Below are 71,476 nucleotides of genomic sequence, written 5' to 3'. Positions count from 1 at the left end.
ATAATAATAATAAAAAACCTTAAAAAACCTGTGAGCCGTGACTCATTCAGCCCACAGCGGCCCGTCCAGTTATTCCATCCTGAGCTTCAGAGGATAATCATCTATTGTTGCATGAGCCTGAGGTTGATGATATTTATTCAGAGGCTCCCGCTCTTCTCCCCTCGCCTTTCTTTCTCTTTTGTCCTCTCTCTCTTATTCTGTGTACAGAAGCTCAGCCCATCTGCAAGCCGCACATGAATTTTTAATGTCTTTGCCCCTGAGCTGCGCAGTGTCAACAGAGCACTGCTGCTGCGTGAAAAACCGCTAACTTTCATTCAGCTTTCTGTTCCTAATGTCTGCTCGAAGTTAAAGTTTAAACTTTAAGTGCTGCTGGTCTTTAGTTACTCCCAGGCACAGAAACACATTAAAAACTTGTGTATTTTTCCTTAAACACACTTGTTTTTTCTCAGTTTCTTGTAAGTCAGCTCTTTGTCAGTGCGAGGGCTGCAGAGCGGGTCGGCTGCTCGCTGCAGGGCGCAGACATCTCGGAGCTCCGTGGGGACTGAGCTCGCTGCCCTGCGGCCAATTTCCTCTAATTAACATTCGAGTTCAGGCGCAGCCCAAGTCGTAATGTTGGACTGTCATTGCATCAAGGAGGCAGAGTTTGAAGCACCTGCCGACACAGCATCAGGGTGTCATCATCATCTTCCTCTGGCTTGCTTAGAACAGAAAGTGATTATTTAATAAATCAGTGAGTGGTTGAATAATAAATCAATACTCAGGCTGTATGACGAGCCCTTTAATGTCGGTATGACAGCACAGTGGAAAACAGGATTAAAACTGTGTGCGCACACATCTGTGTTTGACTGTGTGCGTGTTTCTGTGTGTGTGTGTGTGTGTGTGAGCAGAGGCTGCTCGCACACACAAACACACGCACATTCACGTCTTATGTTCGTTTATGAGTTTCAAACAGAATCTTCTTGAAGGCCCTCCTGAAGTCTCGGTTAAAGATAGTGTATATGATGGGGTTCAGGCAGCTGTTGCAGTACCCGATCCAGAAGAACAGGTTGAAGAGCGTGTCGGGGATCGTGCAGTTCTCTCTGCAGACGGCGTGGAGGCTGTAAGTGAAGAAAAATGGGAACCAGCAGAGGACGAAAACCCCCATCACCACGGCCAGAACGAACGTGAAGCGCTTCTCCCTCATTTGCGCCACTTTGTTTTTGGACAGAGACATCTGCCGGCTGCGGAGGGGCACCGGAGAGGGGAGCAGGAAGTGGTGGGAGCAGTGCTCGGATGAGGCCCACGATATGGAGGCGCAGGAAGGGGGAGGAGGAGGAGGCTTCAGGCTGCTTGCGGTTCCCTCTGCGCCCTTCCCCTCGTCTGTTTTCGCACTCCCGGCGGCTCTCCTGGGGAAGCGGAGAGCCGAGGAAAACGAGGAGGAGGTTTTAATGTCCACTTCGCAGCTCCTCTCCTCTAAGTCGATGTCATCCAGCTCTCCTCTCCTGTGACCGCTGCTGTTGCTGTCCACGTTGGAGGAGCTGTGCTGGTTTGCGGGCCGCGGGCTGTCCAGCTCATGCTGGGATTTCCCGCAGCCGGCTCCCTTTCTTTGGCAAGTCCTGGCGGTGCCCACGAAGCAGGTCTCGGACTGCGACGGCTGCCGCTCCATCACGTTCTTCGCCACAAACACAGTGGAGGCCCGCTGCTTGGCAACGCGGTAGATCTTACAATAAACCAGTATCATGATGACTCCCGGGGCGAAGAAGGACACGAGGCAGGAGGAGAGGATGTACCACGTCTGGTTGATGAGGAGGCACTCCTGCCTCCGTGTGTCGTTCTCCTCCGTCTCCAGATCCTCCTCTTTATGTGTCATGAGGAGCGGCGGCGAGGAGATGACGATGGATATGAGCCACACGATGCTGATCATCGCTTTAATCCGTTTGGGCGTCCGTTTGCGGTTGTAGCTGACGGCTTTAGTGACAGACCAGTAGCGGTCGAGGCTGATGGCGCAGAGGTGGACGATGGAGGAGGTGCAAAAAAGGACGTCCAGAGCCAGGTAGAAGGAGCACCAGGTGGAACCAAAGTACCAGTAGCCCATTACCTGGAAGAGGAGAAGCCAATTAATGTTAATGATTCATTTAAGCCCCAGTAATGACCTGCGGGGGGAAGAAAGGCTCAGGCAGGCAGGCCTCAGACGAGACGCCTAAAGGAGAATTTCACCTTAAAATAGAAAGTCAATATCTCATTACAGACATGTTGGCTGAAAATGTATTTAGTTTGTGGGAAAGCCTCTCGTGAGCTTTCCCCTGTGGTTTCACATCACGCAATCTTTTCACAGCGGATTCCTCCACAGTGTGTGTGCTGCACTCAAAATGAAGTCAACATTTATCCCTTCATCACCTGCGTTTTCCTCACTGTCAGGTGACAAAGAGGTAAATACTGGACTTCCTCAGCTGCAGTGCAGTTGCTTGGCTACAAAGAACGCTTATTATCAATATGCTGCATGAGCTTTTCTGAGGAGCTTCTCAGTTTATTTGAAATGTGGATCTGCTGAAGTTCAGAGAGGAAAGATGGAACTAGACCTTCGCAGGAGTTGGAACAATGAACTGATTAATGAACAAAACATTAATCAACAGCAATCTTGATCTATTAATTTTTATCATTTATAAAACAAACCATTCTCCAGGTCCACCTTGTTGAGTTTCAGACGGCGTCATTGAGAATCAGCCCTGAATGATGCTGGACTTTTCAGTCCATTGTTTCCATGTTTGACAGCAGAAATGTCAACAAAGACATAAGTATAATAAAAAAAATCATGATTTTGATGGTTGTTTAAGACGCACTGAGCTCTGGCAGACAAACTATGTCCTGGAGACACTGTTGAAACCTTTGCATGACTTTTTGACGTTTCCTGTTACCAGCTGAAATATACGCCCACACCGAAGTCTGCAATAAGCTACTATTGACTGATATACTGACATCGACTGCTTAGCTGTTTAGCTCTAATCGTTAATTGAATATCTTGGGGTTTTTCGACTGTTGTTCGGTACAAACAGGCAATCTGAACATGTCACCATAGTAACTTCTGATGGATGCTTTTGTTATTTTTGACATTTTCTAGAGAAAAAGATTCATCAGTAAAAGAACAAGACAGCCATGCTAACGACTCTGTAGGTTGTGGTTACACACAGCAGTGCTTTAAGCTAAATGCTAACATGCTCACAGCAACATGCTGACTTTTAGTGTGTTTACCATGGTCAGCCTCTTAGTTTAGCATGTTGGAATGCTAACATTAGCTATTTAGCACGATACACAAACTAGAGCTGAGGCTGATGGGAGTGAGATTAGTTTTTCCAACCATTGGTTTTCGAGATGATTCACATGTTCACTAAAGGGGAACATTAATGTCGGAACCAAAATTCAATGGCTGTTAACGCAAGAGAGATATTTCAGTGCTGCTACTCCCGTGCAGGGGTGTGTGTGGATGCAGAGGTGGAACCAGGAGAGGTGGGGTTGTTGTGAAGTGAGTGGCTTCAGAAAAACAGATTTCATCCAACATTTAGGATGTCAAGAGCAACTTTTAACTACGACCCTCGCAGCGAGGCGCCCAGTTCAAGCGAGTGATGTGAAAGTCGCACAAATTCCAGAATGAATGCTCAGACTGAGATCCAACTGACCTGGGTCTGATTTAGGACCACATCTGAAAGTGGGCCAAATCAGAATTGAAAAGATCAGATTCCATGTGTTTTGTGCCGGAACACAAAGATCAGAGCAATTCATACAATGACTTGCCTTAATTAAGTGAAATAAAAAAACCAACAGCCAGAAAACAGGGGAAACAGATACTGCAGGACGTGAAGTAAGATTAGATGTAAAGCAGACAAAAGAGCCAGGATGACCCAAAGCACCACACAAGTGTCGTGAACAAAAGCATGTATTTAGAAAAAGTTGTCCTACAGGGAGGAAGAGCAGCCGAGATGAACCCAAAGTATCAGCCGGTCTGCAGCTGACAAGACAATCACAGACATGAGAAGAGACTCCAGGTAGATTTAAAGGATTACTGGCTGATGAAAAGCGGGGACAGATCAGTCAACTGGGTGCACGAGGGAACAGCAGAGAGGAAACAACAGCTCTATATCGAGCAGACACCCACCAACCTGAGAAAGGTAAGAATAATGTAATACAGCCTCGAACTATTCTGCTAACAAGTCGAGATGCTCTCACGTTGACTTTCAGAGGAGATCCTAGAGGTTTTAACCAGGAAATATTCAACTCTATTTCAATCTATGGATCACCTCAGGAAACCCTGGTGAGGATACCAGAACTATGAGGTGCGATTTCTCATCCGTTCCAAGCTGTCTGCAAAGTGGGTTTAGGTGTGAGGACTGTTCTTGTGGGTAACATAACTGTTTGAAAATGTACCAAATCCATCGCCAGCTGCCAAAGTGCAAAGTCGTCAAAGTCCGAAACTTGTGAGCTAAGTTTTGTGATCGGTGGATTTAATTGATCCACAGCCACAGTTTGGACTTGCCGTCATCAGACACGTCACACAGACTCCAGCCAATAGGAGCGGCTTGTGCATCCCGGCAACCCCTTTTTATCCAAGCTTCCCGTCATCTCGGTTCCACCAGCGCTGGGATTGGATCTGAATAAAAGCATTTGACGGGGAACTGACTCAGGAACAGTGTGCCGCTCTGTGAGTTCTACTTATTTTTCCTGTACAGAGGAAGAGCTCGGCGAAGAAGAGGTGGAGTTAGGCGACTTTAGCTGGTTGGATGGATTTTATATCATGCCAGCGGTTGGCTCTAGGGAACGCTCCACCACTCTGATCCAGACTGAATCATCTCAACAACTATTGGATGGATTGCCATTGACTTTAGTAGAGCTATCCATGGTCCCCTGAGGACGCGTCCTCATGATTCTGGTCATGTTTGACCCTTCCTGTAGGGACCGAAACGTCTCACAACTGACAGACGTTTGTGGTCTTTGTGAAATTTGGTGATTTCCCGATTTTTTTATCTTGTGGCAAATATCAATTAATCAATACTTTGGTTAAACTAGAAGTTTGATTTTCTACCCATTGATCGCTACAGCCTCACAGAGCTCTAGACTCTTCATTATCTTCTTCTTCTGCATGTACAGATGTCATTCACATCTGGCTGCGATCTGACCGCAGCATGAATCTGTTCCTGTTTTAACATGTGTTTTATCTCGTTCACATAAGATGTCCTGATTCAGGTTCTCTGTGGAAATGGAGTCTTAGAGAAAACTGTGTCCTCACCTCATTGGCCAAAGAGAAGGGGATGACCAGCGTCGCCACCAGTATGTCTGCAGAGGCCAGAGACACCAGGAAGAGGTTTTGAGGCGCCCTCAGGGCTCGGCTGGTGAACACCGCCACCACGACCAGCACGTTACCCACCACGGTCCCCAGGATGATGACTGTGACCACCAGCACGATGAGCACCGATGCCACCTGCGAGTGAGGAGGTAGAGGAGGAGATCTCGGCGAGGAAGAGGACGTCTGGTTCTCCAGAGACGAGTTCGGTGGTAAAGTGGCCGGCATCGTGGCCGTGACTACGTCCAACAAGTCCATCCTCGTTAAATGACCAACATGATGCCCGTTTTCTTCCCTCCAGCGCGTCGCTGCAGACAGAGTCTGTCTTCATGCCAACCAGTAGGAAAATAACAGAAAGTACAAGAATGAGAAGAAGCCAGAGAACGAGTCTGCCAGAGAATTCAAAGCTGTCTCTTTGCTCGCAGAAGAAAAACAGCAATAACATCCTCACCAGCTTCAAAATATCACATTTTTAAAATTAAATTATCTCTCTTTAAAAGAATGATAATAAATACACATGCGTGTGCACTGCAGTTATGGCCAACACTTCATCATATTGTGCTATAAAACATGCTGCTTCATTCAGCGTTCATGCACCAGTGACAGAAGGATTTGATGCATGATTCAAGTTAGGATTTAAAGAAAAAGTCATACCTGTTAAAATATCCGTTCATAAGCCCATCTGAGCCCAGATGTTGACGCTCATGCCTTAAAGCTGCGACACTGGCCTACTTTTCCCAATGAGATGCAAAAAAAGCAGAAAGAAACCAGAGAAGCAGTCGGCTACATGCTCGAGTTGGAGCGAGGACAGAACCCCTGTTTGGAATGCATGGTGCCCTCATACTGCTGCACTCCCAAAAACACCAGCGTGGCAGAAAAAAGGATTAAAAAGTGGAGAAGAAAAAGAAAAAGAATAGAGGGGAGAAGAGGAAGAGGAGGTGATGCAAAAAAAAACAAAACAAAGAGGCAAGAAAAAGAAAAACAGATGTCCTCACTTTCATGCGAGTCGTTGCCGTGCTGAGTGACACTGCTGCTGCCGCCGCTGCTGTTCAATGATTCTCTACTGCTGGAACAGAGAGGAGGAGGAGGAGGAGGAGGAGGAGGAGGAGGAGAGACTAATAGAGAGGAGAGATGAAAGGAAAGAGTAGGAGATGCGTGGAGAGGAGAGGGGGAGACATTTGATGGAGAAGAAGAGGAGTGTAGAAGATGTCAGGAAATTAGAAAGGAAAGAGAGAGAGGGGGGAGAAAGGAGGAGAGGTGGATGAAGTGAGAGATGGGAGACAGGAGAGGAGGGCACTATGAGAGTTGGAGGAAGAGAAAGGGGAAGAGGGGAGAGACAGGGAAGAGGAGAGTAGAGGAAAACCAAAGAAGAGGACAGACTATTGAGAGGAAAGAGGAGATATGGAGTGAGGAGAGGAGGAAAGGAAAGACAAAAAATTGGTAGGAGAAAAGAGAGTGGGAGGAAGAGAGAAGAGAGGAAAGGAGGGGGGGTGAAAGAGGACAAAAGAAGAAAGGTAGGAAAATAGAGAGGAAAAGAAGACAAGAGGAGGTCAAAAAGAGGAGAGGAAAGGGGAGAAGAGTAGAGAAGACAAGGAGGGGAGAGAAAGAGAGATGAAGATAAGAAAAAGAGGAGTGTACACAAGAATGGTTCGGAGGAGATGAGAGGAAACAGGGATGGAGGAAAAGAGAGGAAAAAAGAAGAGAAGAAAGGAGGTAATCAAGGATAGAGGGGAGGGGAGGAAAAGAAAAAGGAGAATGGTGAGGAGATGACAAGAAAGAAAGGAGGCATGGAATGGAATGGAAAAAGGAAAAGAAAAGAATGAAATGGAGACTGGGGGAGAGGAGAAGAAAATGGGGACAGAAGAAGAGAGGAAACAAGAGTAGAGGAGAGGAAAGAAGAAGAAAAGAAAAACAGAGAGCAGAAAGGATGAAACAGAGAGAGAGAGAGAGGAGGAAACAATGAGGGGAGAGGAGGAAACCGTGAGGGGAGAGGAGGAAACAATGAGGGGAGAGGAGGAAACACAGACAAGAAAGGAGGAAACAGAGAGAGAGAGGAGGAAACAGGGAGAGAGGGGAGGAGGAAACAGAGAGGGAGAGAGAAGGACACAGAGAGAGAAAGACATAGAGAGGAGGAAAAGAGAGAGAGAGTAGGAAACAGGGAAAGGAGAGGAGGAGACAAAGAGAGAGGAAGAGATTGATAGATTGAGTGGAAATGAAAGAAAGCTGTTAAAGGAGACAGAACAGCTCTTCATGTACTTTTCAGTGGTCACTGCTCCTCCTGCGATGAGTGGAGAGAGAGAGAGAGAGAGAGAGAGAGAGAGAGAGAGAGAGAGGGAGGGAGGGAGAGAGAGAGAGAGAGAGAGAGAGAGAGAGAGAGAGCCCTTTGATTGAATCAGCCTCTGATGCTCTTAATTTAGCTGCCTGGCACTGAGCGATGACATGTAGGCAGATCAACCAGAGAGTGGCTGCAGTGTGGTTACATCCCTCCTGAATGTGACTGCAGCCTGTGCTCACTGTGACACTCGTCTGTTATATCAGCTTCACGGGTTCCACAGGTAGACAAAACAACGTCTTTAATCAGACTCTCAGGACAAACCCCCCCCCGGTGACATGAATCCAGGCGGGGAGGTAATCCCATGATGCCTCCGCCTGCGGGCATACTTAACAACAGATCAGGGACAGTGGTGATACAGTACATCTTCCCACCGTAGTGACGCTCGCCAGCGCCGACGAGTTGCATAAACATCAGCAAACGTCCTCGGCGAGCGTTCACGTCGACGTGTTTGCAGCTGTTTATTCAACCTAAAGAGCATTTGGAGCTTTAGGTCGGGGGGGATGATGACGGGCTTTGTGAGGTGATAATGAAGGTCTCACTAACAGGATAAAAGACCAAATTAAATCAATGCTTCTCGAACTCCCTTCAGATGAACAAACAAGGCTGAGGCCTGAGAAGCAGGCCGTCATTCAGAGAACACTTCCCAGAAATACTATATTATTTCTGCTAAACAGAGAATGGAAACATACACAATGCAATGTATTTGTTCCTGATTATAGGATGCTGAGAGCAGGTGAAGCGTTACATCATGGCAACGACCTGCCCACCTGCCTCAAACTTACTTCAGTTCCTGATGTGTTTGTACCATGTCCACCGGCCTAGTTTAGCCTGTAAACATTCTAAGATTTGCTATTATTCATTAGGTTTGCAGGTATTTTATTATAAACTAACCCAATTTTGACCTGATGGTGGCGCCAGTGGGAAAGTAAGGGGGTCTCCACACTGTAGGTGCGTTTGCTTTGTATGTCAGCAGACATGAAAAAACAGCCAAACCCCCCCAAAAAAGTGAGGCTACCATTGATGAACTTAAAGAATACGGAAAAAATATTGAATGAAAAGACCAAAAGTAGCACAAGCGCTCTCATGTCTCTCCAAGTTTGTGTATTTTCTCTGTACTGTATCGTTCCGCCTGGTTAATTTGTTCTCAGGATTGAACATAACTTCACTCAAAAAAGAGTTTTGAGGAGAGGGAGGGGGGCTGAGTTAGGAAGCTGGCAGCTGGACAGCTGGCTAGCTAGCTTGGTTGCTAACCAAAGTTCACAGTTAATTATCTCTGCCAGGCAAAAGCCTGCAGTCCAGCGTGTGCCTGCTCTATTTCATACCCCCATTGACTGCAGGCTACTCACTCCTCTTAACGAGCCACCAGGGGGCGCAAACGACCAACAACTGCTTCAGTTTGCCCCCTGAAACACCTGGTGGAGATCTACACCGGACTATAGGAGATGTATCTGTACCATCGATCGGTCTCTAAACTCTCCCTCCTCTGTGGTGCAGCTGATGAAAAAGTTGATGGTGCAACATAACAACTGAACTACGATCACTTCCTGCATTTTGGCAATGACAAAAACAGTCTGGTGACATCGACAAAGCTCCAGATGATCCACTGCAGTAAACATATTTAGTCCTAAACATGCTAATAATCCACAGAAAGATGTTTTTTCTTTCCAAATCAGCAGGTGGTGTGTTCAGTGTCCGCTTGTCTTCTGTGTTTTAACCTGTTAAAACTTCCAGAAACATATACAGACAGACGCCATCTTGTCTCCAGTTACTCTGTGGAGTCTCATGTTTCAAATGACACCTAACTTGACCAATCATGATCTGCCATATGAAGCCTAGCAACAAGAGAAGCCAATGACAGTCTGAGTTGAACATAAAGGCCTCCTTCTCTTCTTCCTTGTGAAAACTGAGCCAATCACAACCGAGTGTGCAGATGACTGATGCTTCAAATAGCCAATGAAGCCACTTCAGTGGTTATTTACAGCTCCGGACACATCAAATCAAGGATTTCAGCGCTAATTACATATAGTAGTTTGAAGTGATCATTATATTAAATGGCCTCAATGTAAAGCCATACAGCCAGAATATAGGTGTAGATACCTTAAATATGAATATAGATGATGATAGATGATTTATTAAAGTTGGACAAGGGCAAGGCTTCATGCTGTGGTCCCATTGTGTGCTCAGCCTAATAAGTCCCAGATATACACATCTGCAAACATCTATTTGCAAAGAAATATTCAGGCAGTAAAAAACCCTTCTTGTGTGTTCAAACTTGTGTTACTCAATGCCAGTTTTGCTTTTCTTCAAGGTAACCAGTAGACGGGACTGATGGGAGCCCAGTTTCTGGACAACAATGGAGCTCTATGGGCAGTGGTTCCCAATCCTTTTTCCTAGAAGGACCTCTTTTTCTATCATTAACAAAACTGACGTGATTTAATGTTATATATTTTATGGATATTTCAAATAAACAGTACAGAACAATTTCTAAACTGTAAAATTAACCCAAATGATGAACGCAATAACTGCAGGAAGTTGTTGTAAAACAATTGATTTTGATTAATTTTGAAGAGAATATTTCCTGTGAACATTTAATCAGAAATGAGCTTTGCTGATGTGGTCCACCTTTTTCTTCTCTCTGACTGTGTCGATTTCTAACGTAGGATGAGGATGTTGTGAGATCGTTTTTAAGTTTATACATAAACTTCTTAACTTATTTAAGTTTTCTTACACCCCTTAAAATCAAGACAACCTTGTGACCCCTACAAAACTTTGACGATCCCTTGTGGGGGTCGGGACCCTCAGGTTGGGAACCAGGAACCTCTAAGCTATATGAGGCTTTGGTCCACAAACACAAGTACTTGACAGGAGACTCCAGTCCTTGTTGGTTTCCCTTTAATGGGATTTGTTGACAGTAAAAAACAATCATTCAATATCGTCTTATCATTTAATTGTGACTCGTTAACGACGTGTTAAAGGAGCTTTCACAGCTGCTCACAGACTCACTGCTCTAATTCATCTTCCCCTTATTATGGTGGATATGTTGCCTTCTTACGCTGACGGCAGACAGCTTTCATTTACAGGCACGTCTCTGCCTACCTGATCAATTTTAATACAATAATAACAAAATCCATCCGGTTTCCATCTCTATCTGCTGAATGTTCCTCCTCCTTCACCAGCTAGTCGCTAGCTTCATCTGTCATTTGATGCTGAGCAGGTTTCACTACAGTGAGTTTATACTGACAGCAAACGTAAAAGTGTTGAAAACCAAAACAATGAGCTGAAAGAGGCTAAAAAGCTGCATAGAGCTGCAGAGCTGGCTTATAATTCCTTAAACTTTGTTGTTTCATTCATTGTTAATGTAAAATATATAGATTGGTGAAGCTTTACCAGTAAATATCTGTTAGCTTTCAGAGACAATTCATTTATTTTTTGGTACTTTAGGGTTCGCTTTGACCAGGAGATCCACCTCAGCTAACATTAGCTCATGTGTGGGAGGTGCCAGAGGCTGTGGTTGGACTGGGCAGCTCCCTGATGGTGCTGACATACCTGTGCTGCGATGTGTGGCTGAAATCAGTAAGCTGCATGCTCCTCCCATGCTCTGAGTTCATTAAAGTGTGTTTTTCCATCTGTTAACTGGACAATAATTAGGCAAACTGCACATGTGCAGTGGACAGTGGAAGAAGGAGCGGTGCTGAGTGGGGTCAGTGCAGCAAATAAAGGACTTTTCAGTAAATAAAGTAAAATAAAACCAGTATTAATCATTTCCAGTCAAACTGTGTTCCTGAGTCCAGGTATTAATCTCTTTATCCAATCACGTGTTGACAAAGTGTTGACCCTCGCTCCATCCTCGCTGTGAACCACTGAGCCTTTCAATCATGATGCTATCACCTGTTACCAATCAGCCTGTTTACCTGTGGAATGATCCAAACAGGTGTTTTTGGAGCGTTCCACATCTTTCCCAGTCTTTAGTTGCTCCTGTCCCGACGTGTTTGAAACATTTTGCTGCATCAGATTCAGAATCAGCAGATATTTACAAAAATCAATGAAGCTGCTGAGCTCAGACACTAAATATATTGACTTTGTGCTGTTTTCAGTTGAGTTCATGTCAAAAAGGATTATTAAGTAGTTTTATTTAAATTCGTCACAACTTTTTTTTGGAATCATTGTTGTTGCTGTACAAACAACTTCAACAATTTCGACTGAAAGTTTGTCTATAAATTTTTACTCTGTCATGATTTTTACTATTTCTGTATCTTATTCAATCATTTTTTTCTTTCTGTAATCTTAGAAAGTTAACCATTTGAAAGGACAAAGTTTTACTGCAGGCTGCTCTAATAATTGCCTACGTAATAAAATGAATGAAAAATGACCAAATAAATCAATAACCACAAAAACTTCTTGAAAACGTCTTCTACTCTTCTTCGTTCTGGCTTGTTAACTCATGAAATAAAGCCATGGTTACCTGCAGCCCCTCATCACTGTTGAGTTGTGAGCAGCTCAACAAGTAATTGATTTTTCCCGCTCAGACTGTTTCATATGAACAGTTGCAAAGGCCTGAAGAGGTAAAAGCAGGCAGGATTTCACCAGAAAAAAGCCTTTTTGTGTAAAAGAAACATTTTTCTTATTGAACTAAAACCAAACAATGAGCTCATTTGCTTCTTCTTTACATTTTAGAAGAACTTTGAGCTGCAGAGTTGGAACAAAGACAACATGGCTGCTGCCTCTGTCCCTGAAAAGCCTTCCCTGTCTGCAGTGTTTTCCCATCGTGTCTTAAAAAGTCTGAAAGTGAAAAACAGGGTTGAGTTGAATTTGCTGAATAAATAAATATAAAATTTTGAATGAATAATCTGGAGTTTAGAGCACATCAGACTGAAACTTTACTTCTTTTATGACTTCTTTGCTTGTTCTTGTTTTTGTGTCTACCTTCACCTTTCAGTTTAGGACTCAGCACTTTGATGTCTTATTATTTTGTCTCACATTTATTTAATTTACGTTACTTCTGGTTTATTTTGTGCAGATGACTCTAACAGATGTATGTGTGGTTTGGGAATGTGGGCGAGTCCGTGTGCGTGTGTGTTCCTGTTGATGTTATTGTGTTGATTATTTTGTGTCATTGGACTTTTTCATGATAATTAATATTATTTATATGTTAATGTTAATTTTCTTGTTTTTGTGCTTGAAAATGAGACAATGCATCTTCAAGGGTCTTACCCTCAAATTAGATTTTTTTCAATAAAAAATTATGTATTTACACTAAGTTCTTGTTAATGATTCTATGATTTAGAACTAAATTCTTGTTTAATGTTTCACAGTGCAAATTTGGAGCATGTGTTCTGACATACTGAACGCTGCAGCGTTAGAGTCTTGATTAGAGCTTCTCAGACCAAAAGCACAAAACAAACCAAAATGTAACCTGGAAGCAGGTAAACCAGAGTCCCAGCAGTCGACTCGGCAGAGAAGCGAAGGCGCTCTGAGGACGAGGCCGTCGCTCGACAGGCGCTTCAGTCTGTTTGTATTCTCGACTGCAGCGTACAGTTCAGATATGATCCATCCAAAACTCAAAAGTGTTTCCAGGTTCAGTTCCTGTTCTCCGCAAGAGGCTTTCAACCTAAAAGGCAAAATCCAAAATGAGTATGTTTTCTGTAGCTCGGTGTTCAGGGTAGACAGAACTTCTGAGGTAAATATTCCATGATAATACGTGCAGTGTGAAGAACACGAAGGCCAAGTGTTGAATAAAATGAAGGAAATTTAATGAGACTGAAAGAATGAATAGAAATGCTGGATGGAAGTAAAAGATGAGTGACAGTGATGGACGTAACCAATCAGCGTGGAGGCAGTGAGTCGGCGTCATGTCGGCCTGACAACCTCTGCAGGTGGATGTTCAGCTTCAGTCAAAAATGTCTCGAATGAAGAAAGTGTGATGATGCGTCTGAGCGGGAAACCTGCAGCCACTGCAGCGCTAAATCACTCTGAAGTTTCACTGAGCTGCTGCAGCAGCGGTTTAGGCAAACAGCCTGGATCCTGTTTGACAGCTCTGTGGCAACTACTTAAAAATGGAGCTCAGAGCTCGCCGAAAAAAAAACCCCCTCCATTTTCTTTTTTTACTTAATAGCCTGGAGAGCGAGGAGAGGGGTGACGTCTGTGGACCCTCTGGGTGAGTCATATCTCCGGCTCTGATGGATAGAAATAGAGGCAGGGAGAGAGATGCAGATCGTATGGGAAGGAGACAAACAAAAGGACTAAACAGGCAGCCGGAGTTAAAGAGAAAGAGATGGGCGAGCAGAGACCTCGTGAGTGCAGGCCGACACAATTTCTCTGAGGCTATCGACTTATAAAACGTTCCATATCTCACTAAAGAGGTTTTAAATCCCCTTTTTTTTTTTTTTTTTCCAAATTCTAAAAGCCAGACTGGGAAAACTAAGCCTTGCCAAGGGAATGAAGCTAATTAAAACATTTCAGGAACATCAGAAAGGGTACGAATGATCCAGAGGGTTGTTTCACAGAGCAGGCTGCACCTTGTGGGTGAGCAGTGAAGTGCAGACGCCGGGGGCAGCCGGGGGTCCGGCGGGACGCTGAATGTGTAAACAGCATTAGCCTCAGTCCACCAAGGCTGCTTCATCAGTCGGATGGTGCTGGAGGTCCACATGAAGCGGACATAAAACACCGGAAAATAACTCAGCTGGTGACGTATTTACTGCTTTTGCAGCATTCTTGAGTCTGAATTTCTTACTGCACAATCAGAGGTTCACTATGTGGCCAAAAGTATGTGGACATGCAAACATGACAGATTTTTGAACTTAATGGACATAAAAGCTGCTGCTTTTTATTTAATTTATTTTATTGTTTATTGTTTAGTATATTTTATTGCCTTGGTATATTTTCATTCTGGTATATTTTTAATTGCATTTACGAACATCTTTATTGCACGTTGGTTTATTTTATTGTAGTTATCTTAATTTTATTCTTTCTAATCTTTCTTATCTTTCTTATTATCTTGTTTCTAACATGGGGGTTGCAATGAAAATTTCACTGACTCTTGAGAATCTTGAATCTTGAATTGAATCTGTTTATGACAGAAAAAGTGTTTCTATCTGTTCTTAAAGGCTGCAGTCCATGAAAAACATTCAGAGAGAGGGGAGACATCAAAAGTGTACAATTGGGACGAGTGCTTTCATTTTACAGGAGTAATGTGAAAAATGAAAACAGAGAAAGTTTAAACCTCTGCACATCTGGCCGATCGCTGCATGAAGTGGACCTGCTCGTTGGATTATTGCTTTTTAAAGTTGCAGAAATGCTCGGACGCCATCATTTGACCATTTTACAACATGTCTGAAACATACTGTCGCCTTTAATCTACGGCTTGAACGCGTGCATGAGACTGAGTTCAGGGTTCTTCACAGGCCAGTCCAGTTCCTCCACACCACGAGGTAAACAGGCACAGAACCCAGAATCCACTCTGACGGACCAACAAAAGCCCAAAACACATGTGTTTTTCTTACAGATGCTGGTTTCTGTCATCCTGTGGCTCTCTGACGTTTTTAACAACATGACTAAGCCTGAATGTTCTTTCTCTCTCTATACTGAGATCAGAGAACAACACTCTGAGGCTGAGCTGTTCTGTGCTGCCCCCAGCACAGTACTTCATGTCTCCATATTGTGGAAACATTTTACCCACGATGCTTTGCTCTGCTGTGCCTGCACTGGTACAACAAGTTTGCGGGTATTTCTTACATGCTTGTATTGGAGAAAAGAGAGACAACAGGAAATGAGTGATGACATGAAACAAAGCTCGGCGCCCCCTGAAATCTAAATAACCTTTCAATAAGCCAATCACACACAGTCTACATAAATTTGGAGGGACTGGTGGAGGGACGAGGGGCCGCTAGTTAAGATATGTGGTTAAGGCTACGTGGCTTCGTACAGTTAACTTTCCTTCTTTTTTTAGCTAGTTCATAACAATGCACTGTTAGTCTAATGAGCTCCGTGTGGCTCCGTGGGTCACGCTGACGTCACCTTTCTGCAGGTGAGCGTTCTGCTCGTCAACATGTGTGTGATTAACTGCTCGCCTCTCTTATCAGCAGCTTTTATTGCACTCACAGCGAGCGAGCGTTGGCGTCCCCTCCTCATCGCTCTCCCTGGTTTCATCGGTATTTATAGAGGAATCATCCAGAGCCAGGTTTCTGGAAACTGGTGACACCTGATTACCTTCTTAAAGCTGCACCAACTGGTGGATCAGATTCTGTGTTTAATGTGGGAGGGGTCACTTGTAGTCATGAAACCACAGAGAGTCACCCTCAGCCCTGCAGCTTTGGTTTTCCACAAGTTCACAGCATCAAACAGCAGACAAAGTTAGAGACTAACTGAAGCATTTAGCAGCTCTACAGAGCTGGTGGAGACCAAACCAGAGGAAAAGGAGCGCAGATCTTAGACTGACATTCAGCTGGTGGTCAGAAACACGACTCTAGGAAAACTAATCTCTGATGACTCCAATATCAACATCACAAGGCCATAATATATCAAACATGTGATTTTCAGCTTGTTGTAAAGTTCTGCCACCAGATGGACAAAAACACTTTAGCCTGAAGTCAAATTTCTAGAAGAAAAATCTTAAAATTAAAACACTAAACTGGGATTATGAAGCTCTGAGAGATTTTAGTCAAATTTAACTGGTAAGGGTGACATGAGGAGGAGCTGGTGGACACCAAGCCAGAGCTAAAAACAGACTGAATATTGGCCTTGACTTCTAATGAATGCTAGCGTTGCTCTGTATAATATACCATAACCATAACTGACCTCATATATTGATGATACTTCAGTGTTGAGTTTCCAGCTTGTTGAACTTTGCACACCTGTGTATACAGTCAGGTGTGTAGGAAATGGTTGAAAACAAAGAATCAGCTCCTGCACAGTCAACACGTGTGCTGAATTTATTCAGTAGATACAACTGGTTCAAGCAGCCTTCATCAGGTAATTCACTGTTATTTCACTGATATTGGATGAATTCATCAGACAGCAGTGAATACTCGGTTGGTACCATAAAATACCAGTTTGACACCCAGTCTAATGCAGAATTAATCAGTGTTAAAGGTTTACACCTGGGCTCTATATTTTAAATATTTTGGTGTCTAAATGACTAATAGGTACAAAAACTCGCTAGTTCTTGCAACAGCCAGGAAACAGCCCGCAGTGGCTGCAGTGTAATCCTTCATCCTGCATCCGTCACAGTGAGTCCACTAAAAGTGTTTGTTTTTGCCACTGACAGGCTCAGATTGTTATTCTAAGAGTCTGACAACATTATAGAGAGGATCCCTCCAGAGATAGACCTCTTCAGACAGCTCTTAGTTCGGATCTGAGCTAACTGTGTTCTGTGACTTCAAATTACTGTTTTTGTCAAAGGAGTCTGGTGGCTTTGAAGAGAGTGAAAATGCCTTCAGTTCCCCGGCTGTCTGAACAGGTCTGTCTCTGTAAAGACACGCCGACAGATGTGCTGCATTTCCACGTGTGTTTTACTGTTTTATTTCGCTTAGAGAAATCCATCACTGAGGAGGCTCAGGGGCCGGTTTCCACACACACACACACAAGCAGACCTTCAATAACACATGTTGGCGTCTAAGGAGCAGGACTTCCACGTCTCTAGCTGTAGACTGGGAACCATCACAGTAGTTACTGGTCTCGCTGTTTCCTCCAGCAGCTCATTACGTCTAATGAGTTCATGTCTGATCTGTGTTCACCGGCAGTCTGGGGTATGTAAATAAGAATAAACTGAAGGGAAGGTCTGTTCAACGAAATCATGAGGGTAACGAGATGCACTGAACACAATGAACACAGAGTGACGTGATGGGATCCGGTCCCTGAAGGTTCAGTCCTGCGGGAGCCACCAGAGACAGGAAGAACCAGGATTTTAGGCTACACTGTGTTTATCTCAACTGTCTGAGCCACAGAGCAGAGTCCGCCGCCCTCCTCCTGTAAGATCAGCAGCTCTCCTACCGTCTGCTGCCCGGCGACCACAATGCACTGCTCCGCGCCCTCCGATATCACCACCTCCACCAGCTCCTGCCCCGTCCCTGCAGGCAGCGAGCTGTCCGAGGCCAGGAGCAGAGGGGCGGAGCTCGGCGCGGACAGGTCGTCTGCCTGGACGTAGACGACGGCGTGCTGGATGTCACCCGCAGCCTCCCCCTCTCCTCCCCTCCCTGCTCCCGAGGTCTCAGCCTCTTCTTTACTCCCCGCCTGCCTCGCCTCCTTCTCTTTCCCTTTTCCTCGCCTCCTTTTCCGCTTCACTTGAGCCGCCTCCTTCTCTCCTTCCCCTTGAGGAAGCGAGTTCTTCTTGGGTCTGCCTCTGATTGGCTTCGGGTGGCTGCAGCCCGAAGTCGCCGCCTCTTTCGCAACCTCCTTCTCGCCGCTGTTCGTCTCCTCTTCGCGTCCTCCCTCCGACTCCGCCTCCTCCTCAGTGCCTCCCTCAGTCCGGTGCTGAGCTTGGTGCCTCAGCAGACTTTGTCTCACAGTGTAGGAGGCGCCGCAGTGGCAGCTGTACGGCTTCTCCATCATGTGAGACGACTTTATGTGTCTCCTCAGCTTGGTGGCCAAGGTGTAGCCTGAGAGGAAAAACCAACCATTCAGACATTATTCTGCATCTTCTGCCATCAGTTAACAGCTAAATATCTGAGAACATGAACAACTCACCGCCACAGTTACAAACTACAGAAGCAGAACAATAAAAGACTTTAACCTCAAGTTTCCTAAACGTTTTAATTAGTTTTTAATTAGTTTTATGTAAAGGGCGAAGCTGGTGTTGTTTTACACCCATTAAAAGACCAAAATCAACAACGTGTTAGTCCGTCTCTTTATACTGGACGTCCCTACCTGCTCTGTGGGGCTCAGCTCCAACCCCCACTGGTTCCTACTGAATGTATAAATGTAGAAAACACATCACAAATATATCCTTTCATTTTTAATAAGGGTTCAGTCGTTTCCTAAAACAGCTGCTCATGTAATTCTTAACAAACGTAACAAACAGGAGGAAATAGTGCTTTTTTTGGGGGACTATTTTCAGCGGCGGATTAATGCACATTTGGTGCTCTAGGGATTTGTGGCAGCAGTTTTTAATGGACAAAGGGGAGCTCTGTGGCACAGAGGAAGAAGATCTATCAGCTAACTTTAATGGGATTTGTTGACAATAAGAAAAATATAAAATAAAGTAAAGTATGTAAATCACTCTCAGACTGCTTCAGTGAATAAATTGTGCGACATAATTTCGAATGAGTCCACAAATATCAACGCTCGGTCTTGTAAACACATTTAAGAATAAAAAATAAATGACATAAATAAATGAAAAGGAAGACATGCCGTGTGTGCCTGTTAGTCAGTCATGAGGGAGAAAATGGCGCTTGTAACTGTCTAAAAAAAGTTCGAGTTCATCAATGATGCAACAAACTGAACGCACTACACAGGTTTTCTACCGCTTCATGAAAAGTACATGTGGACAACCTGCTGTCCCATCAGGTTGCAGGACAGAACATCTGCAGCCGCCGAGCGAGACAAACAAGGCCGGTGGAGGCGGGCGGGGGCTGCTTCATGCCCCCAACCGGCCTCCGACTCACTTTGCAGCTGCAGTTTGTTTGTTTGTCTGACTCTGAAAATCTCTTCGACACAAGAGCAATATGACAGTATCGCATTTCAGCCATGGGAGCTTTTTATAAGTAACGTAACATGAATAAATTTTAATGACGACGGTCTGAAAGATTTGATACGTGAAAGAGGAACTGCGCTGGTTTTGTGACTGCAGAGAAAGCAGCGTCCCAGCAGCCTGATGCTACATTAGCAGCTACGAGCATAACACACCCAAATCTCTGACCGAACTGTTGGCAGTCAAGTTGGGTGGTAATGTGGGTGGGTAATGTAGGCGCCAGGCTTTGAGGAAGAAGAACATGCGGGATAAAACGAAAATGATATCTCTGGTGCTAAAAGATGACTGATTTTTTTAAAAACATGTCACAGACGTGCAGCGTTAAATCAAACACTTTAAAGAGTCTTTGCCGCCAGCTGGTGAGTCGTGACTGCCCTCTGCTGGTGATTCAGACAAACTCCACAAAACTTACACTGAGAAAATCTCTCCTCTACTGTTAAAACCGTTAAATGTTAATGTTAAAAACCACATTATGCTGTGAAAACACCTAACAACAATCACGAACAGCGTATTGATTATTTATGTGATTGCGTTATTGAAAGTTAGAGCTGCATTAATCGATTAATCGAGCACAGCACAGCGGCTGAGCTCTGAGCTCAACTGAGCTGTTTAGAGTCTTTCAGCTTTGTTTTGCTTCTTCACTCGTTCGTGTTGTTTCCAGCCGCAGCACACAAACAGATCCTCAGGAGTCAGCGGGAACGAAAATGGAAAAACTGAATATTGGAAACAACTCCAAATGACCGTTCTGCGTCTTTTGAACGTGCAGAAAAGCTGCCAACACGTGAAGCACAGCAACTTTATTGGTGATAATGTGTCGCTGTTGTGTTTACTGCTTGTTGTGCTGCTAAGTGGCCAAAAAAATCAATGAACAGAGGTTTAAAGCTTCCAAGTGTGGAATTTAAACTGTCTGACTTTGCTGAATCCTTGTCGTAGTATCATAAAAGAGGCCGTGGGACGCTGCCAGTGATAAGGACTGCAGTGCAGAGGGAACTGGGAATCCCAAATTGAGTGGAAACGAGTGCACAGATGTGCCGATTCTGCACAGAATTATCAGTTATCCGGGAGAGATTAGGGGGCTTATTCAGCCTGTTTCCCTTGATGTTTTCCCACAATTTTATTTGACTTTTAAATTTCAATATCGCGCTCTGACCTTTTCCACAGGCAGGGCAGCGATGGGGCCTCTCTCCAGTGTGCAGTCTCTCGTGGGACTTCAGGCTGTGTGGGTCCCTCAGCGATTTTCCACAGTAGCTACAGAGGAAGCCGCCCCCGGTGTGGGAAAACATGTGCCGACGCAGCTCTGGCTTCTGGGAGAAACTCTGGTCGCACTCGGTGCAAGGGTACGGCTTCTCTCCGTTGTGAATCCTCAGATGACACTCGAGGTTCCCTGAGAGACAGACAGACAGTCAATCAGACAGACAGACAGACAGAGGCAGATCATCTACGTGTCGATGGGGGAGGGGTGGTCGCAGCGAGGCGCAGTGAATATGCATTTGTCCGATAACGTGTGAAGATTAGCTTCTCTCGTGACGTTGATGTTGTCACTTTGACAAATGAAAACACAAACTGCAGGGATTGATCACAGCTGGAGACGTCCTCCCAGCCTTCTAAAAATAACTGCGTCGCGGTGTCTCTCAGATAATCAAGTCACGTTAACTCATAGACGTGACCACAACAACAGCAGCATGTTTTCTGTCCTTCACAATTAATGGAAGACTTTGACGGTTTGGGAGAGTTACGTGCAACGTAGAAGAAGCAGCTGGCCAGGCTCTGTCAGAGGTGCTCGCTTTCATTTTATCACCTCTGAAGCTGCCATATTCAGATGTTGTTTGTGTGCCTCGGGAGTGGCGATGATGGAAGGTGTGTTTTTTCACTTTGGCGGAGGCCAGCTGTTTCTCCTGCTGAGTCCAGCTATCTGTCCTCTTATCATTATCTCAGTCTAATTTAAAACACGTTCTGTCTGTTTTTGTATATCTTGACAAGAGAGAATTCGGACATCAGATATTTCAGTTATTTTGTATGCAAACGACAGGTTTGAACGTGCACATTCACAGCTCAACCATGTTTCTCCATATTCAATGTTTCACCTCATCAGCTTCATTGATTTTTGCAAATTTCTGCTTATTCTGAATCTGATGCAGCAAGATGTTTCAAACACGTCGGGACAGGAGCAACTAAAGACTGGGACAGATGTGGAACGCTCCAAAAACACCTGTTTGGAACATTCCACAGGTAAACAGGTTGATTGGTAACAGGTGATGGTATCATGATTGGGTCTGAATCATCCTGGAAAGGCTCAGTTCACCACTTTGTGAACACGTGATTGGATAAAGGAGATTAACACCTGGACTCAGGAACACAGTTTGTTTGCAGATGACTGATTCTGATCTTATTTCAGTTGCACACAGAGTCCAGCTTAGCAGAAACAAACATTAGAAGCCTTTCAATAAACTGCATCTATGACATTTAAAATTAAAAACCAAAGGTCTTCAGGGTCCCCTGCTGCTTGTTACAGTGGAGCGCTCGGCTTCTGGATTAGTTTACACTTCCAGGAAAAGCAAACGCTGATTCACTCAGCAAAGAAATGTTAAGCCAACCGTTTGGATCATCACCCTGTAGCTCAATTATTCACGAGGCGACATGGCGGATCTCTCTGGTTCAGCTCGACGGGTAAATGATGGATTCATCACATCGTGCGTTTGTTGATCGGAGCGGCAAAGTTTTCGTTTCACAAAGTCGAGTCAAACGGCTCAGCGAGCCTCAGTGAGGACGCAGGTCAGACACCAGACTGAAGTCAGTTTGATTATCACCAGCTGTTCAGTGGCTTTATCAGCTTTGGGTAAAACCAGCTGGTGATTATCTTCATCAGTTTGCACATCTGCTCATTTTTGCTCCATGAACATTTTTATTTAACACGTTTAACATCCCGGAAAAAAAACGTGGTTTCCGGAGCAACAACAATTTAACTCTATTTTGTTTGAAACATATTGAGACCAAATCTGACATTTGTTGAGCATTGTTCTTCTTTCTGTGATCAGTTGAGTTTAGAGCACAGATCACACAGATCCGGAGCTGCAGGATTACTGAGTTTACTCATATCAGGAGGTCAGTGCAGCCTGCCGCCTTCGACGGGCTCTGAACGCAGCAGCACAGTGAGCACACTGGTTCCAGCAGCTCGCTGCAGATCCAGGATCAGACTCGGGCCTCTCACTTTACCTTTCTGACTGAAACTCTTGCCACAGTGCTGACAGGTGTGAGGCTTCTCCCCCGTGTGGAGCTTCATGTGGTTCCTCAGAGAGCCGGAGTTAGCCAGCAGCTTGGGGCAGAGCGAGCACTGCACCTGCAGGACAGAAGCAAAATCAAATGCATCGTGTCCACCCCCTCTTTTTAAATACTTCAAACTGCCGGTCGGGGAATAACAACAAGACCTGCATGAAAATTTAAAGATGTTACGTGAAAGAATTTGGAATCGAGTGGCGCAGAGAAGGAAATGTTTACGGAGGGATCGTGAAACGGCTGCGGGGAAGACGAACCGGCAGCAGCAGCAATTTAAAAATACTCCCCCCGGTTGATTTAAGGAGAAATACTGTACATGAAGGAGAAATGAATCATGAAGCTGCCCTCTGTTAGTGTTGAAACCAGCAGTAATATGAAACCTGCACTTTGTGGAGCCTGGTGGACTTGTGTTTACACTGTGTGTGTTGGATTTGCTTCATTCCTCATGAAAGCAGATTTTTTAAAGTATTTTAAAACCTGCATTATTTATGCCCCCCCTGTTTACTGGCAGTCTTCTTATCTTTTCTGCCTCTGCTGGCACATAACCTGGTCTGCCACCTCCACCTGTCGCTCAGTGTGCTGTTTATCATGTGTGCTCCGTCATGATCCTGGTCTAACCCTGAACGGTGTGGAGCAGGACTCCTCCCTACCTTCGGAGGCTGTGTGTAAATCATTCTGCTGCAGTGAAGGAGGCGGTGGATGCGTAGCGAGGGGCGGCGTGCGAACGCCTTCCCGCAGTGCTCGCACACGTAGGGTTTTTCTCCGGTGTGCAGGACCAGGTGCTCCTTCAGGTCCCGCTTCAGGCCGTAGGTCTTCTCACAGTGAGGACAGGAGAACGGACGCTCCCCTCGGTGACTCATCTGGAAATAACACCATCATTATTGAGATAAAATGTGTTATTTCGACTGCTATTGTTTCTATTCATGGGATGAGTAAATTGCTGCTCGTCATGATGACTAAGCTCGCGGCCAACAAGGGAGCAGCCAGTAAAGGAAAAACTCCCTGTACCCACACACCCACTGTTAAAAAAAGCCCCCGGTGGCGTAGCTTGTTTTTCTGAGGCTATTCAGTTGTCAAGTGTTTTTTATTCCTGCAGATAGCTGAGCAAAGACGAGAACAACTGTGAGAGCAGAAAATGTTCAAAATGGAATGAACGGCGTCGGTCACCAGAATGAGAGAGGAAAGGTTCGTCTATGGAGTTTCTCAGAAAAATCACATAGGAAGACAAAAATATACAGAGAGGAGCAGAGAAGGAGCGAAGAAAAAAATAAAGATGATCTCTTGGTGCAAACGTTGGAGCTTCTGGTCATTTAGAAAAAGCGTCCATGACAGTTCGTCAGTACATAATCTCAGCACTATATTTAAGGGACCCTTATGAATAATATTCATGTGTTAATGTGAAAAAGACATGTTGGCCAATAATTTTTAGTGGTACGAGGCTCAAAAATGCACTGAAACTGCATCATTTTGGCCTGAAGTTAAAGAGGAACAAATGTGTGTTTTAACCTGAGTTCATTTCAGGAGGAAAATTTTCACATGAGATGTAAAAACATGTAAAATGATGTTTGGAGAGCATCTTCTCACACCTGTGACATCACTGATGGGTGTGCTTAACCGCACCCATCAGTGATGTCACACCTTACCATCCATCAGACATGCTGGATGTGGTCAGAAGTAAAACAGACTTGAAACGTTCAGTCTGCTGTTAATTTTCTATTATTTCTGTCTCTCATAGTTCAGAATAGTTTTTTACTGTTTTATATGTGAGTCTTTTTGAACTCACATTAATCTTCAGCCTCAGACTCACAGTTTGACTGTTTCTCAATCATCTTTCCCGTGTTTGGAAGGAAAATGAGTCAGTTTTCAGGTCAGTCTTGGATACGTTGATGTGATTTAAAGGTTACGCATCAGCTCTGAAACCTCTGGCTCCTGCGTGTCACTCTGCATTAAGATGAATCCCTCTGGTGTTTGTGGACACGCCGCTGTGGTTTCTGTGAGAGCGTTGGTTGGTCTCACTGACATCTCTCTACCTCTTACTGGAAAATTACCATTCTACCTTTCAGAACAGCTTCGTGAGTCAGCCGGGTTTTTAATTTTAGTTCACCTGACTCATGGAACAAAACAGCACCTTAAAACCAGCACACATGAAGAGAAATTTCATCTTAAACCTGTCACTGTTTCACATAACTAAGTTTCACATTTCACAGCCTAATCTGAAAGTTTAAATGGATCAATTGTTAAATTGTGGTCTTTTGTTTGTTTTTGATAATGAGCGTCACCCCTCAATGACCTCTCAAGTGTAATCTGTCTTCTTGTTAATTTAAAATGTACTCTTACATCACTGTTAGTTTTTATTTCTTCAGCCTATCAATATGTATCTTGATCACAATTCTTAATCCAGAAGGCTGGCTCTGTACTCGGACTCAGACTTGAGTCTTTTCAGACTGTGGTGAGAGGAGGACGCTGAATAAACTGCTATCCATCATGGACAATGATCAGCACCCTCTCCATCACACAGTGGACAGACAGCGGAGCACCTTCTCCCACAGGCTGCTGCAGCTCCGCTGTCGAAGGGACAGATACAGGAAATCTGTCCTGCCACATGCCATTACACTGTACAATAACAGCTAAAATATATATATATATATATATATATATATATATAATACTTTGTACCACTACTGCTTGCTATTTTGATATTTTATTCTGTATAGTTTGCTCTTTTTAGTCCTATTTCACAAATTTTCACTTCTTCACTGTGTTATGCCTACAGTCACGGTACACTTTATTTTCTACTGTAGATATTCTTTTTTGTGCAATACTTTTTCATTACTACTGTTTACTATTTTGCTATTTTATTATTATTATCATGTATATTATCTTTTTGCTGCTTGCTATTTTGATATTGTATTATGTATAGTTTACTCTTTATAGTCTTATTTCACAACTTTTTAACTTATTTCACTGTGTGTAATGCTGCTGCTGCACTGCAATTTCCCAGCTTGGGATAAAATCAATCAATCAATCAATCAATCAATCAATCAATCAATCAATCTATCTATCTATCTATCTATCTATCTATCTATCTATCTATCTATCTATCTATCTATCTATCTATCTATCTATCTATCTATCTATCTATCTATCAATCAATCTATCAATCTATCTATCTATCTGTCTATCTATCTATCTATCTATCTAACAACCAAATTAGAATTGTTTTTGATCGTGTGATGTATTTATATTAAATTGTGAATATCAGATGAATTCAGTCATATTTCTTAAACTTTAAATATCAGTGGAATATCTGTTTGGATTTTGGACGAAAGAGAAAAAAGAGAGAAAGAAGGTGAGAAGGAAAGACAGAACGTTCATCTAGTCGATGCTTCCTACTTGATGGGCTCTGAAGCTTTCTGCAGAGGTGTAGTTTTTCCCGCACTCGTGGCAGCTGAAGGGTTTCTCCTCTGTGTGACTGAACTGGTGTTTCTTTAGGTGGCCGATCTGGAAGAACTTTTTACCGCAGCTGGAACATCTGTACCGCCTCTCTCTGACCTCTGGACGCCACGAGGGCGCCGGCCCGGCCGCAGGAGGTTGCGGTGTCTCCATAGAAACCAGCCTTTGCGCGTCGGGCGTGGGGGCTTGGAGGGGGCTCGGTCCCTCTGTCTGTTTGGGCGGCCCGGGGCGGGCGGAGGGTCGCTTCGCCCGGCCGGTCAGACAGTGAACGCGGCGCGGTTTGGCGGCCAGGCGGGAGCTGCAGCGGACAGCAGGGGGCGCAGCGTCTGTCTGTCTGTCTGCAGCAGCTGGCTCTCTACCTGCGTTGCACATGTGTGCACCTGCTGATGTCACGTTATCACTGCAGGTGCGACTGTCCACGAGTTTCTCAGCTCTCGCCTCTCCTCGCGCTGGGTGACTCCTCTTCATGCATCTGCGTGGTCTTCTGTGCTGGTCTTCCTCCTCCTCCTCTTCCTCCTCCTGTGTTTTCTCCTGTTTGTCTTCGGTCTCTCCTTCCTTTTCTTGAACGATAGATATGTTGGTAACGACAGCCTCTGGGTCTTTTGTGTTTTCCACCTTGTTATCTGTGCAGAGAAAAACATTTCAGTTCTACAGTTATTTGACTGATAGAAGATAAATCTGCTTCCAGCTTCTCAAAAGTCAGGAATCACTTTTCTCTGGTTTATATCTTTGTAAAATGAATATTTTGGGGTTTTGGGACAAAACCAGTAAGAAGAGGACGCTATGGTATAGAATAAGTATTCAAACCATTTATTCAAACAAAAATAGCAATACTGCAATGTAAAAATACTGCATTAAAAGTAAAACTACTGCGTTAAATGTTTCTTTTTTGAGGAATAGTTCAACAATTTGGGAAACAAACCTTTTTGCTTTCGTACTGAGTGTCTTGTGTCGGTATGCTAAATATGAAGCCACGACCGATTAGCTTAGCAAAGCATAAAGAATGTAATCAGTAGGAAACAGCTAGCCCTGCTCCACCCATCAGCACCTGCTGAGCTCATTAACTAATGTTCGGTCTCGTTTGTTGAATCCGTTCAGAAACACAGGACACGCTGTGCTGGTATAGAGGGTTGTGTGCTGAGCCTCCGCTGGTGGGTCGGCCACTTCAGAGCAATGACAAGAACAAGTTTCTAACCGTTGGACTTCTTAATGCTACGCTAAGCTAACCTGCTGCTGGCAGTGATATCGATCCCCTCACACAGATCTTTCATGAGAGAGCAAATAAGCATATCTGAAAATGTCAAACTATTATTTATTATTTTTTATTATGATACAAAATAATCTACATAGTATCTGTCGATGTCATATTATCATATGTTGAAATCTTGGATTATCATTATTGAACCTGGTGATAATAAACAGCGTTGAGTTTTAGCTGTTACTCTAAATACAGACCACAAACCTTAAAAACACTGTAATGTATTTAGTTACCGTCCATAACTAATAAACATGTACACATTTTTACAAACTGTACACAAGTGCTGCGTGTATAAAACCTTGCACCTACTTGTATTAATACTGTGTGTTTGTACACTTTCTAGTTTTCACATCTGATTTCTTTGTTTCTCCTCTGGGAGGATTTCAGCTTGTTGATAATCTAACTGTTTAGTTTTGTTTTATTCTTTCATTATTATTTTATTCATTTTAAAGTTTTTTCTACTTGTTATTGTGTTTCTTGCCATTATTACAGCGTTCGTTTCTTCATTTCTCTGAATCTAATTAATATTTTGTACCATAACAATGTAATTTCCCTGCAGGGATCAATTGCCTCTCATCTTATTATCTTTCATTTAGTATTCATAATTGTTCTGGAGATGCATTCGTGATTTATAGGCTCAGTGTGTTTAAATCAGCCCTCTACAAGAGCAGGGGTTTAATAAGATATCCACGGTGCAGCCACAGTCTGTTGCTGCTGGGTATTTTCTGCATGGCGGTACTCCTTAATGTCCCTTCAATCACAGCCCACGATGCAGAAATAATAAAGGATTAGCAGAGCCGGGGAGCGAATTATTCCTATGTTACAAATGTGCAGTTTTCTTGCTTGGTGTGAGTGTTAAACTCTTCATTTTGAGCACATGTCAGCTGACACACAGCTGTTTTTTTCCTCACAAAGCTCTCGACTGAAGCTAACTGATGTCGCTGACGTTAAATAACGCTGACGTGGATTTTTAATCACTGAGCCGATCAGTGAAGCCGACGCTCCTTTGTGTTTACATACATTTCATTCATCTATGAGTGAGACTGGAATTATTGCTGGACAGTGAAGGAGGTCTTCTGGGGTCGATATTGTTTTAGTTAGTTAAATGTCCCTCTAGCTCCTCCAGGTGGAGAGTGTGCATGAATATGAAGTGGACTGAGGCAGCACAAACCGGTGTGGGTGACATCGATCACGGAGTGTTTGGTTCCAATTTACTGTATGAGGCGTTTATATGTTTAGCTGATGAAGACTGTCAGAGTTTGGTTGAGACCAAAAACAGAGTTAAAGGACTTTATATTTGACTTACATTCACCAGGTCGCCTGGAACACGACTCCAGATGAATGATGATGTTGCGCCATGTGTTTAATGTATAAATGTAAACTTCACGAGGCTGTAATGTGTGATTTTATGCTTTCTGCAACAAAGTGGACAAAAAACCGACTAATGCAGCTTTAAGTGAGTTCTCATTAGAGTTCACGTAGAATGAGATTTGATAATTAAAAAAGTGTTTAAGATCTGAAGCTGTGAGAGACTGAAGCCATGTTTCATTTTTCAGTATTCACTGTGACACGAGAAAACTTTTTATCATGTAACTATGAATGAGAATACAGATCGGATCTATCTGAGACCACCTGTCCGTCTACAGCATCACCTGTCCGTCTACAGCATCACCTGTCTGTCTACAGCATCACCTGTCTGTCTACAGCCATCACTTGTCCGTCAACAGCATCACCTGTCTGTCTACAGCCATCACCTGTCCGTCTACAGCATTACCTGTCTGTCTACAGCATCACCTGTCTGTCTACAGCTTCACCTGTCTGTCTACAGCCATCACCTGTCTGTCTACAGCACCTGTCTGTCTACAGCCATCACCTGTCTGTCAACAGCATCAACTGTCTGTCTACAGCCACAACCTGTCTGTCTACAATATCACCTGTCTGTCTACAGCATCACCTGTCCGTCTATAGCAGCACCTGTCCGTCTACAGCATCACCTGTCTGTCTACAGCCATCACCTGTTTGTCTACAGCATCACCTGTCTGTCTACAGCACCTGTCCATCTACAGCCATCACCTGACTGTCTACAGCATCACCTGACTGTCTACAGCATCACCTGACTGTCTACAGCATCACCTGTCTGTCTACAGCATCACCTGTCTGTCTACAGCCATCACCTGTCTGTCCAGTGGACTTGTCCTGCTCATCAGGTTTGCCTGTTGTGTCTCCGTACAGCAGCAGCTCTGTTCCCGGCTGGATGTCCCGACACACACGCAGACACACTTCCACACACTCGCCCACACACACCTCTCCACAGGTACACTGCAGCGCCACGTTCTGCTGGGCTCTGCTTCGCACCTGGCAGGCAAATCTGAGGGACACAGACACAAAGACAGAGGGATGTTACTCAATGTAACTGTGCTGCACGGCACTACTGGCATCCAATCAGTGCACAGTTTAGACTGGAAGTGCACTGAACGCGGTCTGACATGAAGAGAGTTTCATCCCTGTGGAGGTTTAAAGTGAATGTATAAAACACAGTCAGACGTTAGAGAGATTTCGTACATCAAAGACTTTCAAAGCTCATAAAATATATGTGAGGTCGAACACGATGTGGAAATATGGGCTATATGATAATTAGGATGAATAACAGTTTGTTTGGGAAGTTGCCATGAATGCTACGACTGTCCCCTTTGGCTCATCACGGGAGACGACGTTTCCCAGTTTCATTCTCTGGGAGGAAAATAGGCCAGTTTTTAATGAGGACACGACAGAGTCCAGGCTGCAGAGTTAGAGACTACATACACAGCCTGCAGTGGACGGCGAAACACGACGGCACGCTCAACACGGTGAAAACCTCAAACACGGAGGGAGGAGCTGGTTTGGGGGGAGGGACTCTCTTCAGTCACGTATGCAGTCAGTTTCAAACAGTGAGACGAGCTTTACTAACGTTAAGATTTGATCACTTATTCAAACATCCTCGAATCTTTAACGTTTCACGACTGCTTCGTTTCACGTGTTGCCATTTGACCTTGAATATTGTAATTTCTTCTGCGTCTTGGGGACCTTCCACCTCGTCTGTTTCACGAGGAAACGTATTGATTATCTGCTTTTAAGCTTCAGTTTTATGCTTCAGACTCCATGAGTGTGAAGTTCACTGTTAGCTTGTCTGCAAATAAAACTCAAAAGCATTTATGTTCCTCCAGAAGTTAATTCTGATAACTTTGGTGATCCTTTAACTTTCCCTTTAGCGCCATCGTCAGGTCAAAATGCTGCTTTGTCCAGTAGCTTCATTTATGATTAAATACCCGCAAAACTAATGACATTCCCATCAGCCTCAGCTTTACATTATGTTTACTGCTAATAAGCAAATGTTAGCAGGCTAACATTATGAACTCAGATGGTGAGATGGTAAAAAAAATTACCTGCTGAACATCAGCATGTTAGCATTTTCATTGTGAGCATGTTAGCACGCTGATTTTAGCATTTAGCTCAAAGCACCGCTGTGGCTTAGCGCAGCCTCACAGAGCTGCTTTTTGGTTGGACAGAGTCTCCATCTTCAGAAACGTTGGTGGGGTGTTCAACAATGGAAAGAAGTCTTTTTATTGACAATAAATCAAATCAATACAAGTTTATTTGGCCTTAAAAGTCCAAAAAATCTCTGAAAACCAGATTAAATAGACAAGAAGCCCCTTTATGACTTCTGTGTGAAGCAGTGTGTCAACTCGCCTGATCCAGACGGCACTTTGTAGCAGAGCCTCTTTATCTGCTGCCATTTCCATCAGCGCCTACAAAACACAACACAGACGCTTAAATTACAAAATGAGCCTTAATGCTGCCTAATGATCCAAACCAATAACACAATCAGAAGGTGGTATTTTCTCCAGCCCACAAAACAAATCATCATGTAGTAATTATACTTTGTTTGTGTATGTATTCACTGCAGCTGGTGATTATTTAACGTGCACATAACAACTATTGAACAAAATGTGGTCTGAAAAGTGCATTTTTACCACCTGTGTGTGTGTGTGTGTGTGTGTGTGTGTTTCAGCCTTTGCAGCAAGAACTACCACAGAAGAGATTTTGAGTACTTTGCGAGGTTTTTATTTTATGTCCGTCTGTCACCTCGATTGCGTCACGACCGTTAAAGCTGCAGTCACGAAACGTCACAGGTGAGTAGTTGAGATTTGTTTGTGAGCTGATTGGATCCTGAAGAACTGGCTACCCTCCAAACATGGTTTTAAGTTAATTTAAACACAAGATACTTGTGCTCAAAAAGAGGATTCATTCTCAGTGAAGAACCTTGGAGCTCTAATCTGCCTCTATACCTGCCAAAGAGCAGTGATTCCTAACACGTCTCTGGGGGTCATCAGGTGGAAACCTCCCTTCAACAGTGTTTCGCCTACTTAGTCCCACGACACCTCCAGGAGGCTAGGCGGTGAACTCCAGCGTCCCAGAGTCACCCCCCCTAGTGCCAGTTCACACTGCTCCTACACAATCCAAACAGCACCGCCACGTTCAGCTGACCCAGAGATGCTCCAGGTAGTGGCCAGTACCGATGCTACCATTTAGCTATTGCTAATGCTACAACAAACAATTTATTCGCGATTACATGCGATGAGACACATCATCTGCAGCAGATGACTGGCTGTGTGTAGGTCTTTGTGACTCAGGAGTCCGCTGGACCACCGCTGCTTCAGCCCGAAAAGGCTGTGAATTACTCATAGACCAAAACCTGGGAGCCCTTAAAGGACCAGTGTGTGGGATTTAGAGACATCTAGCAGTGAGGTTGAAGACTGAAACCACCTGAATGCCCCTCACCTCACCCTTCCCTTTCAAGCATGTAGCTGATCCTACGGTGGCCTTCACTACTACAAAAACACATGAAGTCCCTCTCGACAGTTACTGTTTGGTTTGTCCATTCTGGGCTACTGTAGAAACATGGCAGAGAGACGTGGTGGACTCTATGGAAGAGGAGCTGCTCCCTCTGTAGATGTAAAGACTCATTCTAAGGTAACAGAAACACAACGATTCCATTTCAGCCTAAATTCATTTCATAATTATTCATGTATTTTTAGGAGTTCCTGCTAACTGCTAAAACCAATATCTACTTTTATATTAATGTTCATAATAGTGGTGATTACTGTCCACGTCTGACTCAGTGCCAGAAGTGAGAGGCAGGTTGTGCTTTGAATGTCTATTGATTGCAGTGCCCTTGTAAATTGTCATTAGTGCATCCTTTGATCTGACTCGGTGGAAACGATAAGGACTGATCCGTTATCTCCCCGAAGGGTCGGCACTTAATTAAGGAGAGAGGCTCGCATTTATCTGCTCGTTTTGTCTGCAACCGAGACAAAATGGTGTCAAACTAAATAGGCTGCGGCTGGTGAATGTGAAATCATGATGAATAATCTCAAGGCTGAACAATGAGATGTCGCTGCATCGCTCAGCCAGGACTGAGGGACTTCATCCTGGTTGACTGATGCTTAACTACTGCTTTTTGAATCATACATCAAATCATTATTGCACGGCCTCTTTCTTCTCAAGGTCTCAGTTAACACAGCGTGAATCTAAATGGGACAACAGACAGCACAAACTGAGTGATTTTGCAGTTGCATTTCAGGTCAGCCTCCTTGTTGCAGAATGCTCATCGCTGTGTATTTTTGTACTGAGGGACTGATTTTGGTTAACTTGACGCTTGTTCAGGTGCAGCCATCACTCAGGCCCAAACATATGATAATTACAGGTTCCTGCACAGGCTAAATTTGACTACCGGTACATCGTTCCGTCTCAGCTCGCTGAAAGGTGCACACTTAAAGGCACTTATGACGAAGGAAGTCTGGAGTTAAGTTAAGCATGCAGAGAAAAACTCCATTATCATATGCAATCATTACGACAGCACTTACACAAAATTAGTCTCTAAGTATGTGCACTAATGGGCCTCAGAGTGTCAGCTGCATCATGGAGAGACAAAACTGGAGCTGAGTTATGAATTCAGGCAAAGACGTGAATGTTCAGACTTGAGACAAATACGTGAATCCTTGAAATTGAGTTTTAAAGTGAACACTGTTGTAATAAAAGTAAGAAAGGGCAGAAAGATTGAACCATTTAGCCTCTCGGGAGGTTAAATGGTTTAATGTTGACAGGAAGTTGATTGTTAGCCCTGCTAGCTGAATGGCTCTGTGGATGGCAGTGTCAGTTGGTCAGTCCAACACTTTGCTCCTCACTGAAACATCTCAGCAGCTATTGGACTGAATTCTTTTACAGACGTTCACGGTCTCCTGAGGATGAATCCTGCTGAATTTAGTGATCTGCTGACTTTTGCTCTTGAGGCAACACAGTGCAGACATCTGTGGTTTTAAGTGAAATTAAATGGCAGTAATTACAGGACGTATTGCCATCACATTTGGCACAGACATGCATGTTTCCCACAGGATGAACTGTAAATTATCATCTAGCGCCATCATCAGGTCAAAGTTTTCATTCATCCAGTACTTTGGTTAATGACTAAAAAGACATTCCCATCAGCCTCGGCTGTACTTTGTGTTAAGTGCTAATTAGCAAATGTGAGCATGACAACACGCTAAACTAAAATGTGAATATGGTAAACAATATATTACATTAGAGATTTCCTTTTGAGCCTGTTGCCAGACTACTAGTACAAAGTTTTACCATTCGATGAGTCCATCTGATGCCTAGTTCACAGGTATGCATGTATGTTTTTAAAACAAACATTTTTTGTTTCTGATCCAAAAGCAGCAACGCTGACGGTGGGGTCTGTGTCGTGGGAGTGTTGGGTTATACAGCAGTGACCTCTGTAGTTCATTCTGATGCCTCTCAATATAGAGAAAGAGTAACTTTACATTTATGTGTAAACATGTAAAAAGTCTTGATAGCAAAGTTACCACCAGCACTATTCTGGGCCAGTCCACCATCGCACAAAATCACCTCACGTGAACAAGTGAGATAACGCTGCACACTCTGTCGCTCTCTGTCTACACGTCAACACTGCAAAGACAGTTTCTGAATGTTTTCATCATGGAGGGAGTTTTCTAACAGCTCCATTTTCAGTGACCAAAAACTGTCTGTGTGTGGATAAAAGGCCAAAACACAAAGAAAAAGCTTTTTAAAAATACCCATGTACATGTGTACGAGGCATCAGAATCAGTTCCAGCACTGTCTTCCATTATCTTACGGTTTTACTGCAACTTTATTGTGTTTATGAAGTAAGTTTATTGGCACAAAACTAACTAAACTAATAAAACTAAAGCACGTCTTTTGTATAGTTCAGCGATCTATATTAAGTAGAATAAAATCGAAACAGAGTTTTCTTATTAATGAAAGAAATTTACAATTAAAATGAAGAAATATTCAGATTTAATATGTTAATATGTTGAATAGGTTGCTTTGTCTGTATCTGTATTAATGTTCTTCAGTATAGTTTAAAATGTGCATTCCATTTACCTTCTCCGCCTCTGTGCTGGATCCTGTTCCGGACTCAGAGTTCATCGTGAGTTCACGGTCTCGACCGCGAGCCATCGGGTCACTGAGATACTTCAAGGCCCACTCTGCGTCCCCCTCCCTCCCCAGCAGGGACCCAGCCTCCAGGAAGCGGCCGACCCACCACAGCCCAAGCCTGCCCTCACAGAGCCGTGAAGGCCCCACGGCAAAGCCGCAGGGAAGCAACGTGGAAAGAAGTGAGGCGAGAGCAGATGGGACAGGGGGAGCAAGACAGGCCATCAACCTGCGCAGAAAAATAAAAAGCAGATGAAGATACTTTCAACCACTACCACTGCTCATACTCTGACACTGCTTTTAAAATCAAAATGTAACTAAAATCTGATCTGTTTCATTTGTTAGACATTGTGCTTTTCCTTTAAGTCTGCCATTTTATTCTGTTACAGTCTCAATGGCTCATGCAGAGCCCTTACAAAAGGTGCATTACACATAAAGTTCTGATCTGAAGTGCAGTTAACGCACAAAGTGTAAAAGAATCGTTTATGTTTTTTAATTATACCTGTTGTCTTCCTGCTATGTGAAGTCAAAATGTGTGCTGTCATAAAGGTCTGGAGACCCCAGGTACAGGTGCTTGTATTGTTCTTCACTCAGTCAGTGCAGGTCCAGCTGCAGCTGGGGTGAACTGGCCTAATCTACATCACCTCCATCACCACCAGTGGGTAGAGGTACCAGTGAAGAGCATCATCTACCATTCAGTCTAGGTACAGACCTCTTGTATCAGTGAGCACGTGCACTCATTGTAAAGACATTTATGAAAGAACATGCTACATTACAGAGAAACAAAAAAATCTTCTCGATATTGTCGTTTAATTGTACTTTTTGAACTTGCGCAATACGGTTCAATTTAGCTATAACAACAACTTATTATAATATTCATGTCCAGTGACATTACTTCGAATTATGCAGGTTATTCCAGAAGTCTTTCCACCTCTGCTCATATTGAACCATATAAATCATCTGTAAGCAGCGCTCTCCTGTCCGGCTGGCTTCGAGCTAACGCAGGGCAAATGCATTTCTGGCCAACAACAGTGCTCGTCTGTTGGCTCTAAACTGTTTGGGTAGAATTCAATTGAAAGACGTCCACACTTATTGAACTGAGGATGTTGTGCCTCTTATCGATTAGTGTCAATCACAGAATTATGCTAACTATTAGCTAAACACCCTTTGTTTTTTTTACGGTACAAACAGTAACAGTATGTGACGATATTTTGCAGCAATGAACTTTTACGATGCGTTAGCCTTGGTTAGCAAAAATTTGTGACATAAAAGATTTTAATTCATCATTCTAATAATCACAGTAACTGTGTACATACTTCGGATGTGCTCGGTGTTTAAGATCTTATCTGAAGTTTAATTATTCCGATGTAAACTCTGGGAAAGCCATCGTTATCCAGCAAGTAAAAGCACCAACGGAAGTCCCTATAGTTTATGGTCCGACCGGAAAGAAGTTGGAGAGTATTGGTTCCGCAGTCAGACAAGGGCAGTTGCTAGAGTATCTATCTATAATTCAAGCATATTTGTTTATTGAGATATGTGTGTATATGTAAAAGTACCCGCATTATTATTTTTCATCCAAAAATAAATATGTAAATATATATATATATATATATATATATATATATATGTGTGTGTGTGTGTGTGTGTGTGTGTGTGTGTGTGTGTGTGTCTACAATGATCCAGACTTAAAGGGGAACCATCCCTGGCTGTGATTGGTTGGTATCAGCCAATCACAGAACAATACAGTTACGGACAGGTTAGTTAAACAAAACAGTGGATTAATAGTTTAGCACTTGATGTAGCCTCAGTGTTAACAGCTGTGAAACCCGCTGAATTCACAAAAGAAGTTAGCAAAATGGGAAATAATCCTTAGTAGTAAGTCCAATCTTCATTTCTTCTTTTGGTTTTTATTGTTTTACTGTTGTTGTGGAAGATGAAGAACATGTAACAAAGCTGTCCAATCTTTAGCTAGCTAGCAAACATTGTGTGGTTGTTCATTAGTAATGTTTGCCAACTCGAATTTGGATGTTAGGCCATACAACATTCAAGATTGATGATTTATCTTCAGTGCTATTTGTCCGCCTACATCAGGGTTTTTTGGTCTTGGATGCACTTTCGAAATTGAGGCACTGTCAGTGACTAGATTGTAATGTTGAGATGTACAGCTGTTTAGACCGTAAAAGAGGGCCTGATTCAGTTCTGTTGAAACTGAAGACATTTTACTAAGGCAACAAACTGTAACAGTTGAAGGAGATTGAGGATATTTCTAATTGGATAAATGAAAGTAAAACACAGCAACATAAGTTCCTCCACACACGAGGTCAGAACAGGATGTGGACCAGCTTCATTGCTGTGAATGAAGATCCTGAGGATGATGACGACAGCTGTACATTATGTGTGGGTGTGGTGAGGATGGAAGGTGGAGCAGTTATTTTTGTTTCAGAAAACCTCAAATAAACACGATGAATAAAAAAAGCTCTCAAATGTTTGCATGTGACTTCTGAAATACCTGATTCAGACAGAGCTTCCACTAACAAACAAGTGTCTCTGCAGGTAAAAGGAGATGTTTTTGTGTCTAACAGCATGTTGGTTCACATGGATCTGTACACATCAGCTGGCATGTGTGGGACTGTTCACATTTGTTTGAGTCTGTTCCAGCTGGAGTCCTTTTTAATTCATTTCTGCATTTTGATTTGACATATTCTGTATGTGAGGAGTTGAACATCTTAAAAGACTGATTCAGGGGCCTTTTCGATAATGTTTATTTTCTTCCTCATTGTAGTTGATTGCTATTGCCAGACGTTGGTGCCATTTTGCCAGCGATGGGCATCTCCCACAGTATGTCTTAACCCACTTTTTACCCTGGTTGTACGTGTACTGATTTTAGTATTACCTTTGCTGGTCAGTGGTTTTCATCCCATCCAAAGGGTGTTTGTGGGTAATTTTACACTCCCTCCAGAGTAATAATCACAGCCATTGTTAACTTCTGTTTTTCAGTGAACGCACTGGTTGTCCTGTAATTTAAATCCCATCTGCAACATCATTCTTGTGCTTTATCGTGGCTCTCAGATTTTTTCTTTCATGAAGTTTGACTTTTGTGTGAAAATGGAGTTTCCAGGTTCCAAAAAAGCTGGGACGGTTTGTAAAACGTGAATAAAACTGGTCACTGATTACAGTTTTCTGAACCATTAAGTAATATCTTTTATACAACCGTGTGTTTCACAGTGGTGAACCTCGCTCCATCCTTGAATGTGAACGACCGATGATTGTATAAAGGATGCAGAATGAAGTACACACTGCATACTGCTTTTGTTGGTAGTATGTAGTAGGCGGGTCCGAATACAGCCCATGACCTTAGTGTGCAGTAGGTTCAAGTTAAACCAGATATAATGACTTCTATGGGCCAGGTGGGTTTAGACTAAACCACTGGTGCAGTTTAAACCACAGCAGTGGAAATAAATAGACCATGCAATTTTTTTCCAGACAACAACATTTAACTCATCTTAAACTGCAGCTAAGCTAGTGATAGAGCAACAACTCCCTACAAGGCTGGTTGGCTCCAGCTTTTGTTAGAGTCAAAGCAGATGTGTAGATTCTCCACAGGAGACACTGCTCACTTTTTGTGTAACACTGGCTAAAACAGGAACTTGTCGTTGTTCCACTTTGTATAAACATTAATGAGCATCTTTGGTAATGAGCTTTAGAGGTGCTGGCTTCTAGCTGTCGCTTCATAATTAGTGTACAGAAATAAAAGCGATATCAGTCAATCTCATCTCAGCAAGACAGCCAATTCTTGTTTTTCCAAACATGTTATTCTGTTCTTTTTAAATAGTTACACACAGGCATTTCTTTTCTGCTCTTTTTAGAATCTCTAAAATCCAGCAGCCCTCCCCTGCACGTGTTATGAAGTGATATAGTGCCATCTTTTTATTCAGTTATTTGTTGTTAGTTTGAAGGTCAATATTGAAGTTCAGACCTCGAGCATCAAAATATCAACTCTGGTGCCTCTGAGACAAAGTTCCTGTTTCTAATGTGATGTAATCTGAAATATTTACTTACAGAAAGAAGCACTTAGCAGTTTGTTTTAGGTTCCAAACATTTTCTGTTTTCTGCTAATTAGCTGGTGCAAAATGTTCTGAGAGCAGAGAGAGAGACGATTCATCCGGAGGCCCGGGGGGGAGAGGTGAACCGGTGTGTGTGGAGGGTGGAGTGCAGAGGATCCTTAAAGGACCCTATTCAGTCGCAAGGGAACGCTGACGCCATGTACGACCCAACCTGCTGGGCAAATACAAATTTACCGTCATTTTATTATTCCTGTGAGTCAGTGCTCTATCCTATTTACCTCAGCTGCTGCCACAGAAACACTGAGCTCACTGAGAGGCAGATGGAAGGTGAAAGACGTGTTGTTTGTACCTGGAATATCTGGGTGGTGACCCTCCAGGAACGACGGAGCACTGACTGATCTCTGCGGCCTCTTAATTATTTAAGCTTCACACTTGTAAACTTTACGTCTTTCGGTAGCTGCGCTGCATGAACAGGGATGAGAAACATACAGTCATGAGAGAAACAGAAGTTAATAACCAAAGTGTTTTTATTTGGTATTAATTGATGTGAGTACAAACATTCAGACATGGGGCACATGTGAGTTCATTCTGCACCACTTTGGTTTAATAAACAAGAAGTCAAAAGACACAGTTGTATGAAGAAGAGGCAAACATCGTGTACGTATTTCTCTTAAATAATATTTTTTCTATTTCATATCAGTTCATGCATTTATCTGCTCCATGCAAAGAGCCAGTGTTTCATAACTGAATTTAAACTTTGGTGTCAACAACAAATCTGGTGAAAAGACCCAAACCAACAGCGTGTTAGTCTGTCTCTCAGTGCTGTCTCACTCTGTCTGCAGCACTGAAGACGCTCATCTTTAAAAACAGGTCACACACATTTTTTTATTCTTTAAAAAAGAATCTGTAATTTTCCAAAACAGCTGCTCACTGTAGTTTTTACCAAATGTTACTCAAAGAAAAGGAAAGAAAACGTCACTGCTCTAGTGACGGCAGCAGGACGGTGTGTGTAAGATGTACTTAAAATAAACTGCAGCATGTGTGTGTGTGTGTTGTGTAGTTAAAACGTTTGATATGTGACCACCCCTGAGCCTCGCTGCCCGTTTGTTCCAGTGGCCTCTCGCGTCACTGCAACCAAAAACCCCTGAGGCTCAAAAAGCATTTTCCCTGTCAGCTGCCATCATGATAAGGCGTCTTGTGACAGAACATGTGGAACTGCAGACGTGGTCGATTACTACTCTTTGTTTTAGTTGATCTTGCTGTCGTTTTACTCCATGAAGGTTTTACGCTTGTGTGCTGGCGTTCCCCCGTCAAGCTCTTCTAACACACCATGATGTGTTTGTGGGAACGAAGGAAGCGACAGTGAGGCTTGTTGATGTGTATTTAATAGTTTTTGAACAACAATGGAGCTCTGTGGCACAGAGGAAGAAGAGAAATCAGGCTTTGGATACACAGACAGAACATGTCAATCAGATTCATTGTTGGTTTTGGTCTTTTCCTGCGATTTGTTGACAATAAGAAAAATAGAAACATTTGACAGACGCATCCTTTAAATTAGTGAATAAAAGCTTTGAAATGTAATCTTAGTCTTTGGTTTATCATGTAGCAGGTGACAGTATGTGTGACGGAGGCACAGCCTCCAAATACAGCAACAATGACACAAAACAAGTGAATAAATGAAAGCAGTCATTTCACACTGTAATGTTTACAGTGAGGTCACAAGCATGAAATAGATAACAGGTTTATTATACTGACACTGGCTCCACACAAACACTATGCACTGCACAGCCTCGTGGGAGATGATGACAACTACAACACACAGAAAACAAAAGACTCAAACCAGCCAACGTGACGAACTGTGGAGCAACAAGCAGCTTGTCCTCATCCGCTGCAGATTAAATATGAACGGTTGATTCACCCTTGTATAACAATCACTGGCTCAGTCCAGCAGAGACTCTGTTACTGTGTGAAATCAATAAATAAAAGCGTGTTTGTATTCACATTGACCAAAACTCTGCCTTAATCCACAACATACTATGGCAGACTATTCTGTGTTTAGTCGGATTCTCATCTATTTAATGTTCTTTTCTTGTTTCCACTCATCCAGGGGGGCACTTTAACGAGATATGACATCCAATGACTCCATTTAAGAGGTGTGAAATAATCCTAAAAAATACACGTCCATACTAACATTTCCAGTCCATTTTATGACATTTCCCAAAATGCTGAACTGCTCGTAAGCCTACATGCTGCCAGCTATTAAACGCGAGCTAAATAATAAAGTTGGACTGACGTGTTTGTCAGGTGACCGGTTTGACCTCTTACACCCTGGATGATTCACGCCGGCGTACACAGATCAGCTTAAACATGTAACCAGTGCAATAATACTTGGTAGTCGTCAGTTTGTCGGTGGATCATTTCTATCCAGATGCTCACATAACTCTGCATCAATATGGCCTTCCATAGACAACCACAGGGTATTTTTGTGTTGATCTCTCTGGTTGTTATTTATCTTCATATGTTTATATCTTAAACTGAACATGTCCCTAATTACACTTCTTGAAAATATTCACCTCAGAGCATTTTTAAAATATCAACTTTTGACTGCCTTTCCTGTGATGGATTCTCACTATGTGGAAGTTATTTTTCTTGCTATTTAACAGAAAGGAACGGCGGCGAATGGTTTTCTTCTGAAGGAGGAAAAATGAAACGTTCAGATTCACTGACTGAGTGCAGAAACCAGCCTGAAGGATTGAAGCTGTTGGGGAACTTGGATAATTGATGTAAACTTTAAAACCTTTAACTTTGCCGAAGGAGTCCCCCTGCTGTGTTTCTCTTCCTACAGATATTACAATAAGCTTCACCATACGGGCACACAAGCATAAGACTTTTCGGAACCTTACGCCATGAACCAGTTTTATAGCAACATGTCAGCATCCACAAACAGATTTACAGCAGACTACAGTGAACCAGACAGATGCTGCCTTCTGTAAATGTAAAACTCGTTGAACAAAGTGTCCCAGCAATGACTTCGCCACACAAAATTATATTACAATACACACGATAAAAATAAACTCAGAGCAATAAAATTATTATATATAATTAAAATCTATTACGAGGGGCGGGGACCCATCATGTGGGCCTTCCAGCAGTTTAACTTTTCAGTTCCTCCTCGCTAAAATGGAAAATGGATTTTCATGTGCTGCAAATGTTCTTTAAAGTAACAAAGTCCTCCTCTTCCTTTTTAGAGGAGCTCGCTGCTGGCTGCTGCACTCCTGCTGCTCCTCCGGTGTATTCTTCTTCTGGCTTTCACTGCGGCGAGAGAAAAGCACAACAGTGAGGTATTGTTAAGAAATAACACACCTGTTCTTTCTCTACAAAGTAGTCCCAAGATGAGTGACGGGTATTCCTGCAAAGTGCCCTCACCGTCGGTACATTCCACCTGGGGTTTCTCCCACTGGCCGTCTGCCTTACAGCGAACCACTGGAGGGTGGCGTTGTGTAAACCCTGGGTTGCACTGATACCTGATGATGGAGTTGACGGGGTATTCCTCCCTCCTGTTACCAAACATGTGGGCATTCTCCACGTCTGGCGGGGCACCACAGGACACTGAGGGGAGAACCAGAGACCACAGGGCACCCTATCAAACCAGGCGTCCACTTACATGTATCTCTTGCATTGAGTGTTTTAAATGAATGGCTGCACAGAAGCGACTGAATGATCATAGAAATATTATAGGAATAATTTAGGAATACTGGGCAGCGGTGCGTCTCTATGATGCTCTCGCTCCTCCGTGACTACATGTTGCTACCCGTCACTTTGCTCATGAAGGTGACACTACTCTGAGAATATTGTAGATCCAAGATGAAGCTGACAGAAGGGCAGGACTGAGAAAAAGGCACAATTACAAATCTGTTTGCTACCTCAGCACCATAGACGTGCATTTATCAATACACAGCACGGTTAGACTGCTGATATTTCAGAGTCGTGGTCGGGGTCACATGTTCTGACCTGCACAAACCTCAGTCAGATAAATGATCAAAGATCCCTCTGCTACTAGGGGGTGGAAAGGGGGGATGGTAGGTTAACAAGGGGGATGCATTCTGGTCATTTTGCTGACAAGAAAAATGGCATCTCCCCTCAAATCACCTACTGTAACCAGGCTAGTGCACTTATCAGGATTACTGCAATAATCACCCTCACTAAATCACTATTTATAATATGAGGATCAAATCTAATGGCTCAGTGCGTAAGGGCTCCCTCACAGTGCTGCAACTCTGCAGCTTTATGGAGCGTTTTAGCCTCTTTTAGCGCTTTAGTTTGGTTTTACATTAACTCACTGTAGCTACTACTACCTCCTCAGCACCAAACAGCAGATAAAAGGCAGAAGCAGATGTTAGGTCTGAACCAACACACCTGGGCCTTTCTTGCAGGTAAATGGCAGGTGGTAGTTGCAGGGCACGTCGTTCCACTGGCCGTTCTCATGCCAGATCATCACCACGCAGTCTTCTCCAGAGTTGAAGTAATTATCTGGCTGGTTTGGCCTCCAGTTCTCGTATTGCTGTGGAAGAGGAGTAAGTAGAAAAATGCTTATTGCAATGTAAACCCATTTATTTTAATTACTACAGGGATCCTGATGCAGAGGGATCCAGCTAAAAATCTGAAGTCTTCCAACAACAAATTTAAACCTGGCTCAAGTTTTGCAGAGTAACTTTACAGAGTTGAAAAATCCTGTCTCATAATATAACGTGTGGCTCTCAGTAGGACGTATTGGCTTCTGATAAGCCGTCAAACTTGTTATGCTGTTACTCAAACTGGACAAACAGTAAATCATCTCACCAGTACACGAAGCAACACGGCCACGTTGTTTTAAACACGCTGCTGCTCTCAATCCAAACACCCTTTAATGAAGTCAGTTTTTTTGGTCGCACCTGTTCTTTGCCTTTCAATAAAGCCACTTGTGTTGAGGTGGGTGGAGTGACGCGGCGGCTGAGGTTGTGTTTATGCAGATCAGATGGTACAGTGCTATTTTGGAGCTTGTTACGGCATCTCATTGCATTTGCCTGCTCAGACAAACTCTCATCACAAGAGCAAACAGCATTTTCCCTTTCTTTAGCTACCGAAAATACATGCACAGACCTCAAATCAAAATCATAAAAAAAGCTTTTCACGCTTGAATTTTTATTCTTTCTAGCGCAAACTTGAATGAAACCCAATAGAACTATTAATGATCTGTATTTGGTTAGATTTATGTTAGCTCCCATGAGGTGTCAGCTATTAAAAAGGTGAATAATTGACCTTGTTTGCAGTTACAGCTGTTGTTTTGTGTGTCTTTGTGGACATTTTCAGTCTCTTTTTGGTTGTTTTGCGTCTCTTTGTCTTCATTTTGCATCTTCTTAAGGTCTTCTGTGTACTTACGCTGTTTGCAGTCTGTGACAAGTGGTTGCAAGTCAACTTATTTTAACAGGTTACAAACAGATCACTGCACTAAGCCATGCAACCAGTGCCATACTGTACTCTGCATATAATAGAGGCAACACAACAGTGTAATGTCCTCACTCACCAGTGGAGTGCCATCTGTCCATCGGAAGTCATTCTCGACTGTCTTGTCATTTAGTCCGATCCACTGGTAGTCCTGTGCGTTTGCTGTGGGAGAAAGAAGTGTTGAGACTTTATTTTTCTTTCCTCTTTGTCTTCATCTCTGTGGACACAAACACACACACACACACCACATTTTGCACTCACAGTTGACAAAATGTTGCTCCTCTGGGGTGATGATGCTGACCAGATGGGCGTTCAGGTCCCGGCAGCGCTGCTCGGCGTCCAGCCACATCTCTCTGTCGGAGAAGTGCAGGTAGCAGTTCCCCTGAAACTTAGTCCAACCGTCTTCACACAGCTGCTCATCTGCAGCCATAACACCGAAGAGTCAGCATTCATTCAGTGTATGACACTCTGACTGCACTTTCACCCAAATATACGCAAGTGTTTTACATTTCTGAGACTCAGATAAGACTCATCAATTAAATCTTCTTTCTCATCCACAACTACAGATGGGTTGGAAAACTAAAGCACAGCATCTGATGATGAGAAGCCATTCTGCATTCTGATCAATCTTTCTGCTGCCTGTGTAGTATTAGTGTTTGAGCAGCTGATAAAGTGCTTGAAATTGTTCACAACCCATGTAGTGTTTCAGTTTTTCGTGCTCTGTACTTGTCTTGTGAGTTGATGAGGAGCATATTTTCCTACTGCGATGCACTCAGTCCATCTGGCAGCCAATATAAATCTGACAATGGACGGTGTTTCCATCCTGACGTACAAAACGAACGTCCCAATACAGACTGGAAAGTTATACATAATGCTTCACTTCAACTGGGAGAGCCCTGCCCAACAGTAATGTAATTGTGCATTTCAGTTTTTTTCCTTTTACCGTAACATTCAAAGGCTTCATTCATTCTCTTGCTCCTCCTTAAAAACTTAATTTAAAGGGTCAGTCCACACAAATTACATAAAGACGTATTTTCATATTTTTCCATATACCCCGAATGGAATTTAGCCGTGCAAATAGCCCTGTGTGATGTCCACCTTTAAGATTTCTGTCACTGCCCCATGTACAGCATGCCTTTCACAACATGTCATTGCTCAGGATGAGCCACAGACATGAGCACAGGCCTTTGGATCTGTATGTTTGACATTATCACAAACCAAGGTCCACTAACTTTGCAGCAATTTTAACTGAATCTCATTGTCTTCATCAGGAAATGAAATCTGTCATTTTACAATGTTTGGGTATAAAGAAAGGATGATGAGCCTCTTGCCCTAACTTCAGACCAGGATGCACATGGTAACTCACTGGAGGACCGGCAGAAGCATCCCACTCCTTTATGTAGTTGGCCTGTGAAAACATCTAGTGAGAGTTTTCAAGTCTTAAGAAATCTGCATTCCCAAACATTTAAATAAATAAGATCTCTGCTGATCTCTGTTGCTACAGAAAGGATCCCACCTGAAGAAATCCAAAGTGGTGATATCACATGTAACTACTACAGGGAACACCACATCAGTGACAACAAATACCCTAACAAATGACTGAATGAACATCGGAAACAAACAACAACTGTCTGTGAACACCAAAGTCATCCCCACATAGTTACAACGTTCAACACTCAGGTCACTTCATCAGTTCCATTCGCTGATGAAGACTGTGAGAGGCGATTGAAAGCCCTGACCTAGTACCTTGAATAATTGGACCTTGAGTTAAGAGATGCTTTCGTCTCTCTCACTGTGAGTTACCACTGTCGGTAGCGTTCTAGTAAGTCAGGCAGGCTAACATTAGCAGCTTTCCCATGAGCACACAAGCACATTTAATTTTAATTCTTCTTTAATTCTTTCATTTGACTTATTCTGTTGTGTTTGGGGTTTGGAAAGAAAAAAAATTGCCCAATCATCCAAACTCTTTAGAGTGTTGCTCTTGCTGGTACCCCATGCACATCACTCTGGAAACTTGGAAATACTTCATCGTTAACCGACCTGCTGTGCTGCATTTGTTTTGCTACGACAGGGCAATCTGTTCAAGAAAGTGGTTTAATTAAGGGTCAAATGTTCAGTGTTTTGAGCAGTAAAACAGTGAACAATTACTGCATTACTGAATGCTATTCGTGGGAAGCAAAATATGTATTTGTGAATGGTGTGAACTGACCCTTTAGTTACTTTAATGACCTTTTTACAGGGTCCCATTGCAAACCAGGAACATCACAGCTACATGTCGTGCTTCTTTGACTGCTGGGCCACCGAGACTCCTCATGACTTTGTATTTTCACAGAGTCACAGCGAGTAATGATGCTGGTGATGTTTAGCATCTCTCTCTTCAGTTGTTTTTGAGAGGCTGTTGTTAGTATTTATTAGCTGAAGCTGATCTCATACCGATCTCACAGCGTTCCCCTCCGTAGCTGGGCAGGCATAAGCATTTGTAAGAGTCTGCACTCTCCACACAGGTGGCTCCATTGGCGCAAGGGTTGGAATGGCAGACATCTACCTCTGCAAAAAAGGGGGGCTGGTGACACTACTGTTTCAGCGTGGGGTGGAGTGGGAGGTTGGCCAGCGAGGTAAGGGAGGTGAAGTTGTGATAAAAGGAGTATCACACTTCAGGACTGAGAAGTTAGTCAACAATACTGTAGTTGCTGCAACCTCTGATCCGGATCAGACTTACTGTACACTGAATCATCATCTATGTTCCTTTGATAAATATTATTTGAGGTGTTTCGGGTTACCAAATAAAGATGATATATGATATATATTGAAATGTGTACCAAATCTGTGACCATTTATTTCTGCAAAGAATACAATTAATAGTAGTAGTAGTAAGAGTAGTAAAATGTACAGTAAGTTTGTGTTTTGAATCTGTGTTTAGTTGCAGCAGAAGATCAGTATTGAAATTCCAGCAGGTTGAGAGCACCTACATGATGCCAGAAAGCACATTTGTTTAGCATGCGTACAGCAAAGCGGGGGCGGCATACTGGCACAGCAAACCAAAAACAACATATAGGCTGCAGACAGTTGTGATAACACGTGTGACACAGAGGCTGTACAACCCCAGAGCAGAGCTGATATATATCTGACAAGCACCCTAACATTTAATCTGCCACATAAACGCAGAGAACCATAGCCAGACACAGACAAAATGAATAAAAGGAAACCAAAGGAACACAAAACATAGCAAACATATGATGCAAAACACACCAGGACAGAACAGCAGGGAGAGATAAATGTTTTTTAGTAAGTCTAGTAATTCTGATTCATAAACAGTAAATATAATCACAATCAGTGCAATATTTATGTGAAGATATAACTGACAAGCTGATTAATAAACAGACTGCAGACCAACAATATAAAACATGCAAACTCCTCAATAACAAAGACATACAGAGAAACACTGCCGGCAAAGTCTGTTAAATCAAAACATCATCACACAATATTGAGTTCAGCTTTCAGAGAAAGGAAGAGAGTTAAAAGTGTCACTTGCTGCTGTTTTGGGACTCACCATGGCAGACAGCAACCCCATCCTCTACTGTACACGAAGCAGCACTGCAGGGGTTGGGTTCACATGGGTTAAAACCACCTAGAAAAACAGGTAAAATAATTAAAATAAAATAAATTAATAATGAGGGAAGTCAAAGCAGCTGGGATGGTTTAGCTGCTTGTGGTATAATGGTTAATTGAAGTTGTCATTTGGTCGGAGCAGTGATTCACAGCATTGATTCAGTCTGTTCTTTGGCTTTTATGGCTCTTTAAAAACTTTTTTCTTTCCAGCTGCAGTAGAATACAAATTCTATCAGCTGTTTCCCAATCCCTGTGCAGTTGTAGTTGGGAGGTATGTCACAAATTTCCAGCCTGAACAAAAGGAGTTAATTTACAGGCAGTAGGGCGGTAATGTAACGTAATGTAAAGATAACTGATTATAGATTAATTTGCTGATTATTTTCTCAATTAATTAATTAATCAGTTAGTCTATAAAATGTGAGAGAATAGTAAATATATATATATATATATATATATATATATATATATATATATATATATATATATATATATATATATATATAAAAATCACAATTCACTAAATAAATAAATTACCCAGTTTAGTAGAAAACAAGAGAAATGCTTATCTGAGATGCCGGAACCAGAGAATGTTTGGCACTTTTTTTCTTTGAAAATGAATCAATCAACTAATAATTTCATCTTTAGCAGTTAGATCCTGTCTGGGGATGCATGGTCCCAAGTTTTAAACACTGATTTTCATACCCCAACACACTCTGTCCCTTGAGTACAGGACCAGAAGCTGTCAAAAAGGCCATATTATTGTGTAATCAATGATAGAAAATACAGATTTGTCACAGAAAGAAACGGTTGACCTACCCTCCATTGAATCAATTTCTTCAACAATGCCAGGTTCCTGCACAGAGGCTGGTGTAGCTGTAGGTGGAGGAGCAGCCAGTCCTGCAGGGGCAAGGACCGGGCCCTGAGTTCCATAGAATTCACCAAGGGTTGGTGACAATTCAGTTGCACGAAGGGCCTCCTCTGGTCCTGTATTGCTCTCTGTCAGTGCCCACTCACTGGATGGGGAGGGCAGCACCATCTGTGGCAGATCTCCAGAGGAAGCTCCTGAAGAAGAGCCACTGGCTGTGAACAAGTGGTCGTCTCCACTGCCAGAGTAAAAGCCACTGCTGCTTCCTTCTCCACTGTACAGCAGTGACCCCTGCCCAAGCTCCATAGATGGTGTGGTGTCTCCTGACACCTCTGTCATAAAATCCCCAGTCAAGAATGTAACACTGCCTTCTTCTCCTCTCGTTGAGGACTCAGATCCAGACATCCCTGATCCAGACATCCCTGATCCAGACATCCCTGATCCAGACATCCCTGAACCAGACATCCCTGATCCAGACCCAGAGACGAAACTCAAGCTTCCAAATCCAGACAAATGTCCACCACTTCCTTGTCCAGAGCTGTAGAGTAAAAACCCTGAGGCCTCCTGCTCTCCAGAGGATGAAACTGTAAGTTCAGTGAACCCAGACCCCACAAATGTCACACCTGAGAAGAACCCAGAGCCACTTCCAGAGGCCGAGCCACTGGCATCACCACTGGGAATCCCAGATCCAGACATGTCTCCAGAGCCACTGAACGCCAGTAGACCTCCACCAAGCTCATGCTCCTTGTGGGTAGTAGGGGTGGACACATCGATCAGTTCACCATCAATCAGTAAGATCTGACCATCTCCACTTCCTGAAACTTCTCCTGACTGTCCACTAGCACTTCCAGAGAAGAATCCTGATGGGAAACCACTGAACCCAGAAAACTCCTGGCTGGTGATGAAACCCGATGACACACCAGAGAACTGTCCACTTTCTCCAGAGCTGTCAATTGAAGAGCCACTCTCCGCAGAGCTTAAACCAGATCCAGTGCCAGATCCAGTGCCAGATCCAGACAGCTCCCCACTACCACTGAGTACTCCAGAGCCTGCTTCAGATGAGGGGAAGATAAGGATCCCTCTGCTTCCCTCACCAGCTTCTTGGAGTTCTCCTGAAACTGAGCCCTCTCCAGAGATAATGCTGTCGATGCCTGAAAAAACAACAGTGATACCAGATCCTTCTCCACTAAGACCTGAACCAGAAGAATCTGTACTGCTGAAACCTGATGCTCCACTTGCCAGCTCAGCACTTGCACTGCTGGTCAGGTCTCCAGAACCAGACAAATCTCCAGAGGCAGACAGGTCTCCAGAACCAGACAAATCTCCAGAGGCAGACAGGTCTCCAGAACCAGATGTATCTCCAGAGGTGACCTGATCTCCAGAACCTGCCAGGTCTCCAGATCCAGACAGATCCCCAGAGATAACCTGGTCTTCAGAACCCAGCAGGTCTCCAGAGCCAGACAGATCTCCAGAGATTACATGGTCTCCAGAACCAGCCAGGTCTCCAGAGCCAGATAAATCTCCAGAGTGACCCCCAGAGGCAGACCCTGAGCCGAAGTCTGCTGACCCTGAGCCAGAGCCTGAAGTTTCCACAGGGATGGGAGTGACGATGGAAGGAACAGCTAAGGGGACATATCGAAAAAACAAGTGTGAGACATGGGAAATGGAAGGTACATTTGCACAAGTCGTTTGTTCATGATTCAAATATATCTTACCAGGCCTCAACAGATCAGTAATTGATGTTAGGTTAATGAGGGCCTCCTGAATATCTGTGATGTTCAGTCCAGTTTCATTTGCAATAAGTAGAAGGTTCGCTGTAAGAATTAAACAATAATTAATGATAATGAACATAAAAAATGAACTAGCCCATCAAATAATAGTCAGCCATTCACCTCTGAAACAATATACATCAAATCTGGCGTTGACTTCAGGAAAGCTTGTCTGGTTGGGGTAGGCGTAAACAGTGTGTACTCCTGCTTTCCCCGCTCCACACTCAGTGCGGGGGTTGTTGATGGGATACCGGACACTACGATCCACTAGCCAGCCAGCACGGCACTTGTCAAAACCCATTTTCCAGGCTGCGTAGAGCTCTCCGGTGGAGGCCAGTACAGCGTTCTGCTCTTGACAGCTAAAAGCAGCTTCATCATAGGTGAAACCCTCAGCAGAGCCCACATGGAAAACCTCACCTTTGGAACAAATGAGGAGGAGATGTCAAGAAGGTGAAAATAATGACGTTAATCAATTAATTTTTGTTTAATATTGTCTTTATGGAGTGGCTGTGTAAAAATTGGGATAGTGCTGGGTACGTCTGATCATGTTGATTCACCCTGTCAAAAATTAAGTTGCACAAAAGTCTCTGGATTTTTAAGTTATAGGAGTGTTTTTTATATACAAGATAAACAGTGTTTCCTTACCTTTTAGCCCATCAATGTAGCAGTACACATCATATCTCTCATCGGCTTGCCTCAAACCATAGGACCGAACTCCAGGTTGATCCCCCAGATCACCAGCACATTTCTCTCGAGGGAAAACAATAGGATACCTACAAAAGAGCAATCGTAATGATGTATTGATTGGGACAAGAATCTCCGTGCTCTAAAAATACATTTCAGACTTACCTTACAGTCTGGTCCAATAACCATCCTGCATCACACCGATGATACCCAGCTTCGTACGCTGCCTGCAGCTGCTCTGGCGTGGCGATGGAGGCTCCGACGCTCTGGCAGGCCAGTTGGGCCTCAACAAAAGTAAAGGCATAACGACTTGAGCCTGAGCGATAATGGAAGACCACACCTGCACAAAGAAACAAGGGAATTCTCATGTGGTGGAGCCATTTTTTACTTTATTATTATTAATTATTAATTTCAGTTTTGTCACTGACCAGTTTGAGGCATCACAAAGCCTTTGCTGGGCTCCCTGCCTGTGTCGGGCGGGGCGGTGGCTGGCTCTATCAGGTCAGTGACAAACTCTGTGATGTTCGGTGGCTGAGGCAGCGGCAGCTCGGTAGTGCTGTCCGTGTAGGTGAAGTCCACAATGGTAGGCTGCTGAGTCTCCACCTCTCCGACCGCCTCACTCTCTGTGGTCGTTCTCCTGAAGAACACCTCTGGGCTCCTTGTCACTGTGGTAACACTCAGCACACCACTGCCCTCTTCTGCAATGCCTGAACCTTCCTCTTCAGGGGACTCTGGAGGTGATTAAGAAGAGGCAGTGCTGTGAAATTGACTTTTTGCCACAGCGCAGTGCAAAAACAGCTGCCTATTTACACATTCAGCAGACACAGAGCAACATGAGTATTCATTTGAGGTGTTTCTGGCCACCTGATGAATGTATGCCTTGTATTTTCTCTTCATTTAGCTCTGTTTTTGGTCTGTACCAACTCCTGTGGGTAATACCTGGATATTTACTGCGAAATGGGTTCACTAGCTCACTGACTTTATCTGATCGCAGAAAAGGTTTGTAGAGCTGATGGGACTTACAGAGTTGGTGATTATTCTCTCTTGGATTGTTACTATGAGTGATCTCTTTGTATTTCATCCATTGTAATATAAAAAGATTGAATTAATGGGGGCTGGGAATAATGTAAAATGTATCTCAGATTTCCACATATGGGGCATTGCTTAAGTTCAATCAGTAGCTGACTGGTTGCTTCATTTGTATCAGTGACAGTGATCTCAGTATCGCCACTCTTTGCTTAAATGATGGCCTACCTGTGTAACAAAAGGCATCATAGCGGGATTCAGGAAGTGGGTATCCTGTCTGGTTTGTGTGTAGGTAAACAGTCCGCACCCCCAGAAGACCCCCTCCACACTGTGGCCGACGAATGTTGATGGGGTAGCGGACACTCCTGTCTCCCAGCCAGCCGGCGTTACACACATCCATCCCACCCTGCCAGGCCAGGTAAAGCTGACCTGTAGTGGCCAACTGAGCTCCCTGACTGGAGCATGCCACCACCGCCTCAGAGAAGGTGAACTTTTCTGCAGAGGCGGTGTAGAAAACTCTGCCTGTACCAGATAAGAGAAGTTCATTGAAGTTAGAGCAAAATATTGAAAGAACCAAAAAAAATTCCCACAACATTCCCAAATAGAGACATCGCAGTGTACCTGTCATCTTTTCAGTGAAGCAGTAGACATCATAAGTCTCATTGAGGTCCCTCACTCCATATGTCCTGACCCCAGGCAGCTCTTCTTTGTCACCGTAGCAGTTCACACGAGGATCGTGGATTGGGTACCTTGAGTTAAATGAAAATAAGCTTTACTGTCTTCAATATGAAATGCTGTATGTCTTTCAAGAACTTGCAAACAGGAATGATTTTGTAAAAGTTGTTGCTCTCAAGCACATTCTGATGTCAGACATTTGCTTCTGTTCAACCTTTGCACTATTAAATTCACCTTCTCCTTTTCAAAACATCCCTGATTGTTTGTCCTCTGGCTTTGAGTTCATCAATGCCACACATACTGACTGGAACACACCAGGGGGGAGTGCATTCAAAATGGACATGAACATTTATCCAAAGCAAGTCCAAAGGCTTTGAAATTTGATTTTATAGCTGTGCTTAAATGGAAAACAAAGGCTTTGGTGGTAATGTTGGTGATGGTGATATCTCCATTCGTGGATTACTGGTATGCTGTGGAAAGTGTTTGGCAATAAACTGATGTAACATGATTTGTAGTTAAGCTTTAATACATGCACAACTAACGTATTTAAGCAGTTTTTAAATAAAATATGCCATTTCCATTTGGATTATATTTTAGGTATTTGTTGGACATTTTTCTACAGTATGAGATATGTTTTGCTTTTTAGAAGCACATTAACTTTCATGTTTGAGAGTCAGGTTACAGGCCTGATTGTGTTTGTGTCATGTTGCTCTATCACCTGTGTTAAACTGAGGGTAGTAGAGAGTCATTGCCCATCAAGTGACAAACCAACCTGACTGTTTGGTCAGAGAGCCAGCCAGCGTCACACTGGTGGAACCCGTCATCGAAGGCCGCTTGAAGCTGTTCAGGTGAAGCCATGACCGCACTGTTCTGGGTGCATGCTGCGTTCGCCTTCTCAAAAGTCAGACTGTAGCGGCCCATGATGGCACGGTAGTGAAATACCATACCTGGAGAGACGAACAAGTAGTTTAGTTTAATTTAGAATGAATTCAGTTAAAATCGTTAATAGTCGTTACCACAAAACTAGACAGTTCACAAAAAGCCTCTACAAACAAATTCCTTTCATTCTTTCATCTCATTCACATTCCTTGAAATTTATTTATACAATAGAAAATATTTAGAATTTTTTAATCCTCTTTTCAATCCAGATCTGGCCATTTACACTTATAATGTTTCTGTTGTGCCACTTGAATGAACGGCAACAAAGTTTGCAGGATCGCCTTTCTTCAAAATTGAGTGATTTCAAGAGTTATGGCAGTTTATGTGAAATAGGCCAAGCCTACAGGAAGTTGACAACCGCAGTTGCCTCACTGACATGTGACACCCATGTGACACTTCTTTGACAGCTCGTTTGCATACCTTGAACCTGCACATGGACGATGTCGTGGTTGTCCTCGATGCCATGCTGAACCTCACAGCGGTAGACCCCTGAGTCACTGGACCGCAGTTCGGATATCTTGATGCTAGCATCTGTAGGAGTCATGGGGTAGCCCACCAGATGAACTCTGTCCAGGTAGCTCTCGCTGATACGCACCTGTCCTTCCAAGGCCACTAGAATAGTTGTGACTTTTTCTTTGGTAACAAGGCTCCATTTGATGCGATGAGAAAGAGGGGTGATGGTGGGAGCCCCCGGGTCAGGGACAGTGTGGTCCTACATGGGAAACATCATTCACCACTATTTGTTTTCTGAGTTTACTAAATAAAAACAACCATCTGAAGCTAATTAAAGGTAGCATTAGAAATTATACAGGTACACATTTAAAACCTGTAGCTTTAATAGCGCACAAACTAATGTGAGCGGACGTTCGGCTCATTTTGAGTTGTGTTTTTGTCCACAATTTAAATCCAATACTAACTCTTCTTTTAGCTCTGTCTGGGTCTCCACAAGCTCCAGAGTAAACGTCTGACCCTTTAGCTACTTTCTTCACTGGCTAGTCATTAAGTGTGTCTGTCTCCCACTTGGTACTGGACAGGTAGTGTCCATTCAGTAAAAAACTCCATAGAGCTGCAGAGTTCTGTGCTAATTCTCTGTGGATTTGTTGCTATGAACAAGCCATTTCACATTTAATGGAATAATTTGATTCAGTGTTAATATAAGACTTATATATTTTAAATTGATTAGTGGATATTTAAATTATGTAAATGGTGGCTTTGTCCACAATCTGAGCCTATGACAAATATAAATCCTTTCCAAATATTCTGCACTGAATACAGCGGAAAATATACTGGTAAAAGCTCATATTTACACACCTCAAAGTAACACGGCAGAACCAGTGTCCCTCCCAGTAGAGGATGCTGTGGCTCCTCCAGAGGAATGCTCACACTCAGCACGTCCTCCGGGTCTGTGGAAGAGATCAACAAGCATTGTTTGGTGAATGTCAACAGCTGCTGGTTATGGCAATGGCATAGCTTGAAGAAAAGATGACCACACACTGAGCTCCAGTGATTTTATTACCAATGTTTCAACCATATTTAGTCTCTCTCTGCACATCCGGTAAATTCATGCAGCTCATAAACATGTGTTCTTACCCATAAAGGAGTGCTCTTCATAGATGTAATCAAACGATGCTGAGATGGCATGCAGACACACAGACAGCAACACAGTCCACCTTATCATGATTTACCTGAAATATGAAAAAGGAAAATTGTCAAAATTCAAGTAATTATCATCATCATTCAGAACGTTCCTGCAGGCCTTATATTCAATCTCTCAGATGTGCATTGTCATCACTAAAGTTGTGTTATTTTCATCGCTGCTACATGTAAAAACACTTTTCAATTCATGTAATTTCTGTTCAGTAAAAGTCGAATCTGTCTTTTAAAAGAATTCATGGACTCACACCAAAAACTAGTAACGTCTTCCTTGGCCCATGATCGGACCAGACTTTTCACCAAATATTAAAGAAACCTTGTTTGCCACTGATTTTAATATTGAAATATCCAGAAGTGCAAGCAAAAGTCGGAATTTGTCTGTTTCCCATTAAATGTTCCATAAAAGGGTCCCACAGTAAGCTGTCTCATTCTCTCTAAGTGCACTGAACCATTAAAATCCTACCATAAAGTTACATCCATGCATTCAAAACACATGATGCTGATGCTACAGTTTGAACACTGGTCTGAACTCAAATCCAAGTGAAACTATGAGTCATTCATGCTAAAGTCAAAATTTGTCCATCTTGTTTGATTGTGTCATTTGAGTCAAGTCCACACCTCCACCTTTAATGTTTGACACACTCCCAAACAACATGATTCCCATTTTCCTCCACAGCAGCTTCATTTCCCAAAGGAAAAACTCCCAACCACACATCTCTGTAACGTTCATGTGCCGGCCGAGTGATTACTCACTCTCTCTAACAACCGCCTCTTATTTTCTCACAAGGAAACAAGGAGCTCCAGTTCTTTCAAAAGTCAATATTTGCTGTTATTGCATCTGAGAAACACTTCCTGCTCCTCCCTCCTTCTACAGTGAAGGACTGAGACTTTTCCCACATTCAGTTTGGTCATATCCGTGTGCACACGCATCACAAGTGACGGACATTTTTCATACATGAACACAAACATGCATCATCAAATGTTTTCAGTCTCACCACGATAACACAAAGCAATTCACTACTAAATGTGTGAACATCCTGAAAATGTATAAGTATGCTTATATAACATGTAAGTTTGGTATAATCAGTTTCTCATATGTTTCCTCTCTGTTTGTGTGGTATGACTCCGTGAGGCCGTTCTTCCCAAAAACAACCAAGGCCAAATAGGTCGTCTGTGCAAGCAGCTTATTACGACCGATGTGTACGTTTAGTGTTGGGCAGCGACATCTAGTGGCTGTCGTACTTATGACCGTAGCAAAGGAGGAAGTCGGGTGATAATGTAGTGTAGTATCAAAAGTGAGAGAGGAGGTCAGGGTGGATGGATGGGTCGCTGATCCGTGTGAAACCAAAAGTCACCACTGACTTATTTTAATTTACATACGTAAGTTAACTCGCGAAGTTAACTTCCGTCACATACGTAACGTAACTTACACGTGTATTCAGTGTGTGTTCGTAGAGAGAATGACACAGCTTACTGTGGGGCTGTTTGTAGGAAGCATTTAATGTCATGGGAAACAGACAAATTCCCACTTTTTCTTGCCCTTCTGGATGTTTCACTGTTGTACACGAGATTTCTTCGGTCTGGTTGTGGGTCAACGAACAGGTTACTAGTTTTTGGTGCAGGTCTGTAAATTCTTGTACAGGACGCTGTTATTTTTGCACTTTCTTAAATGAGAAAATATTTACCTTGACATCTTTTTCTGATTTTGTCCAAACAATAAAGTACGTTAGTCTAGTCCGTTAAGTTACTTAAGTTGCGTAATATACTTAACTTACATCACATACATAACGTAATTTAAGTTATGTATGCAAGTTAACTCACGTAATAAACTTATTTTGACCCAAATCGTGATCTTTTGGTGCCAAAATCTGACCAAGCTGCCACTGTTTCCCACCTTTTGTGTTGTTTTGATTTTTGGGACATGTTGGAGGACGTATATGTTGTCACTGGTATTGAAAGTCTGCCGTGTGTGACCTTTGTCTTTGATTTTACTGTGTGTGTGTTGAAGTATTTGTTCGGTAGCCTGCATCTTCCTGCAAAAAGCTGTTTACTCAAGTCGAATTGGAGATGCAGGATTTTTAGATGAAATGAAGTCATTTTCCTTTCTCTTTGCCATTTGCTGTTTTAAAGCTTCTTGGTTTCAAATCTTTGGGATCCAACGTGAACGAGCTATCTTCTCTCAAACAATTCAATATTCACAGTCAATATTTCACAGGAGAAATGTCTGGATTTGTGTGGGCCGAAAGGTGATGTCACATCCATCTGTGCACCAATCAGGATTCATCAACATTTGGATCAGAATCTGATGACAGCTGCTGTCACCCACACAGGCCTGATGAAGACGAGCATTTGAAGAGTAATTTAGTCACTATGAGCTGATCCTGGACCTGGCCTGTAGTGTTCACTCTAACAGAAGTTATTTGTGGCTTGTGTTCAAGCTAATTTGCTCTTTAACTCTTAATAAATGATACCTACAGATGTTTTTTTTCATACTTTCACATTGATTGTTACTTATTTATGTTTAAATAGTTAAAATTATTAAGAAATACAAGAGCTTTTAAAGGGCACTTTTAAATATTTCTCAATAACATTGAAGAATTATGACTAAATTTACCAAATAGTTTAATAATAAAATGTGAAGTCTGTAAAAGTCTGCTTCATCAGGACTGTGTGAGTGTGGTTTGATCAGATTGATTGGCAGCACTGGCAACACAAGCAAAGAACTGATCCACATCAAACCAGTGAGAAGCACACAGAGGAAATTACAAATACAGAACTCCCTCATGAAAACAACTTCGCCAGAAAATAGTGTGTTCATGTTGGAGCCCAGCACTCAGTAAGAGGCTTCCTCCACTGCTGCATGTGAGATAACTAACCACCGCAATGTCTCATCTCTCATAGCAAAGATTTAACAGCACAGAGAAATTAAGATGGGACAGAAACTCTTGGACAAACAGTCTCCCGGCTTGTTGTCGGGTAGAGATGAAGCTCCGGCTCTCACCGCAGATTCAACAAGCTCCTGCAAACTTTTCTGAGCTGCGCAAATCCAGCATACTTTGTACAAGCTGAGCAAATGTCTCACGTATTGAGATGCAGTGCAGGGTGAGCAAACAGAGTTTATGTAACCTTATTTAGACATTATGGATCGTTGCTAACTGCCATGTTTAATGTGGTGGACAATCATTAGGTTGTGGACATGAATTTAATGAGATATGTCATTTATTCTACTCTTTACGAGGCCTTTTTGACATCTGGACGAGGACAACGGATGAAAATTAGCCTTCTTTGCTAACTCTGGCTCACTCACAGTTCTTTTTTTCTTCCTTTTGAAATCTTTATGATTAATGGACGAGCCACTCTCCGTCCTGAGCCACAGCGGCTGTAAAGTGATCCTTTACTGATCCCTGTAGGGAGATCTGTTCTCTGCTTTAACCCATCCTAAGTATAGGGAGCAATGAGCAGCCACTGCTCAGCGCCCGGGGACCATCTCCAGCTCTAAGCCAGTGAATCAGTCACTGGCAGGAGAATTTACATACATGTTTATGATGGGAAACCCATGCAAACAACCCCACAGTGAAAGACCCTGCCCCCGGCTGGGAGTTAAGCCCAAGACCTTCTTCAGTGTTAACCACTGAGCCACTGTACTTAAAGTTTTTTAGCAGTAATTGTAGGGACCAATAATCCCTTCAGTGTACATATGAGCGTTCTTTGAAGAGTGACTAGGAAAAGTGTGAACTAATCATTAAGACTAATTTTCTCATTTCAGGCCAAAATTCTTTCAGGATTTGAGTTACTTTTCAAATTAATTGTTAAAATCAGCTCCTCCTTGCTGCTTCCTTCCTCATCCATCAGTAATATAAACAACAGTCTGAATGGAGTCATTTTGCATAATGAATACTTTTACCTCACCGTAAGTACATTTTGCTGTACTTTAGTAACATGTACTGTATGTACATGTAATGGAGTATAACTGTGCTATTGTTACCTTTACTTATCTAAAGCATCTCAGTATGTCTACCCTCACTGCTGGCTCACTTTTTCTTGGTTTCACCTTTGGTTCGTGGGTGAACAATGACACATTTTACCCATATTTCTTTTCCCACCTTCTTCTGGTAGCGGCCCACAATTTTTAAAATACACGTTTGTAGCTCAGATGTGTTGGAGGAGGGTTAACTTGAAAAGCGTTGGAGACCCAGAGGGAGTGCCTCCTCAGGACTGAGCTGTGCTGTGTGGACTAAGTGACAGTTCATTAGCAGCTGAGTTGTGTGAGCCGCGCTGGTGGTCGGCTCCACACTGAGCTCATTCAGGTCCACTCCCAGAGAGACCGGGGCCTATAAGACCAGATCTGTTCCCCCTGAAGCCCGCATTATGGCAGCTCTGACGACAGGGCCTATGTAAACAGCCCGGCGTGTATTCAAGGGTCCTGCCTTTCCATCACGTCTCAACACTGCCAACATTCAGGCCGGAGGCTCGGAAAAGTGAGACACGATGGGCGGAGTGGAGGGCCAAAGGTGTGGTCATAACGTGGCTTTGATCCTCACCTGTTTCCTCATATGTTTTTAAAGTTTGTTCCCCACATGAGGCACATTTCACATATGATCAGTCAGGTTTAAAAACTTCAGGTTCGTCAAGTGATTCACAATCCAGAAACACCGTACAGAACATTAGACCCGCCTGCCTGATGGAAAGAAGTCACTATAATATTCCTATAAGACTCGTACAGTGATTAATAACTGCTGGTGACCTGCTGTAGTCACATTTTATAGATTTATGAGTTATGCTGACTTTCTGATATATTGTAGTATACTTTTTCCCTTGTGGAAGACAAAAAAATGGATTACGATATCATGTTTAATGATGTAATGATGGGTGTTAATATCAAGTAAAATTAATTTTGGCTTCAGTTTGTTTTATTTATTTCAGTTTTTGCCTATTCTTAAATGAATTTATTATTATAATGATTTTATGAGATAAACATGTCTAGTTTCAAGTGAAAAACCACAAATGCAGTCAATTAATTCCTTTTTAAAATATTTTCTTTCAGAAAAGAAAATTCAAAATGAACACAAAGAGAGGGGATGGAATATGAATCCACAGGTAGAGTTTAAACTTTACACGTTAAGATTTACTACAACAACATCACAAGGACATGAAATGTCTAAATGAAGATATAACAAATAAACCGAAGAACTATTCTGTGAAAATTCAGTTGTAATAAAGTACGCACGCTAATGCTGATCTATCAGATGAATGAGTCCTCCTCCACCTTTCTTCATAAAACTTGAAAGTATTTAACCCACCTGTTGGAGAGATACCTTCACTCCTGTTGAAGTCAGACTCTTCTTCAGTCAGCTGAGCTCCAGGTTTGAGTTTAAAGGTCCCAGTGAGCAGCAGCAGCAGCAGCAGAGAGCTCAGGATGCTCGGCTGTGTGAGGAGGAAAGAGACTGGGACCAGGTCAGGCTTCAAACCTCAGAGGGAAACACCGACGTCAAGCTGCTCACAGTGAAGCCTGAGGAGCTCTGATTTCTGCTTTCAAAATAAAAGCATTTCTCAAAGGCAGAGCTGCAGGTGGTTGAGCTAATCACAGTTAGTTGGTTACTGTGGATGCTGATATAATATGGAAAGAAGTTAAAATATGTTTTATAGGAAGTGTTCAGCTCATTAGGGATTTAAAATCAAGCGTGCAACTGCATTTAACTCACACGTGATTCATTTTGACCTTTTTTATCGAGAAATACTGACACAAGGGAGTTTCATGGAAGTATTGACACACTTTCAGGAGACCAAGTCAGTAAAACCTACAGCCTATATGACCCCTAAAATATCCCACACATTTGGCAGAATATTCCACTTTTCTTATGCTACGTAAATTGTTCTGTTTATAGTAAAACCCAGACTCCAGATCAGCTGAAGTGCAGAATCTCATTTGCATGTTTTTCAAATTGATCTTTTGGAATGACACTTTTAGTTTCTGTGGAATGACTATGACTACGTAAGACTGCAAAAATATACATATAAAGGGTCGTTTTAACCTGTGGCACAGTTGTTCCAAGAGATCATAGAAGTACAGTTCCACAGTGTCCACTTCTCACTATATTTCTCACCTTTTGTCATATACAAGCTGTATTTAAATTCAGATTCTTTCATCTGTTTTGAGCTTCCTTGGAAAATAAAGTTCAGAATTTGTATCATCCAAATGCTTTGTTGGAGAGCTTATCCTGACTGTTCTTATTAATAATTTTATTGATGCTTTTTAAAACGTTGTTTGCTTGTGCTTATTTGACTGGAGTTGTTTCACTTATGTTATGGTTGACCGGGTGGTGTCTTCTTTTCCCCCATTTTATCACAGAACACTATAAATGTGTGTGGTAATGTATGAATATTATCGTTGAATATTATGACGATGGTGATGGTATTATTATTGTTATTATTAGTGGTGTGGTGGTGGTGGTGGTATTAGTATCAGCAGTGGTGGTAACAGCAGTAGTTTTAGAAGAATCAGTTTTATTGTTGTTGCCTGTTTTCTATGTTCTGTCATTCTTTTACATATTTTCAAAATAAGTGAATGCTTTTATTTTGAAGGAAACATAGCTGGGGCTGTCTGGCACACTTGAATTATCTGATGGGGGGCGAAGGAGGAAAGACGGGTGGAGTTGGGAGGGTTTGTTCTGTTATTTGCTACTCTGCTACTTGTTTGATTGGGATCAGCTAATGTCGTCTTTTGGATGATCAGACGTTAAATCAGTGTCCCCCAAATTAAACCAAAGACCTGGTCCTGAAGGGGTTCATAGTAAAGCTATTATAGCTTACGATAACTTAACTGCTCTGTGTAGTATTTTTTAATTAAGTGATCCCCATCTTTTTCTACAAGGAAGTGACACAAGACCAGACGTACGATGATGATCTTCAACAACACAGATTTCCCATGATCCTCTGCTCTGCTGTCCTGCCGTCACCTTTGGCTTCTTTAACTTGCTCCTGCAACATTTGAGAGTATCACACCTCGTCCCTTTAACTTCTCTCCGCCCGCCTGCTTTCAATCCTGAAAAGAAAAAAGAGAAAGAGCCTCGAAGTGGAGACAAAGCTGCTCTTTCAGTCGGGTACCACTGAGAGCTCATGGGGCAGGAAACAGCAGCATGTGTGTTCACACACCTAAAAATGCTGTTGCTATGGATACAAATGAACCCCACTTAGCTCATAATGGGAGTGTAGGTTTAGTTTAAGTGGCACATAACGACAGTAACGCAGTCCAACAGCGACACATGTTCCATTTAGGTTTTTATGCTCCGATGTTGCACAATTGCTGACTTTTTTTTGTGAAATAGAATAAATCACAAGAGAGGCTTCAGCCTGATTGTTTAAATACTGACTGATTCCTCTCTGAACTCTCCTCTGGATGTTAAAGCCTCCACTTTGAAAGAGATTATTATCATATAATTGCTACATCCTGGTGAAGGGCAGGAAGGATCTTTATTCCTGCGGAGAAAGACTGTTGACGCAGGACAGTTCAGGTCTGTCTTCGTGGTGCAGAAGGTATGACTGTCTCGAGCGTAGCGCCTCAAATGTCGTCTTCTTGCCTAGAAAAGAATAAGCTAATCGACATCTCAGTGCAGAAAGCCTGAATTTGAGGTTTTTCTGGAAGCTAGGAGCACACAAGCACGATCCGGCATAAAACTTCAGTTTGCAAAGAGAGAAAGAGGAGACTTGTGTGTGATACTTTTAGATTTAGCATAGCATTTGGCTCTTTTCCACATAGTCTACTTTGGGAGGCACTTCAAAGCAGCAGCAGTCAAACATAGTCAAAAGGCAAGTGAGGGAATCTTCTCAGGACTTTCAGGTGTGTTTCACAGCTGCAGAGTTTACTGCAGTGTAGCAGCAGTTGGAGATAGGCCTTATAGCATGGAGGACAACCTGTGGGTCCTGACTGTGTGATGTACCTGTTTCAAAGGTAGAGAGGCTGGAGAGAATAATTAGCTCTTATTTTAGAAAGTGGCTCAGGGCCTCACACTGCCAAGCAAAGAGTATTCGCTGTATGGGATTCAAGGACGCTGAAAAGTTTTCTGATATAACAGACTTTGTAAGACTTGTGGATCTGATGAGTGGATTTCTGATGACTCAGCCTGATACCCCTCTGCAGGGCCTTGAGATGGATCTTCCATCACACAGCTGCAGGCTCATTTCCCTCTGTGTCGTCGCTCCAGCTCTGAACGAACGCTCTGATGAGAGGACCATCTCTGATGAGAGGCTGGAGGGATGCAGGAATGGGGAGAATGCTGAATTTGAGAAGCACTGGGTTGGACTTGTTCTCTGTGGGTTTGGCCTGGCTGGATTTAAATCTGAATAGCGCACAGTAACTGAAGCACCAGGAGCAGGCTTCAGAGAGGGTGGGGTCGGGGGACTCTGGCTGAGCTCACTGTTCCTGGATGGTGAGATTGTGTCTCTGCGACGTTTCGATTTTTCCACTGTTTGGATGTTTGTCTAGATATTTTGGGTCAGGGCGCGCCTACGAACTGTTGACACTGGAAGCGGGGTCGGGTGAAATGACACAAAATGAACCGTGAGACTTCCTGAACAACTTTTCACTCGAGCCCCACCTCAGCAACCTGTCAGCAAAGCAAAACTGTTCTGCAGTGACACGAGAATAACGGTAAACTCAGTCATTCCTGTGTCCGAGGCCGTTTGAGGCACATTATATTCTGCAGTTTTCATCAGTCAGTGTTGATCCACTCAGGTGGAGCTGAGGTGACCCGCAGTGATGGATCAATGACAGTCAGTTAAATCCTGGGGGATCAGCAGACATTTAACTTTATTCATAAGCTCCCTTCACAACAAAGGCCACTTTCTGAACAGCGCTGCAGTCTGAGAGCTGCTGGACCAGGAGAACAGTAACGAACACTGAAGGTTGTTGTTTGCTTTGGCTTCAGTGAGGAGTCTTTGTTACCACGGTTTCTTTTCAGACACCACCGTGTGATTGGTTGAGCTTTCAGAACATCAAAACAAAGCTATGAAAAGTTACTAACAAGTGAGGAACCAATCAGGAACGACCTGATAGTGAATTAATCGTTAATATGAATTGAGGACTTCAAGCCAAGTTAGGCTACTTGAAAACCGGCTGGAGATGCTATATTGATGAATCAATCACTTTCTTAACGAGTCGTTCCTGATTAACTCTGAGCCTGTGCGGCACAAAACTGGTGACGACTCAGTTATCACTGAATCATTACTTACTGAGTTTCTAGTCAATCCCTCATTACTTCATGATCATTAATGACACTTTAAACCAAAGTGAAGTAGCTGCTGAGGCGGCAGGATATCACCTGATGCTACTCTCATGTCTGTCACTTATAGGCCAGAGCTGGGAGGCGATTAGCTTAGCATAGCCTAAAGATCTCCCTCTAAGACCACAAACTGTCTGTTTTTGTACGGTTTAAACAAACAGCATGTTAATTGATGATTGTAGAGGTGTTGGTACAGGTGGATGTCTGAGCTTTGGGTGGAGCCATGCTAGCTGTTTCCCGTTGCTTCCCGTCTTCATGCTCAGTTAAACGGTGTTGTGGCTCCAGTTGTGGACTGATCGTACCAACCTGAGAGTGGGGTCAATCTCTTCTGTATATTAAACAAATGTGTAATAGACTTGCATTTATTTAAAGACAAAAACTAAGTAAAGATTCTCATTTTTGTCAGTTCAAAAATGTAAATAAAGGCATATTTCACACAATATCATCAATATTTTATTTAGCTTTGTTATGTTCAGCCCCCTGAAACGCTCTGAATCCTGACCTGCTGAACCACAGAGCTGGAGAGAATTCCTTCATTGTGTTTTTGGATTCACACTGTTTGACGAAGCTCACCTGTCCTCTGCATTAAATCACCTGACCTGGAGGTGAGTCGGCGCTCATCGTGCTCTCTGCTGTGTGCTGATGTTGATTCCACTGAAACTCTTCAGACAGGGGAAGCTTCCCTGCGGTCGGCACGTCTGCTCTCCGCCGCTGAACAGGTTTTGTTTTTTTTTTTTACTTTATTGCCTTAATGCAAAAAACAGGCAATTAACATCATGAAAACAAAATTCATCTTGAGATTGGGCTTCATTTGTCATAAAAAATAACAATACAAGAAGAGCACACAATTAGTCATTTCAATACATATCTACAGTATTACAAAAAAAAAAAGTAGACATTTTTAACTGTAACTGAGCAGTCATAGACTCCATCATGTAGACATGCCTTACTTTTTGTAGCCATTGTGAAATCATGGGAGGGCTTGCTTTCATCCAATTGATAGTAATCCGCTGAACAGGTTTTGTTAGAAACCTCTCAGGAGAACATTTGTTGAAAGCAGAGTGTGTTTATTTTTTCTGGCCTTGTGCGTATGAATAGCTGCTGTGTGCAGAACAGAAGCGAGCGTGCGTCTTCATCCTCGTACAGGAGATCCGAAACAAGCTCCGGATTCCTGCTGCACGTGAACGTGTGTCCTGTCTAAACACCAAACAGGATAAATAAAACGCTGCATGCTGCTTCTGCTGGAAAACAGATCTTTTAGAAGTCGAGGCATGTTGTTTTTTACTGGATCAGATATAACTGGAAAAACAAATACATAGATTTACTGACGGAGTTGATTTTAGCTCACAAGAACACAAACTTCAAAAATCTCTATTTCAGGAAAAATGCAACCACATTAAAGAGAAGAGGAAATGAATCTGCAGTGCTGTGTGCAGCCCAGGCATGAAATGAGGTGTTGTGTATTCTGGTATCTGAGAAAAGTTCACACTTTAGAAACACTGGCAGCGTAGCTTTAGGCTCAGCAGTGTTGTCCTGAGTTACGTTTCTTGACAATTATCGGATAGATTGCCATAAAATTAGGCACAAATATTCATGCTGAGATGAACTGTGATAGCTTTGGTGATGAAGTCATTAAATGTCATATTTACCTTTCTGCTTGCACCATATCGACAAAACAAATTCCACCGTGTCTGCCAGAAATTACATTTATATACAGCTAGTTCATTTTGCAAAGGTCTTTTGGAGGGAAACTGAATTTGCTGTCTGGTTTGTGTTCACAGCTACGTTTCTTCGAGTGCAGGAGAAGCTTGGAGCACAGGCAGGTGGGGGTGGATATGACTGGGATATGCATCTTGAGTTGTGCTTCTTGTTTCACTATAAAAAGTGTTTCATGCTTTCAGGGCAGATATTGTAGTGAAAACAAATGAAATGGATTGTCGGCTAAATGTTCTGCAGGTATGTTCAGTATGACCATTTTACATACCTGTATGTTTTTGTTGATGAAATTAACATTTTCCTCACACGTAATTGCAGTTGCACATTAGTTTTGTATCGCCCTCGTTTCCAGGGTTGACGGGGTTGTTAAACGATGTGATGCTGCCACAAATCTCGATTTCATGATTAAATCTAATATCAGTCAGCAAACACCTTTAAGCTGACACCCCCCTTCTGCCTGTATTTTACACTTACTTTCTACTAGAGCCGCTCATATCATGAACAAACGTTGAACCATCTGACAGTTTTACAATGAGGAGACTCTAGTATCATGTCCTACTGAAATAACTATAACGACCTCACATATATCAAATAATTATGAAACTGTTGTGCCAGCTGTTTGATTAAGGCTCGTTAAAGGTTAGAGCCAATAGGTTAAGTTTTCCTTTAAATCAGTCTTTGCTCATCCAGTGGAGTAGTTTTTAACTTGCTGACCTGGCTCTTTTCCCTGGTCTGAAGCTCCTCTGGGCTCCTGTAGTCGCTCATGTGAGCCCTGAAAGTACAGTTACAGTGTTCCTGACCGCGGTGCGTTTGAGTTCATGTCCGTGCATGTTCATGCATGTCAGCTCTTCTCTGTCAGAATGAGAATGAATGCTGAAAGACTTGTTCAGTGTGTTTCTGACAGAACACTGTTTCCTTCTGGCGGAGAACAGAACAGACTTTCTTCTCGCTGAACGGAGCTGGAAAACACAGCCGATAAAAGACGACGTCCACCGACGACCAGACCGCTGCCAGCCTGCGTTTACTCGACACCCAGAGCCATTAACCGCTGCGTTACTCGCATAACTGCCCGGCTGTTGAGACACGTGCCTTCCCCCTCTGAAAGAAGTCTTGTACATGTTTTATATGGCTTCCTGACACCATGCTCACTGTGCCGGCTCCAACAGGACATGTTCACATGTAGTGTTAAAATAACTTACAGCCACTGCAGCTCCTTGATAAATGGACTTTCTTGAGTAACTGTTATAATTTACACCCTCTGTGGGCAGTTCAGTTTGTAGAGGAAAAGATTAAACTGAAATAAGTGCTTTGGAGTTTTATTATAACACATGAAAACCTGTGAGACAGAAAAATCAGAAGTACAGCGTTAATGAACTTCAGGAAACTTCATATAAGACGATAAATTTGTGGTAAATGTTTGGGATAATAAAGCAAAGATCTGAGTCTGATTGTTGTGGTGTGTGTGTAGGTGAGGCTGGGGGTTGGGTTTTGTGTGTGCTCTCTCTGACAGTATCGGTGTGGCTTGCGGGCTGGAGGAGGAGCTGGCTGCACACACCTGTGCCTGATCTTCATCAGGAGCTTACTTAAGGCGGGCCTGCCTGTGTTCTCGCTGCCAGATTGTCACCGCTTTGTGGTAGATCGTATGCTAGTGCTCAAAAGAATTTTCGATTGCGATTTCCCATACTTACCTGTGTTTTCTATGTTCAGGATCCAGCTCGTTACCCTCAAGCCACCCAGCACCTGTACCAGTCTGCTCGAGCCACCGCTGTGCCACACGGCCTACCTCCCTCGCCGCCTGCTTGCTTGCCTCCCCAGTCTTCCCTGTGTCTGGAGACACCACCTCTACCTACGCTTCCCTCCTCACCGCAGCCTCAATAAACCTTCACCTAGTCACCTTTCCAACGTCTGTTTGTTTGCATTTGGGTCCAGCTCCCTAGCCTCGTCACAGAACAATCTGGCCAACTATGGACCCAGCAGACCAAGACGCTCTTCAGCAAGCCCTCACCACCCAAGGAATATTGCTTGGAAGGCATGACCGATTACTTGCTGATGTCATGAGCTCCCTGCAGGATTTGAATTCCAGCGTGGCCTCAATTGCCTCTCAGCTGTCCACTCGGACTCCCCCGGTAGCAGTGAGTAACCCTGCCCCCACTCCAGCCGAAACACACCCGTCCTCAGCCGTTAAGGAACCTTTTGTTCCTCCCCCAGAGCATTATTCAGGCGATGTAGGCTCATGTGGCCGCTTTCTTTTACAGTGCTCTTTGGTTTTCAATCAGCAACCTTCTAGTTATCCTTCTGATAAATCTCGCATAGCGTATATAATTAATTTACTTAGAGGGAAAGCGGGTCAGTGGGCAACTGCATTGTGGGAGGGCAGATCCAGTGTCCTAGAGTCCTATGGTTCTTTTATCTCCGAGCTACGCAGAGTGTTTGACCATCCTGTCCAGGGCCGGGAAGCAGAAAAACGTCTGCTGTCCCTACATCAGGGGTCCTCATCTGTTGCTAGCTACTCCATAGATTTCCGTATCTTAGCCGCAGAGTGTGGGTGGGACACCAGGGCATTACAAGCTGTTTTTGTTAAAGGACTCTCCGATGATGTAAAGGACGAATTAGCTACTCGGGATGAGCCTAACTCATTAGACGAGCTTATCTCCTTGGCTATCAGGGTAGACAACCGGCTGAGGGAAAGAAGCAGAGAGAGAACCAGCAAGGCCCGAGTGAGTGCCTGCCCCTCCCCCCCTCCTCCCCAATCTCTGGCTCTTACAAGTTCCCCAGTCAGTCCCTCCAGTCCTGGCAGAGTCCCCTCTCTCTCTGTTGAGGAACCCATGCAGGTTGGACGAGCTCGTCTAACCCCGGATGAACGTAAACGGCGGATGCAAGCCAGACTTTGCCTCTACTGTGGCCTGGCGGGACATTTTATCGCCTCTTGCCCCCAGACACCAAAAGGCCGGGCTCACCAGTGATCGAGAGCGCCCTGGTGAGCCAGACGACGTCCCAGCACAGCTCTCCTCCTCGAGTAAGTGTGCCTGCCTCTCTTGCCTGTGTAGGTGTGACCCTCCCATTCCAAGCCTTGGTGGATTCTGGAGCGGATGAAAATTTCATTGACTGTGAATTAGCTACTCAGTTGCAAATCCCTCTCGAGCCTCTGGTCAAGCCCCTAATTGCAAATGCACTAGATGGCAAGCTGTTAGCCACGGTGACTCACCGCACAGAGCCAGTGTCGCTAACTATTTCTGGCAACCACCATGAGAAAATTCAGCTGCATGTTCTGCCCTCTCCCATCACGCCAGTGGTTCTAGGTCTCCCATGGTTAAAACTTCATAACCCCCATATAGATTGGCAGACATCTTCCATCATCAGTTGGAGTGTACACTGTCACTCCTACTGTCTCCACGCTGCCGTCCCTACCTCCAGCTCCCCCCAGTCACCCCCACCAGCTCCTCCTGATCTATCTAATGTTCCACCTGAGTATCATGACCTGGCAGCTGTTTTCAGTAAAGATCTGGCTCTGTCTCTCCCTCCCCACCGACCCTACGATTGTGCTATAGACCTCCTCCCCGGTGCCAAATACCCCGTTAGCCGTCTCTACAACCTGTCCCGTCCTGAGAAAGAGGTCATGGAGCAATATATTAACTCCTCTCTGGCAGCTGGTCTAATCCGTCCCTCTTCCTCCCCACTTGGAGCTGGTTTTTTCTTTGTGGAGAAAAAGGACAAAACTCTACGCCCATGCATTGACTTCCGAGGGTTAAATGACATAACTGTAAAGAACAAATATCCTCTTCCCCTTATTGATCCCTCTTTTGAACCGTTATGTCATGCCCGAGTTTTCTCCAAGCTCGACCTCCGCAATGCTTACCATTTGGTCCGGATTCGTGAAGGAGATGAATGGAAGACGGCATTTAACACCCCATTAGGCCACTTTGAATACCTGGTGATGCCCTTCGGCCTCACCAATGCGCCTGCTGTCTTCCAAGCCCTAATCAATGATGTCCTCCGTGACATGCTAAACCGTTTTGTCTTTGTTTATCTGGATGATATTCTCATCTTTTCTCGCACACAGGAAGATCACATCCAGCATGTCCGCCTCGTTCTGCAGCGCCTCCTGGAGAACAGGTTATATGTAAAGCCAGAGAAATGTGAATTTCATCAGTCGGCAGTCACTTTCCTGGGTTACATTGTGGCACAAGGTCAGCTCAAACCAGATCCAGCCAAGATAAGAGCAGTGGCAGAGTGGCCAACCCCCACCTCTCGCAAACAACTTCAGCGCTTCCTTGGTTTTGCCAATTTCTATCGCAGATTCATTAGAAATTACAGTAAAGTAGCAGTCCCTCTGACCCAACTCACTTCCTCCAATGTCACATTCACATGGCCTGCTGAAGCTGAACGGGCTTTTCTTCAACTCAAGAGATTATTTACCAGTGCTCCGGTGCTCCTCCACCCTGATCCTTCCAGACAGTTTGTGCTGGAAGTGGATGCCTCTGAATTAGGAGTGGGGGCTGTCCTCTCTCAGCGAGATCCAGAGACTAACAAACTTCATCCCTGTGCTTTTTTCTCCAGGCGACTCTCTGCGGCAGAACAAAATTATGATGTTGGTAATCGGGAACTGTTGGCTATTGTGTTGGCATTACAGGAGTGGAGACACTGGCTGGAAGGAGCTGAACACCCTTTTCTCATCTGGACAGACCATAAGAATCTGGCTTACCTTCATTCTGCCAAACGTCTCAATTCCCGTCAAGCTCGCTGGTCCCTGTTCCTTAGCCGCTTTAATTTCATGCTCTCATATCGTCCAGGTTCCCGTAATCTCAAACCTGATGCTCTCTCTCGCCAGTTCTCCCCAGATTCATCTTCACAAGAGTCAGTACCCATCCTTCCCTCCTCTTGTTTTGCGG

General features: G+C 43.4%; 3 protein-coding genes across 5 annotated transcripts; all 3 read right to left on the bottom strand.

Annotated features, from left to right (window-relative positions):
* Positions 1-925: 925 nt before the first annotated feature.
* Positions 926-5,569, bottom strand: LOC121609254 (alpha-2Db adrenergic receptor-like). Its single transcript, XM_041940841.1, has 2 exons — positions 5,258-5,569; positions 926-2,077 (listed from the first exon to the last, which is right to left on the bottom strand). The coding sequence occupies exons 1-2, from the start codon at positions 5,567-5,569 to the stop codon at positions 926-928; spliced, it is 1,464 nt and encodes a 487-aa protein (XP_041796775.1).
* An 11,030-nt stretch (positions 5,570-16,599) lies between these two features.
* Positions 16,600-36,234, bottom strand: znf408 (zinc finger protein 408). Of its 3 annotated transcripts, none has more exons than XM_041937738.1 (9): positions 36,142-36,234; positions 34,775-35,054; positions 31,040-31,098; positions 29,488-29,681; positions 25,996-26,678; positions 23,253-23,462; positions 22,543-22,666; positions 20,480-20,713; positions 16,600-18,238 (listed from the first exon to the last, which is right to left on the bottom strand). In XM_041937738.1, exons 2-9 carry the CDS (start codon positions 35,048-35,050, stop codon positions 17,553-17,555), a joined length of 2,466 nt encoding a protein of 821 aa, XP_041793672.1. In that variant the 5' UTR covers positions 35,051-35,054; positions 36,142-36,234; the 3' UTR covers positions 16,600-17,552. The 3 variants fall into 3 exon arrangements, with proteins under 3 accessions (XP_041793672.1, XP_041793680.1, XP_041793687.1); XM_041937746.1 differs by lacking the exon at positions 36,142-36,234 and adding an exon at positions 35,328-35,357; XM_041937753.1 differs by lacking the exon at positions 31,040-31,098 and having other exon boundaries at positions 29,618-29,681.
* Positions 36,235-39,829: 3,595 nt separating this feature from the next.
* LOC121603941 (aggrecan core protein-like) lies at positions 39,830-61,027 on the bottom strand. Its single transcript, XM_041933278.1, has 19 exons — positions 60,894-61,027; positions 55,531-55,625; positions 55,252-55,343; positions 54,361-54,652; positions 53,774-53,948; positions 52,948-53,075; positions 52,555-52,848; positions 51,729-52,031; positions 51,466-51,640; positions 51,262-51,389; positions 50,740-51,033; positions 50,563-50,661; positions 48,799-50,469; positions 47,924-48,001; positions 44,635-44,793; positions 44,453-44,535; positions 43,306-43,450; positions 42,316-42,498; positions 39,830-42,201 (listed from the first exon to the last, which is right to left on the bottom strand). The coding sequence occupies exons 2-19, from the start codon at positions 55,616-55,618 to the stop codon at positions 42,134-42,136; spliced, it is 4,455 nt and encodes a 1,484-aa protein (XP_041789212.1). The 5' UTR covers positions 55,619-55,625; positions 60,894-61,027; the 3' UTR covers positions 39,830-42,133.
* Between the last annotated feature and the right edge of the window lie 10,449 nt (positions 61,028-71,476).

The sequence above is a fragment of the Chelmon rostratus genome, chromosome 1 (assembly GCF_017976325.1).
Source record: "Chelmon rostratus isolate fCheRos1 chromosome 1, fCheRos1.pri, whole genome shotgun sequence".
Taxonomy (NCBI): domain Eukaryota; kingdom Metazoa; phylum Chordata; class Actinopteri; order Chaetodontiformes; family Chaetodontidae; genus Chelmon; species Chelmon rostratus.
The sequence above is the reverse complement of the archived record's forward strand: the minus strand, read 5'-3'. Positions and strand labels throughout refer to the sequence as shown.

Coding starts and splice junctions, on each gene's coding strand:
- LOC121609254 (XM_041940841.1), bottom strand. CDS start 5,569: ATGGACTTGTTGGACGTAGTCACGGCCACGATGCCGGCCACTTTACCA. Junction 2,078..5,257: donor CCTTCTCTTTGGCCAATGAG/GTGAGGACACAG, acceptor CTCCTCTTCCAG/GTAATGGGCTACTGGTACTT.
- LOC121603941 (XM_041933278.1), bottom strand. CDS start 55,618: ATGATAAGGTGGACTGTGTTGCTGTCTGTGTGTCTGCATGCCATCTCA. Junction 51,034..51,261: donor CTACATTGATGGGCTAAAAG/GTAAGGAAACAC, acceptor TTTGTTCCAAAG/GTGAGGTTTTCCATGTGGGC. Junction 50,662..50,739: donor TGATGTATATTGTTTCAGAG/GTGAATGGCTGA, acceptor TAATTCTTACAG/CGAACCTTCTACTTATTGCA.
- znf408 (XM_041937738.1), bottom strand. CDS start 35,050: ATGGCCTGTCTTGCTCCCCCTGTCCCATCTGCTCTCGCCTCACTTCTT. Junction 26,679..29,487: donor CAAGTCCACTGGACAGACAG/GTGATGGCTGTA, acceptor TTCTCTGCACAG/ATAACAAGGTGGAAAACACA. Junction 20,714..22,542: donor CAAGAGTTTCAGTCAGAAAG/GTAAAGTGAGAG, acceptor TCTGTCTCTCAG/GGAACCTCGAGTGTCATCTG.